Here is a 71,113-nt window from a genome sequence, read left to right as displayed (position 1 = left end):
CCATGCCAGTCTCAGCTGAAGAGGAGAAGGCTGCCCCGACAACCAGGCCATCCGCAAAGTTATGAAGGCTGTCTCCCACGATTACCATCACAGCCAGCAGAGGAACCCCTTGTCCTGGGAACACAAAAGGGAGTCTGTGTCGTTAAAGCTCATCCTCAGACCGTGACAATCGCTCTGTCATGCCAGGCGACTAATTACAAAGTACATCACATTCGGCTGTGTTGTGCGGCTCATGTTGAAGGAGCTTACTCTGATGTGAAGGCCTCCTTGTGTCGACATGCTCAGGAGATGCTTCTGCACACTCCAAGTCATCCACTGGTCCCTGCAGGATACAGAAAGTTATTTACGGCACAGATTTTTAAACCTTTGACTCCAAACTGATTAACTAAAAATTGTAAAGTTAAATGAAGCTGGAGCCAGATGAGACAACTCACCAAAACAAGATATTTTTATATAACAACTAGGATTGTTGGAGAGTAGTTTCCTTTTCCACGTGAGTGACCAGTCTCTGTGTCCAAAATGTTCTAGTTTTGAAGTACGTATTCATCACAAGCATGGAGTGCTTTCTGAATGATTCAATACATCTCATTCTCCAACATCCTACATGTCCTGTTCCTTCTCTCCCTCCCACACCACGCTTCATTGCCTGTTATATAAAGGCAGTGCAGGACAATTGATTTAAGTGAATTCCAGTCTGTTTTTTTTATGTGAACATGGATTCAGTGGATGCATACTGTCCTTGATAAAACAGTATGTGTGTTATTTGAGAGATGAGCCACTGTTAAATCTTTTTATTTCTATTATCTGGTTTTATGCTGTATATGTGTGCAAACAAAAAGAATATTCAAAATTGTGCTGTAATTGACTGTCAACAGTGCCCTCTAGCAGAACTTGTTTCTAACAAGTTCATTAGTGCTTTCTTGTTGCTTGGCTGGAGGAGTAGTGTGGGAGTGAAGCATCAGAAGGGCGAATGAAAATGCATTGATTTTAATAATTCCACAGTGGCACAGCACGCTAAACACAATATTTAAACAATGTGTTAACTGACATAGCTGTTTCTTGTTATTTTGGAGCAAAGGAAGCTTTGTTGTACCAAGTAGGAAATAAACTTTTGTGTTTGACAGTAATGGAGCACAGTGTTGTCCTGATTTGATCAAAAGAAACACACATATTTGTTTTTAAGAGGAAGATAAACAATGAATGTGATGCTGCGTGGGCGGTGAGCGTTGATGCAGCAGATCTCTCACTACTGTCCTTATTTTTGACTTTTGTCGACTTTACCCTTTTGTGAATGAGAAGCACTTTATGTAAGTTTGCTTGGAGCACTGCAACTTTTTATTTCTAGTTTTTATTTCTAGTGTAACTGGTGGAGTACGATGTACCTGGAGACTAGCCACAACAAGCTTTTATATGTCTCTCACAATTTATTTTTTACTTTCCCTATTTATGTGTGTATCTCCTCAAGTGATCAATAGAGGCTCTCATAGTATATTTATTGTCACAATTACTGATAAATTACCAGCTATAAAAAGCCAACTGCACAGGACATGTCCAGGGGCATAAATATAGACAGTGGAGGCAGTGTGGTTGCACTGGGGCCCATGGGGTGGGGGGGACCATAGAGAAAACGGGCTCTCCCATAATTTGTTGGGCAATGAATGGGCCCTTAAGACTAAAATTGCCACCTACGGAGAAATCCAATATTCCCCTTAGCACCTCCCCAGTTTCTGATTAGGTGGACATGATAACCCTTAACACACATAACGTTATTCATCCCTACAACAGTAAATACTTTTTCCCTAACCTGATATGAAGTGTGCGCTGCATATGTGAGCATTTTTGATGATCTGACAGGCAGTGGCAGCTGGTATGTGAAAATTTAAGTTTTGAGCCATGACTCCTTCTATTCCGGCTCCCAATAACACAACAAGACAACATTTTAAGGCTCCTATGTAGCCTACAGCCCTGTGGTGGAGGGTCGTGTTTTGCCTCCAGCTAACAAACTGACATCATCACAACCCTCCTCCTAGCAGCAATGCAGCAGTTCAGCTGGCATCAGCATCAATGCTACCCTAAGTGGTGCATCAGCAACCATGCAGCAGGTAACATTAGGGTAGCAAGCTCAATATAATGTCGGTGCTGTCTTGTAGGATGTTCCAGCGAACCTCATCAGGCAGCTGGCTGATATTGGAGGGTCTCTGCCTTGATTAAGCTCACCTGGGCCTTCCAGACTATAAAAGATGCCTCATGTTTTCACTTGCTCTCTCCCTTCCTACGGCAGACGTTCACCCTGCATCATTGCTTTTTGGTTTTGCAACTTCAACACCTCCGCAGCACACCTGACACACATCCATGCATGGCTTTCATTACTGACAATGCTGACCTACACACACCGTTGTTTATTTAAGTCAGTCTTAATTTAATATATTCTGGTTGTTTTAACTATATCTTCTGTGTGGACTCCCTACTTGAGCCAGTTTGTGACAGTCCTGAATAATTCTAACATTAGCTAGGCTATTGTGTTAGATATAAATTTCATGATAAGTAATACAGGTATTATAGTGGGCTCACTAGGCTACAAATTGGGTTTAATTGTCATCATCATTATCAACAACCATTGTTTATTCAGGAAAAACTGATAGAGCATTAAGCTCTTTTACAGCAATGCCCTGAGTTCACATTCAGTGGGCTGCATGGATACAAATATATAATAGCAATTGCAATAAAGTGATGAAAAAGTCCATAAAACAAATAAGTAGCAGCAATGTCTATCAAGAATTATAAACATTAATAAAAATAACAGTAAAAAGACAATAGAGTCTGCGGTAAAGGTCGGATGCATAATGACAACAACAACATGGTTGCTACCAGGTGGATAGCTGGCCTATAAATGGTTATGGTAAATTAGCTAATAGCTAGCCTAGTAGATATTAGGTAGGCTCTTCCTAGTATTAGATAACCTACTTTTCATTTTCAAATATATGATACACCCAATGGTGTGTGTGTGTGTGTTTGTGCGTGTCATAACTAGTGTGTATTAGGGCCTGCCATAATAGCATGCACTGGGGCCTGTTGTAACTACCTTACACCACAGGACATGCCTCCCGCAGGCTAAGTTGGTTATAATACCTGGGCACAACATATGTGAAATTTTGTCAAAACCATTTGCAGTAGCAAAGAAACAGAGAAGTTGTAACACACTGCGAAATGGTTGAAATATTCAGTTTCTGCCATTTTAAGCAACGGTAAAGAACTGCAAACTTGACCCAACCTACTGAAAAAAAACTGTAATCAGTGGTGTTAAAATTGAAATGAACACTTTTGTGTTAGTGAGGGGGTGCTCGAGCTCATTTGACATGATCAGCAAACAAAAAAACGCTGGAAACCACTGATGTAGAAGCACTCCACCTTATATCTCAATATTTTTGTTTTTCCTCTCTCTTCTGGACACTTGATACTTGTTTAATATTTTGCAATTTAACCTTCAGGAACTGCCTGGTCATGCTCCCTGTGCCTCCTCTACCAAGATAACAGGGATGATGACAGGAATCAGGTTTTCCTGCCAAGAACAACTTAGAAAAACATAATAGTTCAGTCTTGGCAGTAGTGAGACTCACCAGCTGTATGGTGGAGATGGACTTGCCCCTCTGTGACTGGCCGTTGCAGTTGAGCTCTAAGGGAAGGTCACCATGACCCTGCAGACAAAAGAAAGTCATGAGACCACTGTAGCTCAGTAATCAGCTCTGCAAAAGTTCAGACAAAGCACAAACTTGCTTGTTCATGGAAAACTAAAAGTTTCACCTCTGGTTAGATAAAGAAATGCAGCCCCTTGTCTTCACACAGTATGGGATGAGTGTTTTGCTAATCATTAAATTGATAAGGGGTAACTCTTACATGGCCATGAGAGGGAACAAAAAAGGAGAAGATTCTTTCAATAAGGAAAAAGCCGTAGATCCCTGCGATCATGCCCAGAATCCTCCACAGATAGTCCTTCCCCTCTGTATAGTGTTCGTCATCGTGACTGTGAGCGGCATCATGGAGCCCAAGGATCTCCAAAGGAGACAGAGAGGACAACATTAGACAATTACTCCGCAGTCAACAGAGAGTATCTTTATACATATATGGCGCTTGACTCACAGTTACAGAGGGTGGTGCAGTGGCTCTGTGTCCGATACCTGTGGTATGAGGTGCAGGAGTGCATCTCCTGAGAGGGTCCCCACTGCCAGGCCCACAAACAGCTGCAGGATCAGTGTGTAGGTTTCCTGGCAGGAGTTGAAGAAGATCAGGCAGATACCGAGCATGGAGCCCACCGTGATGAGCAGGACAGCAACCGTGCTGTAGCCATACTCTGCAGGGAAGAGAGAGTTTAGACACATTTTTGACACATTTAGTTTTATTGTTGTCTTTTATCCTATTTTTTTATGTTTGAATTGTGCAAGCGATTAAAGGAATACTTGACCCCCAAATGAGAATTTGTATATGAGTTACTCTCCCCGTATTATGTTGAATTCATAATAGAAAAATTGTATTTTTCTCACATGCCTCCAGTGAACAAAGAATCCAAAGACAGACGCAATTTTTGATGAATTGAAGTCATAGGGGTCCACACTGACCACAGCAAAATTATATCAAAATATTCGTTTACAAACTCTTACACAACTCTTACAGTATAATCCAAGTCTCATTTTTCCAGTCTTATTGCTTAGCACTTCCCGACAGGAAACCGAAAGTGAAACTCAACTATACTCTCTTCAAAGCCAGACTCCATTGATAAAATTAGTAGTTTTACCTTCCTGAACATGGGAGCTGCTGGTCAACCACTGCCTCGATCACTTAGTTAGTTTGTGTTATTCTGTGACTTTGGTGTTTTAAAGGGTTAATTCAGATTCACCAAAGTCCCACAATAACACAAACTAACTAACTGGTCAAGGCAGCAGTAGACCAGCAGCTCCCATATTCAGTGAGATAAATTACTGTTTTTGTCAATGGAGTCTGGCTTTGAAGAGAACATAAATACGTTTCATCTTTATATCAGTTTCCTGTTGGAAAGGGCTGTCTGTTTGGGAACATACAACTAGATAAATGAGACTTGGATATACTGCACGAGTTGTGTGAGAGTTTGTGAACTAATGTTTTGTTATAGTTTTGATGTTGTAAACATGGACCCCTTTTACTTTACTTCATCAAGAATTTTGTTCACTGTGGAGGCATGCAAGAAAAACAAAGTTCTCTTCCCAAATTCAAGGTAACACGGTGTGAGTAACTGATACACAAATGATCATTTGGGAGGCGAAGTATTCCTTTAAACCAAATAAACCAAAGAACCTGACTTGTTTTTCATAGACAAAAGTCTATTTAGGCCACTAATTTATACAAATAGTTCATAACCAATTTCTTGCATGTTTTTCCTGAACTAGTGTCTGGCTGTCTTTTCCAGACTTGACCTTTCGCTAAGCCCCGCCCCTTTGTGATGGTCCGTCAAGCTGTCAGAGTAAGCATGGAGCCCACATTGTAACTAACTGCACTCTCTGATGAATTATTATCATATTTTTAGAAAAATGAAACAATGATTCCAGAGAGAAGCAGACAGAGGGGTCTACAGTCTGTGTTTGAAGGATATATCCAGGATGTCAAACTGACTCAGCAGCAACAACAGGTTAAAAAGACAAAGATAGTTAGAAGCTAAAGCCGAACTACAGGCTACAGATCACAGTGTAAAACTGAACCACCACATCACTGCTGATCGCCACAGAAGACAATGAATATAAAGGGAAACTTTGCTGATATTGAACAAGCTGTGTGGCATCACAGTGTGTGCAGACCTCTTCCCTTCACTGGTTCCTGTACAGCAGGGTCACCCTTTTTTTCACTGTTATCATTAAAAATCAAAAGCAGCATGCGTATACATTCAGTGGGCTATATCTTCAGTAGCTAGCTAGCTAACCCTACACTTTTCAGGGTTTGATTTTGGTTTTGGAACAGGGAAGAAACGTATATCTTTTTCCAACCTCTCCAGGTAACGAGTATCATTAATACACGACGTGCCCCAGGCACAACATTTAGCTCCAAATACACAAAACCAGCCTGAAAATGAAGAAAATCTGAAACGATTGCATTAGAGTCAATGGAGCACAGCTGTGGTGTGAGCCAGAGTGATGACAATATGACTGGCCAGTCTGCGTCTGGGGACTGGACTTAGTGAAGGGTCAATTATAGTAAATTAAATCAATTTTCCATTATTTTCTTATTTAGTGATTCAATTGAGAACCTTTAACAGCAACTATTTAATGGTAAAGGCCCTCTGCGATTCAGTAAAAAGTCACAAAGCAATAACTGCTCGATTTAGTTACACATTAATTATCTGATGTATTTATTAGTGACTGTAGGCTGATGAGGTAAAACGCCTTACTCTCGAGAGCAGTGGGCAGAGATCCTCTTCTCTTTTGCTCTGCAGACTCGCAGGCATTGCCTAGCAACTGCTGGATGATGGCTGGGCACATTTGCCTGAAGTGCTCCTTGGAAATCGGCAAATGGGGATTCAGAGCAAAAATATCCACCAGCTGATTGGCCGAAAAACACACCTGATTAGATTCAAAAGTAGAGACAAATTTGTGGGTGAGTAGGGGACACTTCAGATCAAACCTTACAGTACCTTCATGCAGTTTACAGGAATGTTGACATGCTTCTTGTGATTCAGAATATCCTCCTTTAAAGCAATGTAAACATTTGCCTCGGCCTCACCTGTGCCCAGTCTCTGCTTATTCCACCATTTTCATGTTGACAACCATCCAGCAGAGGCCTGGCCCCTTTCTGTGAACTCCGCCTCTTCCTGTGGTGAGAGTGCGTCGCTGTTTCCTGTCCCACTCCCAACTGATGAAGCAACTCTTCTAAATCTAAGCAGAGAAATCACTGTGTCATGATGCTATGCACCAGGTCAGGTTAAAGTGAGTGAATCACTGTGAGTTTGGAGAAAATAAAATGTTATGCAGATGAGATTAAAGAAAACTCTTCACATACAACACTGATCATTAATGGCTGTAACCACTGAGTTATTGGTTTGTACCTGCAGATGGCCAGCATTTCCTGCCAGTATTTAAAAATGAATTTGACTCTTTTTATATAAGAGATGACTGTGTATTATTTTTAGCAGCATGGAAAGTCATTGACACAATATTTAGAACCTCTCTTTTTTAAAACCCGACTGATGGAAGTCTTTCAGGAGGGTTAGTTGCTCTTTCATACATGATGACTCATTCGTCCTATTCAGTGGCAGCGACAGGAAACACCTTCAAATGAAAAACTCAGAGAGGATGTTGAAGAGTTTAAGCTGCTGTAATCAATATTTTTATAATACCAGTAGACCAAATAACTGTGTAATATTAAAGATGTTGTTTAGAGTGATGAACCCACAGATCACCCAACTTTGAATTCATAGCTTCTTTCTGTTTATTATTTTCCAGCTGACACCTTTACTGTTTTGTTTCACTCTCATGGCTCTCGTTGTCTTTTTTGCAGCATGCAGCTATTTTTAGTGGGAAAGCTCTGATTAACCGACTTTATACTACCTGCTGAGCACCAAACAGCAGGCAGGCACACATTGCATTTAGCTGGTAATATAGTGAAGCATTTAGCAACTAAAGAGTCAGATAGTACCATTAGGAGTTGGTGGAGACCCAAAGCAGAGCTGAAAGGAGAGTGAATATTGGACTGATAATGTTGCTTTGTATCTGTCGGATGTTTAACTGCTGGCTAACAGTTTGTCAGTGTAGTGTTTATAGCTTGTTCCTGCTGCTCCAACTACCAAAAAACTTTTGTATGTTTGAACAAGATATAGAAAGAGAATCAGATTGCAGTTCTTTTTAATATAGCTGTGGTCAGGGAGCAATCTCCATATACCAGCAGACAGGGATGGGAATCGAGAACCAGTTCCAGTGTCTCCAAATCATATGCCTCCCAGCTTATCAATTCCTTTTATTGTGCTGGATAGTTGCGCTTTTGCACAACAATGATGTCAAACTTGTGTCAATGCTGCTGAAAACTTACAACAAGAAGTCATGGTGGAGTTAAAGAAGCGTTCCAAAGCCTGGCTTTATTTTATAAGAAAAGATGATAACACTGCTGCTTGTAATGTCTGTATAATGATGTCAAATAAGGGTGGAAACGCTAGCAATATGCTGAAACATCTTTCTATGCAACATTGGCTTAAAATCCATGAGTACCACTGCTTCCCAACCGAGCAGCACATCCCTTACCGAGGGTAAATATCCTACATTATAATAACAGCACCAAGCAGGCAGGTAGAGCAGATTTTCCTTTGACTAAGGAAACCTAAATGAAAACAAATGCTGTACAAATATTCTCTCATTTCATCCACTTTAGATGACAACAGAACACTGTTGCCATTGACACCAAAAACCTGTACGGGCCTACTTTTTTCTCCCACATAGAAGATTGAATCAATAAGGAAACCTATAAGAATGGGACTGATCTGCAGAATTGATAATGGTATTGCTATCGAGAAAGTCTTATTAATTCCCATCCCTACCATCAGAGGATCACACGATCATTATCATGAATACAAAAGCAAATGTCACTCTGTTTAAATGTGCATGACAGGCCAACTAAGCTCTTGAACTTACCCATTATCTGCAGTTCACTTGTGCGATTTAGGGATTGAAAGATGTATTCAGTGAAGAAAGCAGGAGATGGGAGGTTCCTCTGTTTGAAACAGTGGCCCTGCAGGACGTGGCTGATGATAGATGCGGCCAGTTTGGGCACAGAAAACACACCAGCACCTGCTTTTTCTTCTACGTCAACATCTTCAAGGAGGCGAGCGGCGTCAAAACACTGTGGGATCAAAGGTGAAATGATCAAACTTGGATGTGCACCTGTTGAGACAAAATAAATCTCTACAAATTCCTTACTTGCAAATCAGATGAGGCGTCTTTATCGGGGGGGTCGTAGTGCTGGTTGATGACCTGCAGTATACTCTCTGTTTCACTGGGTGACAGGAAGTGGTCATCCTCAGCTGGGTGTAGACTGGTTAGGGCCAAAAGGTAGAACTGATAGTTCCCAAAAGAGGAGGAGGAGGCTGAGGAAAAGGAGGAAGGAGAGGCAGCATTTGACACGCACAGGTCTTGCAGGTTAATTATGTAGTACAGCAGAACAGTAGAGATCCGCTGATAGTCCTCCTCAGTGACGTAAGCCTTCCCATCATGCTTCAGCACAGAGAGAGCCACATCTGGTGTCAGGCACTGCAACAAGAACAGGGAGAAAGAAGAGAAAGATTGTAAGGACAAAGTCACAAAATATCAGATCATGTGAGCACTGACTGAAAAGCGAGTGACCTCGGAAGAAGAGTCGGCTTCATGAAAGGCCTATTTTCTCCCTGCATACACTGTGTGCTCTGCTTCCCAGAAAAATGGTAGCTTTGTGCTGCTGTTTGTGCCCAATTAGACCCACACACAAAATATAGAAGGTTAGGAGTGTAGGCGAAGCACTATTCTTTGTGAAAGAGAAAAGTTTCTCTCTTAATTTTAACATCTAACTTCCAAGGCTTGACACGCACATAATCCTGTTGTCAGCCCGCCTGCACAAACATGTGAAGTACCTCTAACTCCACTCTATGGAATTTATTATGTCAAACTGAGGGATGCCTAAAGCTACTCAGCATGAATGCCCCATAGAGGTCAAGGACTTAAGCCTCCACATTCACTCACATTCCAGCCATAACAAGCACGTTTCTTGCAATAAGCAGGCAGGAATGGGATGAATACATAATAAGTGCTTAGCATATGGATGTAAGAGGGCTCTAGTTATCATGTAGTGTGACAGCATTAAGACAGGTGTACCCCTTACCTTGTTACAGCCGTCCTGAGAGGTTCCAGTCTGCTCTGCACAGTGTACCACCTGGAGGAGCTTGGTGATCAGGACCCCGGTGTGGTTCTTGTGGAGCCGTGGCTCATTGTCGTCTGCACCCAGGGGCAGATCCAAGGCCCTGAGAGCCCCCTGCAGGTACCCCCGCTCCTGCCCTCTCACCTCCAGCAGACAAAGAAGCAGCAGCAAAGTGGGCGCAGTGGTCCTGAAGTGCATGTTCCTACCTAAGGCTGTCCGACTCCCGTCAAGCTCCCAGGACTGGCTCAGAGCTTGAGACAACGAGAAGATGATGCATACAAACAAGCAAAGTGAGAGAGATATTTAAATCAAGGTGAGGAGAGAGCTGGAAGCTTCTAGAAAAGAAGAGGCGTTAATGATAGGCCCGCCAGATCTGGTGGAGGACAGGAGGACTCGGAGGGCACCCTTCAGCTGAACCAGCCCTTACAGTGCCGAATGGTCAGCCAAAGCCTGGGCCCCTCAGCCCACAACAAAAGGATTAGTGCAGGCAAGTGAGAGAGCACAGGGGCAGGGAGTAGGGGGCATGGAGGGGGAGACAGCAGAGAAAATAATTAGTATTGAGGAAAACTAGGCAGTAGGGAAAAGCTATTATTAACGCTAAGCAACAACAGAGATCCGCATCTTAAACGAAGTAGTTGCTGGAAATGCTGCATCTCTTCAGTTTGTAACTCAATAGAAAGTCTGAAGGCTTTCATAATGGTCTAAATATTGAACACGTTTCCTTATTTAGCTGCATCAATTGTTCAAGAACAAGACAGGGGCTGGTGTGAGTGAGTGTATGTAGTATGTTGAGCCCCAGATGCATAGAAACACTGATGACGTTCAAGTCAAAGGGATTTTTATTCTCTATGATCTCTGAGTCATCAAGGATCAAACATGCAAAGCAAAACATGCCAAGCGTTCTCGCAAGAACACTTTCCAACATCCACCCACGCCATACACCCTGCAGGTCAAAGCGACCGAGCAATAACAGGACTAAAGCTACAGTAATACCTGAGATAGAATAGATGAAAAGGCTTACCGGATGAACCGTTCTCCCCTCTGCTCCTCTCAGCTGCTGTATCTAGGTTTGTTTTCTTCCTCTGCTGGGATAAATGGAAGATCCAGAGCTTGTTTGGGGAGAATTCTTGGGCATTGGTGCTGCTGGTAAAACCCTCTTAGGAGAAGTAAGAGTTGAGTAAGCTCCTGAGGATTAGCTGCGACAGCCTCAGAGGGCTGTGGTTTCCATGGAGAACGCTGCCTCATTTTCAATATTAGGTGATGGGGGTGGCCAGCCACTGGAGGGGGGGGGGGGGATTGAATGGCTGATGCCTGACAGACTAATACTTAAAAATTTTGAAACTGAGCATGAATCATCACTTAGAAAAAGCAGATTTACAGACACATCACTTGATAGTTTGGTCTTCTACTCAGTTTGGGTCAGATCTATTTATCCTTATTTTATTTACAGAAAAATCTTTATGAATGTATATTTTCACAACTAAAAACCTTTGGCCTTTGTTTAAATTTTAAATCATATTCTACACATGGCTTTCATTAAGAGGAGGTATCTGCAACATTTAAAATTCATGCTGTTATTCCAACCAAAGTCTGCAGTACATCAGCAGTAAGGAGACACAGAACCACAGCAAAATACAAACAAGGAAACATTATTTATTTATTGTAAGGTTTGTAATCAGAAGTGAATGATGCTGCAGGGTAGTTGTGTACAATATTATATATATAATATTGCTTTTTTTTAAAGATTCATAGCATCGCTAATGTTGATCTGTCACTTGGTCGGTTCGTCACTTCATCACCTCGGTCCAGACTGAAATATCTCAACTATTGGATTCATTTCCATGACATTTTTTTTTACAAAAAATCATGGTCCTCATGAGGTTGTTCCAGTGGCGCTGCTCAGCTGCCAACTTGGGCTGTCCTGCTGCTGTTGCAATTCGAAATTTTGTTTCTGGTGTTGTTTCTGATTTTCGATGTAAACATACAAGTCAGGTTTGTCCAACATCTTGTGCTAAACTACTGGTGAATTAAATCCAGCCTATTCAGAACGGCTAAGAACCATTCTCCTCACCAGGTCACATGAGACGCCATTGAAGACCAATGTTAGCTGCTAAGGTTGAGTAATGTCACAGCGGCCCTCGAACACCTGCTACTCCAGCAGTTGTTCGTAGTTAGGCACCAAGGGTTTAAACCTAGCAGCTGGTTATCCAACCCAGACACTTGCTGCTGACTGCTGCTGAGGCTTGTCTTTGGCCTGGGGTTGCAGTAGTTTGGGTGACAACATTAGTACAAACAACAGAGTGTGCTAAGCTAAGCTAAGCTAGAGTGCTAGCTAGGCTCACTGACTGTAAAGAGCTGCTCCCGGAAGCTAACACCAGCCACCAACAGTAAGGCACCAAGGGCCTAAGCCTTGCAGCTGGTGTCGGTCACCGCATCCCAGAGACTTGCTCCTGTCGGCCACAGCAGGGCTTACCTCAAACCCGGGTCTGAGGCAGGCAGGGGCATAGTGCAACACTGCAAGTTGCTGCACCCCAGAGACTTGCCTCTGTCAGCTGCAGTGGGTCACGGCGGTCTCTGGCGGGGATGTGCTAGCTGGCTAGCTAGAGAAATCTACAGGACCATAATAGTGTCCTGTGTTTAGGCCCTGAAGGCTGAAGCCTAGCAGCAGACTCCGCAACAACTGCACAATGAGACATAAAAAACGCTGAGCCATGGTGGTTCTACTGTCCCTGTTGGTCCTACTTTTGGTGGTTGGTGAACTCTTGTGCAACAGTTTGCCCATACCGTCTTCGTACATGCATCGGCACCTAGTTAATGCCCGAGATGTCCTGCTAATTCAGCATGGAGGGGACGCACTGCTGGATCATCTGCCGAAAAGACATCAGGACAAAGCCTGCGGAGGAACCACAGCGGAGGAAAAGGGGCAGAAGAGGAGGCTTCAGACAATGGCTCTGCAGATGGGGTGACAAGCCACCACCGCCTCCCATCATACTAAATGGACTCCTAAATGGATGAGCTCTGGGTAAACAGGAGATTTTCTCCAAAGTACAGAGAGTCAGGCATCATGGTGTTCACGGAAAACTGGTTTGGGCACGACACACCAGACTATCTGTTGGAGTCGGAGGGCTTCTCCTGTGCTCAGGCAGACAGGAATTACTTCTTGGGGAAGTCAAGAAGTGGGAGCCTTATCATCAATGTGAGTTACTGTGTAAATACTGTTCTTACAATACACCATTAGATGTACCGGTAGTTCATGTGACCATGACCTACAATCAACTGTCTCTTCATGCACCCTTTCTACCTCCCTTAAGAGTTCAGGAACATTATTATCTGTGCTGCATATATACCTCCTAGTGGGAATGCAAGTAGAGCTGCAGATCATGTAGCAGAATGTGTTCACTCCAAACTCCAGCACTTTCTGGGGGCCCCTGTCTCTGCGCTTGGCGACATGAATAATGCCGATTACACTTAGCTCTCCCTAGACTCCACCAGTACTTTAAATGTGGAATGTGGAACTAGAAATCCCAAGCGTAACACAAATACTTCAGTAACATTAAAGGTGCTTATAAAGCTAACGCCCTCCCCTTGCCAATTCAGATCACTCTCCTGTCCGTGTCTTGCCCACATATAAATCAGCACTCCAGTCAAGCAAGCCTCAGCACAAAACAGTGCTTCAGTGGACTGGAGATAATGTAGAAACACTTAGGGGCTGTTTCCTCAGCACTGATTGGAGCATGATGAGGCTACAGAGACTATCACTGTGATACTATCAATGTAGTTCATAAAAAAAAAAAAAAAATCTTTCCCAACATTAAGCCACACAGTACTGAGGTCAAAGCTTGTATTGACAAAAAATGGCTTTCAAAATAAGGACTGGGTAGGTATTGCTACAGCACAAAAGAACTCAACTACCTGCTGAGAAAGGCAAGAGAAAAACACAGTTCTGTTAATCTAACAGAGCTTTAGCTCTATAGACAGTAGAAGATTATGGGACTCTATCAGAAATATAACTAACATGAACTCTTGCAGGAAACAGCTGATAACCACAGATGATCTGAACAGTACTAATGAGCTGAATCATTTTTTTCTTAGATTCGAAACCCAGGATTTCTCCTTGGAGGGTGCAGAGGTTCTGGACTCTATCAGTGCTACTGTTGCTGCTGACTGGCTGTTAATCGAACCTCAGCAGATGTGCAGACCATCTTTAGTAAAGTATGTTGGCCTAAGTCAAACTCTGGGTACTCTACGCAGCCTAATGATTTTATCATCACATTCTCAGATGATACCATTATGTTAAGCCTGTTCCATGTCAGTGACTGCCACTCTGTGTAAAACAGAGAGATTGCCACCTTTAAACCTTTTAAGGAAATGATCTATGACTGCAGGGGAGTGAGAGGCCATGACCATGTGATTATTAATAACAGTGTAATTGAACAGGTGTCCTCCTACAAATACCTAGGAATTATGCTGGACAATAATTGGAGTTGGAGAATTGGAGTGTACATGTTGACTTTTTCTGCACTAGACTAATTTAGAGACTTCACTTCCTCCGAAGACTGTGCCTGAACAGAGATCGTATTAATGGTCTACAATGCAATGCTGCTACCATATTGCTCTGCTTTTTGTCTCTTTATTTTTTGTACACTGCTGCTTTTATTTTGCCTCAGTACGCTGGTACCTACTATGTGATTTGTTTTCTACTATTTTTTTGTGTTTTGTTGTCTAGTGTATGCCATGCACGCACTTACAATGCAGCTATATGCACTATGTGCCCAAGACAAATTTCCCTTTGGGGACAATAAAGTTTATCTTATATCTCAACAACTATTGCACAGATTGCAGTGAAATTTGGTACAGACATTCATAGTCTCCAGAGGATGAATCTGTATCAGTTTTGTGATCCTCTTACTTTTTATTGAGTGCCAGCACCGAGTCATAGTTTTTAGTTGTCCATCTTTTAGATAGATTAGTATTACTCAATTTTTGGTCTGTTAGAAGAAAAAAGTGCAAAAGAGGGGCCAATTTAGTTTTATTAATTTCATTTCTTTTATTTAGCATCTATTTACAATGTCAAAACCAGAAACAGGCTGATGAGTAGCCCATGGAGAATAATAACAGCAACCCAGATGAGAAAAATCTGATAATTGCATTAATAAAACATCTTCACCCTTCTTGATTTTTAAACTGTTGTTTCATCTACATATGTTCTTGATTATCTTGATTGGTAAAAATAAAAACTAAACTGTACACATTTCACAAATCACATAATCATGTAAAATTTGCTTAAGATTGTTCACTTGTATTATCTTGTCCTTAATTCACTTAGTGCAGTGCCGGTGCTTGTATGCATTATTCTATAATAATTAAGAATCATTATCTTCAAATGGAAAAACACTACAGGGTTTGTTTGACATTCAGTTTCCAGTGAAGTGATCCAAAACAAAGAATGAAATCATAATCATATCATTTGTCTTTCTACGCTTGTTCATTCTGCTCTATGTTGGCCACCAGACCTTTGGCATCCACAGGGACTCGTATTGGATTGTTGAAGTATAACTTGTTGTCAAAGGTGCTTTCTCCCAAGACAGGGGTGGGTATCCGTTTACGGAAAAGGAGGAAGGCACCGAGTCCAACTACGGCGATTACAACTAGCACTACAGCCACAGTGATGCCAGCAGACCCATGAGAAGCTTCTTTAATGACGGGGGCTGAGGGGGCAAAGCATACAGAAGTATTAACAGTGACATCACTGGAGTCTGAAACATCATATTCAATGCATACAGTAATATAGATAAAACAACTTACCAACAGCTGGTGGCTTTTCTGTTGGTGTAATAACTGAAAAAAGAGAATAAATACGTATATGTGATGATCAATCGGTCGATTTAAAACTACTGTACATTACAGCTGATTAAACATACCTTTGGCTGTTTTGCAGATGTAAGATTTGTATCTGCTGCAGCTGCTTGTACTCCACATCCCACTGTCTGAACTGATGCCAACACATGATTCAGACTTTGGCATCCCTGTTTTCCAGTTGGTATAGTCCACAGCACTGTTATCGATCCACATCCACTCACCTGAAACAAGGGAAGCTTGTTTATAATCAAACCCGCACTCTCAGACACATTAAGCTGCAGTGTGTGCCCTTGTATTGTCATGACATTGGAGCCACAGAGCTAAGCATCCGATTTTCAGACAATATTTAGTCTGCCGTACAATAGAAAAGATTTTTACCATTTCCCTGGTTGCTATGCAACTGTGTTTCCTAACCCAAAACAAGATGCTAGCCAAAAATGTAATTTGTTTGTCCGATATCAGCCAGTGTTGGGGGGGCTCAGCCACGGGGACTTGGCTGGGGAACTGGAGCAGGGCTGACCCCAAAGATTTGAAGATTTGAAGCTTCAGTTGTTACAGCATGGTAATTGGCATCAAATCAGTAGTCAATGCTTTGCTTTTTTGTTTTGTCTCTTCACCAGTAAACTGGTGGAGGAAACTGAAAACAGGTGGCAAGTGTCAGACATAAATGAGGCCAGTTTCCTCAAAGCAGTCAATGACCCCATCTTCAAGCAATTAAGTTGGCTGTCTGATGAAAAATAGAAGCAAGAGAGATGAATTGCAGATGGTTATCTGCAGCTAGAAACTGTAGTGAAGCGCTTGTTTGTCATCTAGTGATGTGGCCCCACCCACTCTGTTTTCAGTTATTAATAACTTTCAGAAACACTGTGTGCAATAGTCCACCTTCCACCATCTTTTCCTCTCTTATCATTTGCTCACACACTGTGGCGCCAAGTGCTACTAAAGTCAGGTTGGGTTCGGGTGGTTGATTAGTGTATATAAATATGATTGATTACTATTAGCTTCGAATATTTGCTGGTAATTATCAGTGAAGTGTTGAAGCCCCAAAACTGGTATCCAAAACAGCCCTATTCTCTGGTTCAAGTCCTTGCACAGACCAAGTATGGAATGTAGACAGGCACCTGGACAGGTGTCAGCTCCAAGGACACCATATTATAGCTGATGCTGCCCTACCCCTTGATACTGTATTGCATGTGTGGGTGTGAGTTGTGTGTACAAGAGGGTTATGTGAAATAGTCACATTTCAACTGCCAATTGCCTTGTGTGATTTGACAAATAAAGAAATTACATTTTCTAACCAATACCTAGAGACCAACAGTGGAGCAGAGCAAAGTAAAAACAAACTATGATGTCTGACAATATTGGAGATATAAACAGAGTGTATTGAGTTGACAATTCTGTCCAGGCTTGGACCTGCTGGCTGCGGCCCACTTGATTAATGGGACAGCCCATCTGATTAGGGGTTACACAGTCCAAAAATTGCCAATAGTCTTACTATACTGTAAGGCAAGTGCAGTGGTACCGGCTATCTTCTCCTTCCCCCCACCCCGTCAAGTGGATTTGTCCATCATGTGATGTCAAAGGTCAAGCAAGAAATAAACAAAATCAGGGCAGAAAGTCTTGACAAAGAGATAGGAAATTAGATGGATAAAGAACGAAAAGGTGGAGCAGAAATGGTCAGAGACAAAAAAAGGAAGTACTCCAGGGTGATGCTGCACAGGGTCTCTAACGATAGCAACAGTGATAGCAATGACAACAGTCTACTGACAGCAGCAAAGGAAGAGGAGGGAAGAGTTACTAATACCAGCTGACTAATGTTTAAGGCCAGGGGCAAGAAGTAGAAGATGAGCGACATGACAACTTCTTAGCAGGTGATACCACTAGAGCTAGACTAACTCATGTAGTGACAGTTAACAGAGCTAGCCAGTTAGCTGCAGTAATGCCAGTGCCAATGCTGTGCCACTCAAGTGGCTTAATCTTTAATTGAGCCTATCTGCACTGTAAATACTGTTTTAAATCCATTCTACGGCCTGTTATATCTAACCAGTGCTATGAATAACAGATCATTGCTATTAAAGCAATTCTGATCAAAGACACTTAGTGCAATCAGTAACATAATTTTAAGTCAAGCAAAGGGGCCAGTCCAGTGGAAATTTTCCAGGGCTGAATCTTGTTCCCAGTAGGACCCTGACTCTGTCTGTTATCAGTCACCCTTGGTTCTGGCTCACAGCTTGACAATGCTTGACAACGGCTTTTGTCCTGCCAGTGGCACTCATTACTCTTTCAACCGAGAAACCACTGTTTCATGTCACGCCATACGAATCTGTCGACTCAGTCAAACAGGCATATTATAATGTCTGAACCCAGGACAGACATTTGTCCAAGCTTCATTATGCCAAATGTGAATGAAAAATGTATCTATATTGATGTTACCTTTTATCTGTTTAGATATTTTTTATTTTTACTTGTCTAGCATTGAGTACAGTGTAGTATGTAATTGGAACAGTGCTGAACTTTTTTCTACATTGAAAAAAAGGAACTGCAAAACATGCTTACCTTCATGAGTCTTGTAAAGGCCGATCCAGAAGGACTTGGATTCGTCCTGCAGAAGCTCCAGGTTCTGCTGTATGAAGAGACCCTCCTGAGGGTCCTCAATACTCAACAGAGAAGCACCTTATGAACAATAACATACTGTCAATATTGTATACATTTACTAATTATAATTCATTAGTAAAAGCTATTCATAACGTACCCATTCTCAGACATTCAACTGAGGCGTGGGCCCAGTTGTCCACCATTGAGCCAAAGAAGGAGTAACAGTGGCCTCTGAAAGGTATCCAGGTTTTTCTTTTCTTTGGTTCTGGACAGTTGCCGGGGAGTTGTGGAGGATCAGTTGGTGCTATGTCTGATAAAGAGACAGGAGAATGCATAGCGAACAGAGATTAGCATTTAGGAATGTATAGTATATATGCAGGAGAACTAATATAGGGATCCTCTGACCTGGTGACTTCTTGCAAAGGGAATAGTAGGTATTGGTACATGGTCCAGTTTTCCATGTTCTGTCCGCGTCTATATACACGCAACCATAGTTGTTTTTAGGCTCATTTGTGCCCCATTTGGTGTAAGACAGATGCCAGTTATCGACCCACTTATACCGCCCACCAGTCTGTGGAAAAATAAAAAAACATACTTGTTAGTTAGTTGTCGGTGAAACAGAGCTAACAGTTCTCCATTTTGAAATCCTGGTATAGTGCGGCCCTTTACCACATTGCTGTTGAGGCCGATCCACACAGGCTCATTGTGCTTGGAAATCTGTAAGATGATGTATGCCTGGGTGACAGGGTTCAGGATACTGGCCAGATCTGCATCGTCTGCTTGGCACTGCCTCCTCGCCTCATCCCATCTCATCTTCTGGGCCACCAGCTTGTAGGAGTCGTTGCCAAGTTTGGAGAAAGTCTTTGGTAATATAGTTGTGGCTGGGACTGCAATCTGAGAATCTTTGCAAACGAGAAAAATCATTAAACAAATTGATCCCCCCCCCCAAACTCATGATGAATGTGGCTTTGCTAATATTTTACTCACCGACGTTTCTTTTACAGATGAAGCCATGTTTTGAGTGACAGTCTTCCACCTTCCAGAACCCTGTTGTTTTGGCGGTGCTGCCCACCATTATCACACAGTCAAACGTCTATCAGGCAGAAAAAAAGGCGCATTAGTAAGACATGTTAAAGCTTTTGAAGTTAGGATATACACATGTGACAGGCCGTCTTCTAATAGAGATAGAGTTTTAGGTGTCTTTCGTGCTTTTTTAACACTTCTAATCTGCAAGCATATGACCATCACAATGTGATCTCACAGAAATACGTGAAATGACCACGACCTCTGAACACTGCATTAAATGGCGGTGGCACAGTTGGGTTTAGGCACCAAGATTCTTTGTTAGGTTAAAAGAAGACCATGTTTTTAGTCAAAATAAGTAGATTTATTATGTACGGGCACAAGAACATCATAAAGTGATGCAAGTATGTCATGTAAGGTGACGTAACTTTGTAAAAAAACGTAAGTACGTTAAATTTAAAGAACTCAGCGTTGACCTTTAGTTTCACATGAGACTCATGGTGAAAGTCCAGTGTTTCTTTGACACATTCACCACCCTGACCTCATTTGTATGCAGACTCTTAATACTACTCACAGGGTCATAACATTTCCCACTGTCCACTGGGTGACTTTGTTGAACCAGGGGATTTGTATGTTCACAACAGCCACAGATGCTAATGGACTTTCCATCTGCATTGTTTCCATGGTGCAAGCCCTTAATTTCAACACAATATATGCCACCACTATACAACGTGGTGTAAAGAGGTCATGGTTATTTCTTGTATTTCTGTGAGACCGGGTTGCACCATTACATTGTTGAGATAGAGAGCTGGAGACATGCATCTTTGGATGTAGAAGTTGAAATAATCTTGGAACCCTTCAACTAATGACGGTGATTTAGACCCTGGGGGCAAAAATATTTCAGGGGTTCTGGTGTAGCCAGCAGATGCCCAAACTTTTCTTTGCACCAATCTTTGTTTACTAATCTCTATAAACAGATATATGCATATAAATGCAGATCAGTTTTAAAAAACCTAATATAAAGCTCTATTGTTGTCCAATGATAGCTAATGGGTTCAGAGAATACATTTTTGCCAATGTGTTCCTCTTTGCTCTCCACTGGGACTGTTTACCTGCATGCAACAAAAGCCCACTCAAACTTGATTGGTCAATACCACTCAGACTACAAATAGGAACCAGAACACTTCCTGTTATCTATAGATTCTGCATTCACGTGCAGATTTTTACTTATAGATATTAAAATTTGAAATAACCTCTTCCATAAATGCATAACGTCCCTCAGGCACTGATGTTGGATGCCCTTTCGCCCAGTTGGTGTACGTAATGCCTTTGCCGTCCGTCCACACAAAGTGCATCTCCCAGTTGACATCATTCATGCCAATCCACAAATCTTCATTGTATTTCAGCATCTGCATTGTCAGGAAAGCTAGAAAGGAAGACAAAATTGTTCTTCAGCTCCCTAAAATTGTGGTTTATTTACATGACTGCATGATAAAATGTAACCTTTACAGACAGCCACAAAGGAAACACTCACCTTGCTCTCTCTCATTGGTGACAGAAACCAGATTTCCTCCCTGGTTTATACAGTGTGTCCTGGCGTCCTGCCAGCTCTTATCGTCATTCCCCACAACAATTTTGTAGCACTGTGTAAACGAGACGAATTTTGCTGTGTGTTAGAAAAACTAGCAAAGGAACAATAAGCAAACCAGTATGGAAAAAACTGGAAAACATTTTACAGGAACAGATTTAGGTACATCTCAGAGTTTAAATCACATCCTGAAAGTAGGAGGAAATCTTTGTCTAAGTCTCAAAATGACCACAAAGAGATGCAAAAGAACCACAAAGAGACACAAAACAGCAAAAAAAACAAAACAACAAAAAAGCCCAAATATACCTCAAAGAGACATACATTGACTTTAAAGAGACACAAAACAACAAGACATGCAAAGGAAATACAAAGAGACACAAAATGACCAAAAAGACAAAAATATACCTCTAAGAGACAAAATAACTTTAAAGAGATATAAAGCAACTACAAAGAGACACAAAACAGCAAAAACAAAACACAAAACCTCCAAAACAAAACAAATATATCTCAAAAAGACACAAATTGACTTTCAAGGAGACACAAAACAAAAATAAAGCCATGCAAAACAACTACAAAGAGACACACATCGACTACAGACACAAAATGACCTCAAAGAGATACAAATGGAACTACAAAAAGAGACAAAACGACCAAAAAAGACACAAATATAGCTCAAAGAGACACAAAATGATCAAGAGATAAAAGCGACTAGAAAGAGACACAAAACAGCTTAAACGACAACCAAAACAACCAAAAAATATACAAAGATACCCCTAAGGAACACCAAATGACCTCAAAGAGGAACAACACGATTACAAAGAAACATATAAGATCTTTTAATCTGAGTGTCTTGCTCCTCTGTAAGAGAGTTGGTGGGGCGTCTCACATGTCTATGCCCAGGGGCCCATTGTCCCATAATACACCTATATATTGGAGTATTCTCTATTGTATGTAGTTATATATCATTACCTTTCCTTGGAAAGGTAGCCACTCTGGTGCACATCCTCCCTTAGGTATGGTGGTTGGGGCTATCGTTGTATTGACAAAATTACTGCTTCTTTTGCAAATAGATGGTAGCTCCAAACCACAGTTAATATCGTTCCAGTACCCTGTATATGCAGAGTTTACACACAACAATGATTAAATAAGGAAAAATAAGTTCATTATTGGGTCGGACTAGCTTATATTTGAAACCAACACAGTATGCAGTGTTAGACTTACCCATGCTCTTATATAAAGTCACACAGTTTTCATCATTATTAGCAAAGTTGGGCTCATTGTGTTCCCATGCGGTGTATGTTATAGGGCTGCCATCCACCCAGCTGAAAATGGAGAAAGGATAATGAACAACACGTCACTAATGAAAAAACTAGAATTACCGCCTTGCGGTCATATGCATTTGCGAACCAGTCAAGCTGCAGGTACAGTTTACATACATGTTTCTCCAGACTCATGGATAGCCATGACAGTTGACAGTAAATCAAATATGGACGTTGCTGCAAAGAAGCTACAATTTCTAAAATGTAGATGCTTCACACACATCTTCAACTCGACTTCAACTATACAATTAGCACAGTTTCAAGATGGACACCCAAGATTAGTGTCACCAATCCAGTATCTGACCAAATGTCTCCCCTTCTGCCAGCAAAGTGTTCATGATGTCACACTGTATTTGCATTTGTATCAGACTAGATTTTGACAGATGACATATGGAAAGAAGCCATATTTTGCCTAAACAATATAGTCTGATTTACCTAAATGATTGATCCAGATTTACTGTCATGCCAATGTAGTACTGTCCTTCTGTGCCTTTCGCTATCTGTAGGAGAGACATTACATTTAGGTTTCATTAAAAAAGAAATATGCATACGTGGTTTTCAGAATTTTTTTTGGAGAAGATACAACATGTGGTCATTTCAAACTTCAACATTAAACATTTTTCAAAAAAATATAAAAAAATTCTTACCTGTTTCCAAAGGAACTTCCTCTCAGTCTCCCCGGTGATGACTACAAGATCCCCAAAGCCCTTTTTGCAGGCGGCTCTAGCAGCTTCCATATTTAGCTTGTCCTTGTTTATCAAATACTGTGTGTCATTGTATATAAGCCAGCCATCTTCTGTGGTGTTGTAAACTGTAAGAGCAACAAAACTGTTATCACATGTTTCACAGGTGCAGTATTGGAGAATGATAGAAAAAAAGACTAAAAGTCTACAGCCATGCTAGTTGCAGGCCCCCAGGAAAGCTGTTCAGCCTTGCATCAATGTTTTCCCAGTGGTCACAAGCATTTTCCCCATAGACCACCATTGTAAAAGAGACGTCTGTATAACTGTTGACAGGACACCTCAAACTGTAAACTAGGTCCATTCTGAATCTTTCTATCGTGAATTTTTGAGATAAGGTGATTTTTGTAAAACTTTACTCAAGTCAGTGAAAGTAATTGAAAGTCTATGAGCCGAGCGAGAACTGCCACAAACTGAGGTAGTAAACCCAGAAGCTAGAAAACCTTTTGGTGTATGTGCCAGGCGAGCAACTCCATTGGAATGAATAGGCACCATCTTGGTGACCAGTATAGTTATGACTGAAATCTATAGGCAGCAGTGCTTCAAGCCAAATGCTAACAATGCTTAGCAAGCATTTAGTCGTAAAGCAATGTATAGGCCAATTTTCAGACATTCCACCAAAAGTCAAAAATGTCAGGGGAACACCAGGAAAGGCAGGCCAGGTAAATGAATGGGCCCCTCAAAAAAAAAAAAGGGTAAAAGGGCGCCCCCATGGCCACTTATATTAGCACATTTTCAATGACAACTATAAACCTCCGTAAACCCAGTGCATCACCACTGCCCCACAAATAACCCTAAGTGAGACCCCTTCTAGATACTGTATGACTGCGGGATACCATTAGTTAGGATAGCCAGCTATCTGTAACTGTGGGGCCTCAATGGACTTTTTTTCCTGGCGCCCCCAAAGTCTAGGCTCACCACTGCAGGGGATCGCCAAAGTAATTAGGCTTTATCCTCCAGGAACCATAAATGTTAGTACAAAATATCAGGGTAATCCATCTCATAGGTGAGATCTGATCAGTGATCTGAGAGACGTCCCTCCAACACGTATTGCGTGACGTATTGCGGTAAGCGAGTTGTGTCATTTCCGGTGTTTCTGTGACAGTGTCTCTGTACTGCTCTGGTGAATTCTGCTAGCCTGCTTTCTCACCTCAGTTGCTTTAACGCTGCTTTAACGTCTACTTCAAGTCATAACCCACACTGGTTCTGTTTAAGCACTTATAGCTCTCCTTCTTTCTACGACTTTCTCGCTAATCTCTTAGCTGTTGTTTGCACGCTCTTAGCCTTGTTAGCTACTTTAGCTTAGCCATGGCTTCTCCTTCTCCTGCTCTTTCTTGCCCGGTGTGCCAAATGTTCAGTTATGCCTCTGCCTCCTTTAGCGACAGTGGTAATTGTAATAAGTGTAGCTTATTTGCTGCGTTGGAGGCGAGGCTTAGTGAATTAGAAGCGCGGCTCCGCACCATGGAAAACCATTCAGTAGCTGCGGTAGTTAGCCAGCTCCCTGTAGCCGGTGCGGAGCCACATAGCATAGCCTTAGCCTCAGCTAACTGTTCTCCGGTAACTCCCGTTCAGCCGGGAGATTGGGTTACGGTTCGCCAGAAGCACAGCTCCAAGCAGAAGCCCACGGCTCACCACCAGCCTGTTCACGTTTCCAACCGCTTTTCCCCACTCAGCGACACACCCGCTGAGGATAAAACTCTGGTTATTGGCAGCTCTATTCTGAGGAACGTGAAGTTAGCAACACCAGCGGCCATAGTCAAATGTATCCCTGGGGCCAGAGCGGGCGACATTGAATCAAATTTAAAACTGCTGGCTAAAGCTAAACGTAGATTCAGTAAGATTGTTATTCACGTCGGCGGCAATGACACCCGGTTACGCCAATCGGAGGTCACTAAAATTAATATTGCCTCGGTGTGTGAATATGCAAAAACGATGTCGGACTCCGTAGTTTTCTCTGGACCCCTCCCAAATCTGACCAGTGATGACATGTTTAGCCGCATGTCATCATTTAACCGCTGGCTGTCCAGGTGGTGTCCAGCAAACGATGTGGGTTTTGTTAATAATTGGCAAACTTTCTGGGGAAAACCTGGTCTTATTAGGAGAGACGGCATTCACCCCACTTTGGATGGAGCTGCTCTCATTTCTAGGAACCTGGCAAATTTTATTAGTAATTTAAATCCCTGACAACCCAGAGTTGAGACCAGGACAGAGAGTTGCAGTCCTAAACGCCTCTCTGAGCTTCTAGTTCAGTTACCCAGCCATAGTTTTCATAGTTTTATACAAACGGTGTCTGTCCCCCGACCACCTAAATTATTTAAATCTAAAATTAAACAAAGAGGAGTTGTGCATAACAACCTCATAAAAATTAAAACCTCTTCTGTGACAGAAAGACAAAACAGGAGAATTAAATGCGGACTGTTAAATATCAGGTCTCTATCGTCTAAAGCAGTGTTAGTAAACGAATTAATATCAGATAATCATATTGATTTACTCAGTCTCACTGAAACCTGGCTGTGTCAAGATGAATATGTTAGTCTAAATGAGTCCACTCCTCCCAGTCATAATAATACCCACATTCCTCGAGGCAGCGGCCGAGGAGGGGGAGTTGCAGCTATTTTTAACTCTAGTCTGTTAATCAGCCCTAAACCTAAACTAGATTATAATTCATTTGAAAGCCTCGTTCTTAGTGTTTTACATCCGACCTGGAAAACCTCGCAGCCACTTTTATTTGTTATAGTGTACCGTGCTCCTGGCCCGTATTCTGAATTTGTATCTGAATTCTCAGAGTTTTTATCCAGTTTAGTTCTTAAATCAGATAAAGTTATTATTGTAGGCGATTTTAACATTCATGTCGACGTTGATAATGACTCCCTGGCTACCGCGTTTATCTCATTAATAGACTCCATTGGCTTCAGTCAGGGTGTACATGAACCCACTCACTGTTTTAACCATACCCTCGATCTAGTTCTGACGTATGGAATTGAAATTGATAACCTAAAAGTCTTTCCACAGAATCCCTTGCTATCAGATCATTATCTGATTACTTTTGATTTCTTTTTACTCGATTACACGCCACTCAGCAACAGTTACTATACTAGATGTTTATCAGATAGTGCTGTCACAAAATTTAAGGAAAAGATTACTTCGTCGTTAAATTCAATACCAATACCTTCAGTAACAGAGGTTTCCCGTGCCGACTTTAACCTCTCCCAAATTGATCATTTTGTTGATAGCGCCGTAGGCTCGCTGCGAACAACGCTCGACTCTGTAGCTCCTCTTAAAAAGAAGTTAACAAAGCAAAGAAAGTTTGCTCCTTGGTATAACTCTCAAACCCGTAGGTTAAAACAAATATCGCGAAAATTTGAAAGGAATTGGCGATTAACCAAACTGGAAGAATCTCGTTTAATCTGGACAGACAGTCTCAAAACTTATAAGAGGGGCCTCCGCAATGCCAGAGCAAACTATTACTCAGCATTAATAGAAGAAAACAAGAACAACCCCAGGTTTCTTTTCAGCACTGTAGCCAGGCTGACTGAGAGTCAAAGCTCTATTGAGCCTTGTATTCCTTTAGCCCTTAGCAGTAATGATTTTATGAGCTTTTTTAATGACAAAATTCTAACTATTAGAGGCAAAATTCATGACCTCCTGCCCTCAGATGGTAGGCCTACCTATCTAACCTCAAACACAGCTGTAGAATCTAATATATATTTAGATTGCTTCTCCCCAATTTCTCTTCAAGAATTGACCGCAGTGATTTCTTCATCTAAATCATCAACGTGTCTCTTAGACCCCATCCCAACTAGGCTACTTAAGGAGGTCTTTCCTTTAGTTAACACTCATATATTAGATATGATCAATATATCCCTATTAACAGGCTATGTACCACAGTCTTTTAAGGTAGCTGTAATTAAACCTCTCCTAAAAAAGCCCACCCTGGATCCAGAGGTGTTAGCCAACTATAGACCAATATCTAATCTTCCCTTTATGTCAAAGATCCTTGAGAAAGTAGTCGCAGACCAGCTGTGTGATTTTCTCCAGGATAATAATTTATTTGAGGAATTTCAGTCAGGATTTAGAGTGCATCATAGCACTGAGACAGCTCTAGTTAAAATTACAAATGACCTTCTGATTGCTTCAGACAAAGGACTCGTCTCTGTTCTTGTTTTATTAGATCTTAGTGCGGCGTTTGACACAATTGACCATCAAATTCTACTGCAGAGACTGGATCACTTAATTGGCCTAAAAGGTTCAGCACTAAGCTGGTTTAAATCTTATTTATCTGATCGTTTTCAATTTGTTGACGTTCGTAATGAATCATCCTTACGTACCAAAGTTTGTTTTGGAGTTCCGCAAGGTTCTGTGCTCGGACCAATCCTATTTACTCTATATATGCTTCCTTTAGGTAACATCATTAGAAATCACTCTATAAATTTCCATTGTTATGCGGATGATACACAGTTGTATTTATCGATGAAGCCAGAAGAAAGTAATCAATTAACTAAACTCCATAACTGCCTTAAAGACATAAAAAATTGGATGAGCACCAATTTCCTGATGTTAAATTCAGACAAAACTGAAGTTATTGTTCTTGGCCCCAAACAACTCAGAGACTCTTTATCTGATGACATAGTTTCTCCAGATGGCATTGCTCTGGCCTCTAGCACTACCGTAAGAAACCTCGGAGTAATATTTGATCAAGATTTGTCTTTTAATTCTCATTTAAAGCAAACCTCACGGACTGCATTTTTTCATCTGCGTAATATTGCGAAAATTAGGCCTATCCTGACCCGAAAAGATGCAGAAAAATTGGTCCACGCTTTTGTTACCTCAAGGCTGGATTACTGTAACTCTCTATTATCAGGTAGCTCTAGTAAGTCCTTAAAAACTCTCCAGCTAATTCAGAATGCAGCAGCACGTGTACTAACAGGAACTAAGAAACGAGATCATATTTCTCCTGTTTTAGCTTCTCTGCACTGGCTCCCTGTAAAATCCAGAATTGAATTTAAAATCCTACTGTTAACTTATAAAGCTCTAAATGGTCAAGCTCCGTCATATCTTAGAGAGCTCATAGTGCCATATTATCCCACCAGAACACTGCGCTCTGAGAACGCAGGGTTACTCGTGGTCCCTAAAGTCTCCAAAAGCAGATCAGGAGCCAGAGCCTTCAGCTATCAGGCTCCTCTCCTGTGGAATCATCTTCCTGTTACGGTCCGGGAGGCAGACACCGTCTCCACATTTAAGACTAGACTTAAGACTTTCCTCTTTGATAAAGCTTATAGTTAGGGCTGGCTCAGGCTTGCCCTGTACCAGCCCCTAGTTAGGCTGACTTAGGCCTAGTCTGCCGGAGGACCCCCTATAATACACCGGGCTCCCTCTCTCTCTCTCTCTCTCTCTCTCTCTCTCTCTCTCTCTCTCTCTCTCTCTCTCACTCTCATCCTATTACTGCATCTTGCTAACTCGGCCATTCTGGATGTCACTAACTCGGCTTCTTCTCCGGAGCCTTTGTGCTCCACTGTCTCTCAGAATAACTCATACCGCAGCGGTGCCTGGACAGTGTGACGTGTGTGGTTGTGCTGCTGCCGTGGTCCTGCCAGATGCCTCCTGCTGCTGCTGCCATCATTAGTCATTAGTCATACTTCTACTGTTATTATACACATATGACTATTGTCACACAAGTATACTGTCAGATATTAATACATACTTTCAACATATTGTACCACAGTAGCCAGAACTATAACTATAATATTATTACTTTCATTAATGTTGTTGTAAGCTACTGTCATTACCTGCATCTCTCTCTCTCTCTCTCTCTCTCTCTCTCTCTCTCTGTCTCATTGTGTCATACGGATTACTGTTAATTTATTATGCTGATCTGTTCTGTACGACATCTATTGCACGTCTGTCCGTCCTGGAAGAGGGATCCCTCCTCAGTTGCTCTTCCTGAGGTTTCTACCGTTTTTTTTTCCCCGTTAAAGGGGTTTTTTTTTGGGGAGTTTTTCCTTATCCGCTGTGAGGGTCTTAAGGACAGAGGGATGTCGTATGCTGTAAAGCCCTGTGAGGCAAATTGTGATTTGTGATATTGGGCTTTATAAATAAAATTGAATTGAATTGAATTGAATGTTTTAGTCTGGGCAAAAGTGTTGGACCAACAGACCGACACTGCCATCCCTAGAGCCGCTAGCATGACTAAAAACAGATGAAACAGACAGATTTTAGCTCAGTAAATTAAGGAAATGAAGCTGGGGTTGCTGTAAAACTTACCTGTTTCAATTACGACAGGCTCAGGTTTGGGAGTCACACCTGAAAGTACAAGAACCATGAAGGAGTCTCAACAGCAGGGCAAAGCTCTACTTTGACATCACACAGGCCGTGGTTACACTTGTCCTTTAATGCAGCTTTTGTGATCAGATGTGCCAGACCGTAACTCAGCTGTGTCCGCATATGTGTGTCTACACTCGATGCTTCAGTATGACCTGCCTGATCGTATAATGATTGGATATACTTTCGTACAGATGTATTACCTGCTATTCATCTGATAACAGCTAACAGAAAGTGTTTTTTTGTTTGTTTGTTTAAAAACTATAAACGTAGGAAGATAGCAAGTGCTCACCAATCTTTTAAGTGGTTCAATCTCCAGTAGGCGATGATCTTGAGCACACAGCTAATATGTAGCCTAAGTGGTTTGTTAGGCTGTTCTCATGCACTGTTAGTACATTTTTCTATGAAAAGTAATGCACCAAAATTTGTACATATCCAACGTAATCATTAGGCAGTAATGCGTGCATGTATTTTGGAAGGCTGCGATCACATGCCCAATGTGCTGATGGGAGTACAGAAGGAAGCGGTCTCACAAGTATGGAGGTTGGGATGGTAAATGGATCACAAAACACAGGACTTTCCCCCAGGACTTTCACCAGGAGACCAGTGTTCGGAAGTGTATGATGTTTGAGTAAACTTTTCTTAAACCAAACCACAGTAACCTGACTTGCCTAAACCTAACCTAATCATTCATTCATTTTCCGTAACCACTTATCCTTTGGGGGTTACGGGGGACCTGGAGCCTATCCCAGCTGACACTGGGCAAGAGGTCGTGTACACCCTGGACAGGTCACCAGACTATCACAGGGTGACACATAGAGACAGACAACCATTCATGCTCACACCTATGCCCAGGTTAGTGTTACCAGTTAACCTAACCTGCATGTCTTTGGACTGTGGGAGAAAGCAGCTGCAAACCCACGCTGACACGGGAAGAACATGCAAACTCCACGCAGAAGGGCTCCCTCACCAAAGATTCAAGCCAGGAACCCTGTTGCTGTGAGGCGACAATGCTAACCACTGCATCACCATGCCGCTCTGATGCAAGACTGTACCCATATGCTATCCTCACCTCACTGAGATCCAAACTCAATCCGAGCCAGGCCACTTGGCCATATGGTTTGGCTGAATGCACCCCTATGCTGGCAAGATCCGATCTCGAAGCGTACAAACTTGGTAGCACCCTGGCATGGTCAGATGACAAAAGTCGCATTGAAAAGACAAGTGTAACCACAGCCATAACCAATCTGGACAAATGGCTCTGTGTAAATTGCAGCACCATGAGGAGACCAGTTGGTATTACCTTTGCGTATCTGGCAGATCCAGTCATTGTAGGACTCACAGTGCCGATCATTCCAGTGCCGTCCGTAGTAAAAGTGGACCTCTGCACAGTGTTCATTGTCATTGTGGTTGTTGGGTTCTCCATAGCCCCAGTTCTCATACTCAAACTAGGTCACATTTTTTGGAAATACACATAATTAAGCCAGGGTTGAGAATCATATGAGTAAACCTTTTTGTGACATCAAGTAAGTGCTACATACAGGCGAGCCATCACTCCATCCGAAACCTGAGTTGGTACCAAGGCTGAGGCCAATCCAGGCTGGGTTAGAAGAATAAAACCTTTGTGACAGCAGAAAAAAACAACACTGAATACTTGAATAGTTGAACAGCGTTAATATAAAGTCTGATATATACAAAGCTACTGTAACATACGGAGCGTTGTCCAGGTCCAGTGAACTGTGTATGCTCATCAGGTCCCCACCAATGGCTCTGCAGAAGTCTCTCGCTTCTGACCAATTCTTCTTAAAGTTTGATGATTTTTTGTAAAGCTTTTTAAAGAGTGAGAAAGAAAAAAGTGTTGAGGGTTATGTAGTTAAAATCACATGATTTCACAGATGAGTTCAGTTTGTTCTTGTACTTTATAGCAGAAGCTCCTCTTGGCAGCAGGGGTCCACCCGGACTCACAGCTCAGGGCCGGGGTGGTGGGTGGGACTGTCGTCACCAGTACACCCTCTGCTGGTTTCTTGCAGATATACTTCTCCTTGTTGCTGCAGCTGACAACATCCCATAATCCAGCAAAAACCCCAGTTGTCATGGCAATGCATCCTTGGTGTCTGTCTTTTATCAAACATAAAAGAAATGGGAGGAATATCAATAAACTAAGCTTAAAGATGTAAAGGTTACAAACAGTTATTTCGATAGGGAGGTTTTATGGAGGAACTGATGAATGTGGATCAAGCCTTTCTACAAAAACAGCACATACAACCTGCTGCATTAGACAATATGAAAATAATTAGGAAGCACCAGACCAAGATGCCCAGAAGAAAATGTTGGCATTGTAGGTTTTTGCAAATCACGGATACGTTTTTTGGTGACGTGTCATTATCTTTCCACCAGGGATAGTGCTATGAACAGCACTTGTTTTTTCACCAAGACATCACTGTTTCCAGCTTTTGTGCCACCAAAACTGGGTATTTTAAGCCAAAATATAATCTTTTCCTAACCACAGCCACCAGGTTTTTGTGTCTTAACCTAACCACGCCTTACCCACACACTCATTGAAACGTAAAGACGTGTAAAGTTTCATTGTATCTGCCACATAATAACATACAAATGTAACATGGATTGCGGATACATACATGGGCGGATTATCAGACAGTGGTCCCCCGACCATCTCGCTTTAGTAGTTGCTATACATTACTTTGTAGCTGTCAGTTTGTTTTGTGATTTTGTGTCTCTGTGTGGTCATTTTTAGTGTGTCCTCTTGTCATGTGTTGTTTCTTTGAGGCCAGTTAGTGTCTCTTTGAGATATATTTGTGTCATTTTTTGTTGCTTTGTGTCTCTTTGTAGTTGCCTTGTAGCTGCTTTGCATGTCTCTGTTCTCATTTTGTCTCTTAAACAGGTCAATTTGTGTCTCTTTGATGAATATTTGTGTTTTTTTGGTCATCTTTTGTCTCTTTGTACTTGATTTGTGTCTTTTTGTAGTTCCTTTGCGTGTTCTTGTTGTTGTTTTGTGTCTCTTTGAAGGTCAGTTTGTGCCTCTGAGATATATTTGTGTCATTTTGGTTGTTTTGTGCCTCCATTAAGTGTCTTTTCATGTCTTTGTAGTCAATTTGAGTCCCTTTAAAGATGAATCTTTGTCTTTTTTGGCTGTTTTGTGTGTCTTTGTAGTCATTTTGTGTCTCGCTGTATTTCCTTTATGTTTCTTTGTTGTCCTTTTGTCTCTTTTTAAAGGTGAATTTGTGTCTCCTTGAGGTATATTTGTGTCATTTTTCAGCCGGTTTGTGTCTCTTTGTAGTTCCTTTGCATGTCTTTGCAGTCATTTTGAGTCACATCCTGGTCGATGTGTGTTAATTTGAGTAACATTTTGAAGGACACTTACAATGCCAACATTTACTCTTGCGACTGGGTTGGTAGCACAAACGCACAGCTAAAGAGAGTTGTACCATACCTGGCATGCCCACATTGAAGTGAGTGAACGTGACTTTTCTTCTGGTGGTCCACTTGAAAGTGCTTATGTCGCCTGTGTTTGATAGACCCGTCCAAAAATACTTCTCTGGTCTCAAACCCACCAAACTGACCAAGAAGGCATTCTCATATCTGCATGAAAACATTTGAAAGCGTAAAGGTGAGCAATAAAATAAAGCATGAGATTCATTAATTTTGTGGTTAATGGTATACATGGTGTAAACATGATATAAATAAGAAGATTTACCTATCAGTGACATCCACCAAGTGACCACCAGCATTCAAGCATGTCTGCTTTGCCTCATCAAAGGTTTTTGTCTCAGACCCAATGTTGTAACAATAAGATCCATACCTGATCGAGCCCTTTAGATGAGATGACAGAACACATCTGATAAAGGCTTTGCTGTACAATAACACTCACTATTTAAAGGAAATTACATCACTCACAAGCTTGCAGCCTGGGTTGGCGTCCTCATGAGCGCCTTCACCTGGTTTAATGGAGGCCTTCTTCTTACAGACGTATCCGTACATCTTCTCACACATGTGGTCAGCCCACCTCCCGTCCTGTATGGACCACACACAGCAGATGAGAACAACACCACTCTGTACTGTATCTCTCCATTCATCACCTTTTATGTTGGGAGAGTAAAGGGTGTTACCTTTCCTCTGATGAGGACACAGTCTTCCTGGAGGTTGGTGGCATGCGTTGGCTCATCAGTCTGCCACTGGGTGAAGGTAACGTGGGAGTGATCAGACCATTCAAACAGCATCTGGTTTCTCTGATCATTCAAGCCGATCCAGAGAACATCTGTTGGCACTGAGGATTTTTGAATGTACATGTAGATGTTAATGTGGTACAGTTTCTCACATGTAATCTCTTCTGTATTCAGTGTTGTTGCTCTTTGAAGCCTGTGGCTATTGCCATGAATACTTTCACACAGAAGCACATATTACACGGTCAAAGAGCAACATAATATTTCTTAGCCACTGCACCACAAATAAAGGCATCAACGATCATGTTGCTTCAATACTTATGAAGATTATAAAACAACAACATGGAGGCTCTGTAGTCCGAATAAATGACTGTAACTCTCACTCCAATCCTCAACCCTCTGGTTCGAACCAAGGCGGCAAACTTATTGGAGTAGTGTCACAGTGAGTCCTGAATCTTGAAAATGAGTTAGCATATTACCACTCCCGGTTCCCTCGTCTCAAAGTGAAATAAGGTCTGTGGTCGACACAAGCTTAAGAGACTTTCACATTTTTCTCTATGACATTAAATATGTTGGTGAATACCCCACTCATGAATTTTGAAGCCTCTCTGTGTCTTTAAAAAAGTCAGCTGCTAATAAGTAGCTAAATGAGACTACAGTAAGTCATCACACAGAACACGGCTTTACAGCCTTATCATGTGGTGGCGTTTAAGTCATGCGACAGTGGTGTAGTTCATTTTAATGTTAGCTTTTTACTTCTGGAGATTGCATTTAGGCTTCAAAATGTTGGTTTGTGAAGATTACTTTGCTGAACAAAACTTGCAAGTGTCATAAACTTTTGTTTGCCACAGAGCTTATTATCTGCAATAATCCAAAATCTAATGGAAAGATCCTGTTGGCTTCTTGTCAAGGGAACTAGGACGACCCTAACTTCCTCATTGGCCCACAAATAAACGTTATCCCTGTATTACTTTATTACCCCTTTCAACCTCAACAAAGGCAGCACGTACCAGATTCACTCCTTCTGTTCTTACCCTTTACAATATCCGCCTTAGGTTACCAAATTCATTATTGTTGTAGAAACAAATCACTAGAGGAAAATAAATTATTGCACACTTACAGTATCCAGATTGAGATATGATGAAGCTCTGCTCTTCTATATTGTGTATGCTGGCCAGATCTCCTCCCTCTTTGTGACACGCAGCCAAAGCGTCCTTCCACATCTTTTTACTCCTCTCCAGGTAGTAACAGTTGCCTGCATAAGGAACCCAGTGACTGGGGCAGAAGCTGGGCTGGTCTTTGCCTGTGGATAGAGACAGAAAAGAGGTGACAACATATTCAGTTTGTACTATGAAGATTTACTCTACGTTAGATTCTGATATAATGGAAGTGTGATATTATTTTACTTGGTGGTGGAGGCAGACTGGTCGAGTTTCCTTTGCGACAGATGTAACCAAGCTTCTTAGTGCAGATGCTGCTCTCCCATTTTGAGGCTTTTCCAGCATTTAGGGTTGCACAGGTGAGCCCAGGCTCTGATGAGGGATGACCTATTGCAAACATTAATGCATGTGTTATTTGTTTTTAAAATTCAAAGATAATTTATGAGGGTATTTGTGACATGAGTCGCTCTAACTGTAAATATGTAGATCATGTAAGAAGTTTTCTGTTGTTACCATGCAGCTGCTCAAGTTGCACCACAACATACAATAACACTCTGCTCCTGTCTCAGTATATTATGTAATTGCTTAAACCATTCAAAAAAACACAAAACAACACACCCTTTTCTCACCACAACCACTGGAAATGACCCAGTTGCTGCAAACAGCAAACTGAAAATGTCCTCAACTCTGCTAAAAAACACTTGTAATTACAAACAACAAGGCTGGAGATGTCCCAAAGTGTCGTTAAAAAACATACTTTTGTCACTACAAACACAGTTGAATTACCCAATTTTGTCGCTGCAAACACGGCTTAAAGTGCCTTATTAAAGAATACTTGCATTAAACATGGCTAGACATGTCCCAAACTGTTTTTAAAAAACATACTTTTGTCACTATTAACACAACTGAAAAAGTCCCAAACTCATTACCCAATTTTGTCTCTGCAAATAGAGTTGAAAGTGTCCTGAACTCTCATTAAAAATTACCCAATTTTGATTCTACACACACTGCTGAAAATGGTACCAACTCTTATTAAAAATGATCCACTTTCTGTCCAAATACAGCTGGTAATGTCCTGAACTCTTGTTAAATAATACCTGCTTTAAACATGGCTGGACATGTCCCAAACTGTAGTTAAAAGCACTTGCTTTTGTTGCTGCAAAAATGTCTGGAAATGTCCCGAACACTTGTTAAAAAACACCCGCTTATGTCACCACAAACATGGCTGGAAATGACCCGAATTCTCAGTAAAAAATCCCTGCTTTTGTTCGTCTCAAATGGTGGTCTGCTGCTGCTGGGCAGCTGTCCTGCCTCGGCATCATGCAATGCACCATCCCTTCCTCCTTCTTTTAAGAAATCAGTTTATATACATGTAATGAAAACTATGTCATCCACATAGAACAAATGTAACATATTTGTGGTCTGCAGAAACAAACAATGCCAACAATAATCTAGTGGCTGCTTCACTAACCTGGAGCCCAGTTTAAATATCTGAATGGGTTTCCGTTGCTCCACTGCCACCCACTCTCAAAATCCAAGCTGTTCAGTCCAATCCAAAGAGATGTTCCCAGATTATTTGTTAACCCTGCATCAAACCACACATTAAAAGCAACTGAAGTTAAATGATATAACATTGTGTTGTATGGGTAACTGATACAAGGCCGACTTTGTACCTGAAATGTATGACTGCTCATGCAGCTCCACAATGCTGAGGAGGTCGGCTCCCTGCTGCTGGCAGCTCTTCCTGGCCTGATGCCAGGTCAACACAGCCTGTGCGTTCCGCTGATACTGAACCCCTGTGACGGGGTCAGTATCCCAACCTGAGGTGGCTGCATTATGGTAGAAACACACAAGGGAAATCATGAAGTAAAAGTACCTGAATTTAATGACAATACATATCTTAAAACTGAAAAAAAAATGGACTGCAAAACTTTAGGTCACATGCGTAACCCTAGTTCTCAGAGTAGCATGCTATGATTGAGAAACACGTTGCACACCCCTGTCAGGACTGTGTTGTGTTTGATAAAAAAACAATGATAAAAGTGAGCTGGCTTTCTTTTTCTGTCCTTTTCCTGCCCCAGTTTTAGAGCAGTGTCAGGGGAAAGATGGGTCTGTGAGAAGAGGAAAACAAGGACAGTGCTGTGCTGACAACTCATGAGAGGAAGTGTAAGTGTTGTTCTGCTGGAGGAGGTCAGAAACCAGACCTGTCAGCGCTGACCTCCTCAACGATAGCATTAGAGAAATAACAGACAAGGTAATTCTGCAAGTTTGAGAAACAAATTTTACAACACAGTCTTTCCAGGGATGCTAGTTATTGTGGAGGGTTCCTACCTTCAGTGGGACAAAAGCCCCATTTCTTTACTTTATTGTAATCTCTCTCTGTTGCACACCACAGGCTTCCATCTGAGCGGCCATCCTTTGTGCATTCAGCGTACCAGTTGTCCCCAAACTTAAATGGGAACTGACAGGGGACTCCAAAGGCATTGCCCCCTATTGTGAAAATCTCTGCAGAGACACAGATCACAAATTTAAAGATAATCAAAAATGAGCAAAATAAAAGATGCAAAGCCTGCAAATCAAAAACCTACTAGATATTCTACACATCCAAAAGCATATTAAATAGTAGTATATGATTGTTAATCATATACTGCTATAACAGCCACTCTTTAGAAAGGCTTTACACAAGATTTTGGAACCTGTCTGCAGGTATTTCCTTCTATTCAGCTACAGGAGCCTTCATTGTCCACTGATGCTGGGTGGGAAGGCCAGTTTATCCCAGAGGTGTTAGATGGGTTTGAGATCAAGGCTCTGTGCAGGACAAATTCTTCCACGCTTAACTTAGAAAACTATTTCTTTATGGACCTGGCTTTATTTCTTTATTGTTTTATTTTGTTTTATTTTATATGTGGCACCTTTTTCCCAATGCTGTATTACTTTTATACTGTTTTTAATTTTTCTTAATCATCGTCTAACAGTTTTTATTTTTGTGAAGTGCTGTGTCACTTTGTTTTGAAAAGCACTTTATATATAAACTATTATTATCATTATTATTATAGTGTACAGTGTAGATTAGGTGTAGCATGTACCGACAGGGTAGTCCATCTATTTCTGGTTTCATGCTAATATGCTAATGGGTAGCGTACCGCTTACGATACATTTCTAATCAGTAACATCAATTATTCATTCATTTTCCATAACCGCTTATCCTGTTATGAGTCAAAGGGGGGCTGGAGCCTATCCCAGCTGACATTGGGCAAGAGGCAGGGTACACTCTGGACAGGTCGCCAGACTATCACAGGGTCTCCAATTAACTTAACCTGCATGTCTTTGGACTGTGGGAGGAAGCTGGAGTACCCGGAGAAAACCCACACAGACACGGGGAGAACATGCAAACTCCGCACAGAAGGGCTCTCCCACCCCAGAGTTTAAACCAGACCCTCTTGCTGTTACAGTAGGTGACAATGCTAACCACTTTACCACTGTGCCGCCCTGTAATACTTACAGATGCCACGGCACGGTAACCTAAAGTAGTTTTACTAATTGTTAGTGGTGGATATATTACACTAATTACAATACCAGAACCGTTAAAGTGACACCGACATTGATAGAGTACTTCATGTGATACCCATCGTGTGAATGGAAACTTTCAGTTGTGTAAAATGCCACCAGACGCCATGTAATATAGTCATACTGTCTACCATTTTGTCGGCATCTTAGTATGCTGAACTGCCACCTCTGCCAAAGACACCACACTCAGCTTCGCCACACAATTCTCCACGTGTCAAACATGCCTGATATTTGCAACACATTGCTGATTGTGACTTACAGGACAATACAATTTCAGCACTTAGGATATTAGAATGTGCTTGAATCCTTTCTTGAGTGGTTATTCAACCTTGAGCATTCACGCCGTAGTTTAAATACCACCATGTTTTGTGGTCTGAAGATGTTCTCCTGAAACGCTGGACTTCTTAGGATGACTTTACTTTCTTCTAACATACTGTATCTTATTGTAAATAACTGTGTCCAGACTTGATCAACTGGTTTGTTTGTTTTGGAGAAGAAGAGACTCAGGTAAAAACCTGAACAATGACCACTGAAGGAATTCTAACCAGGAGAAATTTCAGCTGGTTGCAATCTGCAATCATCACTGCCATGTGCCACTGAATTTCCCTAAATCCTACACACTGTTCCTTTAACTTTGATTTGATTTCAAACCCATGTTCCAAAAAAGCTGTCAGAGTTGTTAGCAAGTCTATTATTTTAACAGATCTAGCTTGGATTTTAAATGACATTTGATCTACATAATCTATACATTTGGACAACACCACAGAAACCACAATTTGCTAAATATAGTATTACTTGTCAGAAATATATTTTGTTTTGAGAAATTAAATGTATGAAAACAGCCTCCAGCATGGGAGATTCTGCACAACACACACTGTTGCAGGACTTTCTGAAACACCCTTCAACCTCTCTTAAGACGAGATTCTACAGTGTACACTATTGAGGCTTTGCCTTAATTAAAATCCACTGTGTCCCCACACTTCCTACCTTGAAACCCCTTTGAACAAAGGTCACCCCGTGTGCCATATATCCTCCAGCGACTCCAGAGCCCAGAGCCTTTGTAGATCATTATGTTCCTTTCATTGCGGTTGCCCCAGTTTAAGTGCAGGTCCTGGTCTTTGAGGCCAAAGAGGGTCTCATTCTTGCACTGCCAGTGTTGGAGGTCACTGCTCTCATCACATTCAAAGAGGACCACCTTTACCCAGTCTGTAATCTCTGTGGCCGCCAGGCAGAGCTTGAGGGACAGACTGAGGACGCGAGATTCAGAGGCCCAGCGAAACTGCTGGTTTTTGGCATGAGGATCGCAGGGGGCCACCGTTATGGAGGTGGCACTCTCCACCTTTATGCACTTGTTGTGGTTCTCGTTGAAGATCAGGAAGGAGCCACTGTCTGGAGCAGAGCAGAGCAGCTTCAACAAATGCATTTACAATCTAATTACTCTCCTAAATTTAAAAGATGAACAGACAGAAAATGTATCGTTGGTACGTACCTATGTCTGCAGTAATGCAGAGGACCTGCAGAAGACAGAGGACCACAGCAACATTTAAACAGGGTAACATTATCCTTGGTGCGTATTTTGCACTCAGTGGTGGATGAGGTTGTTGGAGAGTTTTCCAGTCATGAGAGAAGAGGTCTGATGTATGCTAAGGTGTGCGACATGGAGCAACAATGACACAGAGACGTGGTGCTTTCCCCCCTTAATCGCACTGATGGGTATCCTGTCACATGGCTAACTAAGGTTGTACAAACGACAGCAATTTCCATGAGCTTTCACAGAATTTCTTTGGCAGAGGAAGGCAGGAAGTGGGAAGCAAGCAATCTCATCTCGCTATTTAACAACAAACAGAAAGTCACCGTAATAGCTTCAAGAAAACTCAAGTGTAAGGGAAGGACAGTAATTCTATTTTTATTAAATCAAAGGCAAACAAGGAACTGGGTGATGGAATTTAGGAATTAATTTACTCAAGCAGGCTTTTCTAAGGTTCAACATATCGCCTTTATCTGAGATTTTTTTTTCCAGTCTTTTATAAATAGCTCTTCAGTCTGAGCTAAATCTGTGCCGAAGAGCAGATGTCATTCATCAAGACTGGCTTTGAAGACGTTTCAGGTGTCTGAAGATTCACATCTGATCAGGAATGTGCCAGTTTCAGAAAATGAGGATTTAATGAGGTTTGCAGCTCTTTGCTGATGTGAGGGCTTTTGTGGGATAGCAGCCCCTGGGAGGTCTGCGGGGGCTTCGGGTAAGGAGTGCAGTGATGATACAAGTCAGTAGAAAGAGAGGACAGGAGGAAATCCTGTTTCCTACTGGGGGAAGTGAGTGGAGATCCGACCACTTTAGCTCTTACTGCAGGGATGCCCAGCAATGATGCACAGACAAATAGGGAACAGAGAAGTTGGCCTTATATCTGTAAAATACCTGTGCTTTGTTTAGAGTAAACACAAAGATGTAGGAGAATCTACAAGTTGTACAGTGTATTCTAATAACGATATTGACTGCAACCTAATAATGACATGATGTAAATGTTTTCCCAAAATTAACATCGGAACATACTAATTATGCAGCCTTAGCAAAGTGTCTGTGCTCTCTGAGTGCTTTCTAACTCACTTGTAAAATGTATGAAATGAATCATATTTTCAAAGGGAAAACTGGAGTTGATTCTAAGTAATTCTTGATTGTAAATGCATCTTTTATGCCTTTTAGTTTTTGTCAGACTGCATTGTACTTTTATCAAATCAAAACAAGCTAAGGTATAAACTCAAATGCAAACTTGCAAAATTGTCTACTTGGAGGAAGACAATGAAAACACAGTACTGACATATTATGACCTTGTAAAGTAGTTGAATTGGCTTCATCACACCGTGATCTCCAGCATGCACTGGGGTGGTTTGCAGCCCATTGTGGAGTGGTTGGGATTAGAGTCAGCACCTGGGTCTCTGCTTGGTGGATTGCCCCTTCCAGCTTGGGGGAGTTACTGCCCCAACCAAGGGAATTCAAGTATCTCGGGGTCTTGTTCACGAGTGAGGGTAGGATGGAGTGTGGCAGGGGCGGAAATCCCGGGGGGGACAGGGGGGACATGACCCCCCCTCCAGTAAAGCTGTCCCCCCTAGAATAATTTGAGACACAATTAATAATTTTTGAACAATGCAATAGTATTTATTGAAAGCACAATGTAAGCGGTGCTCATTATAATTGCGCAATAATGTGCTATTTAAATCTTAAAAGATTGAGTCCCCCCCTCCCATTCCTAGTAGTGGTATATCCCACACTCTTTCCAACGGGTGGGGTTAGACTGGACCCGCTGCTCACATCGCGCATCGCGGGGTAAGATGTACAGTCACACAGACACAGTTTAACTTACACAAACCCCCCAACAATAAGCCCCAGGCCCAGGCTGATAATATAAACTGTCTGCAACATTTCTCCTGCATTGTTCAAAAGCCTACTCAATTACAAGTGCTGCTAAGCTAAAAGCTAATGATTAAGCTCAGAGTTTAGTGATAGTCAGAGAGGACAAGAGAGACATAAGAGGGAGAGGACAGGACAAGAGCAGTCAGTGGCGGAGCGGCTCGTAGATAATGGATACCTGTCTGTAGGCTCTCCACCTGTCAGTGAGACAAACATGAAAGACGTGCAGTTTAACCGACGAGGAGCGGTCATTACGCGCGACTATTACACACGGTTGTGAGGTGCGCAGTGGCAGATCTCACAGCACACTGTTTATAAACCAGTTTAACAGTTTAATTGCAGGAAATGTTTAGTTGTTAAGCCATTTCTCATAAGTATAGACACTCACTCATTCACAAGATTAAAGCATCAAATTGCGGTAAAAGATGCTGTATAAAAGACAGGCTACAACTTTTTTGCCTTGTCCCCCCCCCCCTGGAATTATTCCCTAAAATTTTACTGTTTATTGTCCCCCCCCCCCCCACAACTATGAAATGGGATTTTTGCCCCTGGTGAGATGGATCGGTATTTTGGTGCGTCTTCTGCAGTGATGCAGGCGCTGCGCAGGACCATCGTAATGAAGAAGGTGAAGCTTTCGATTTACTGGTTCATCTACGTCCCAACCCTCACCTATGGTCATGAGCAAAGAATGAGGTCGCGAGGTCACTCCACTCTGTGGAGTGGCTGGGCTCAGCCTTAGAGATAGGGTAAGGAGCTCGGACATCCAGAGGGAGCTCGGAGTAGAGCCGTTGCTCCTTCGCATTGAAAAGGGTCAGTTGAGGTGGTACAGGCATCTGGATGCATCCTGGGCGCCTTCTGTTAGAGGTGTTCCAGGTATGTCCCACCGGTAAGGGGCCCTGGGGCAGACCAAGAGCACGCTGGAGGGATTACATATCTCATCTGGCCTGGGAACGCCTTGGGGTCCCCCAGGAGGAGCTGGAAAGTGTTGCTGGGGAGAGGGACATCTGGGGTGCTTTGCTTGGCCTGCTGCCTCCGAGACCCAGCCCCGGATAAGCGTATAAAAACGTTGTAGTCAAGAAAGATCACCTAAAATGAGTCATGACTAAGACCTGAGTGTATTGAGACTGAGACAAGACCAAGGCAGGGCAAGTCCCACACTGCATGAGACACTTATAATCAAATGAGGAACATGCAAACCAGACACTCCTCAAACTGATCTGAAAGATCCACATCCTCATAAAAACACCCACAGAAAACAAAGAAAGATTCCTTTTACTGTACTGCACATACTGTACATATATTTATCTATGTTTAAGCATAGCGTGAGAAGTGTCTTGGTAAATTAATTGAAAGGCTTTATGGTGGATCTTATGTGGGGGAATTTTCCTTTGTCTTCTATGAGCAAACAAATACAAACACTAAGTGGCTGAAATAACCATCTTTATTCAACACTCCTTTTTCTGCACAGGCAATTTAGTGATATCCCCCCAGCTGTGGTCTTGAAATATACTAATACTAATCACACAAGATCAAATATAGGTGAGTTCTGGTGGGTAAAGAACGCACTGATTTTTGCAGGTAGGCTACTTTTAAATTGGCAAAGAGATCTTACAAAAGGCAGCAAGGTTCAGTACAAGAAAAACTATCATATACTGGAAAGTGGATGTACATAATATCATGAATATGTTTATAATTTAATAAAAACAGCCCAGAAATCAAATTATGTTTATACCTCATAATAACAGTTGATTTCACTCTTTTGTTTTTGCCATTTTGTCCCACCCTAAAAATGATAATCTCCACGCAAGTTCTGTTTGTTTGCAGGGCCATTGTGTTGAATTGCATCAGATTGTACATGTGTAATGACTCAGTGTCATTCAGCAGTCAGTGCTCCTGTGCCCTGGACCATGTCGGATTGCGGGAAGGCATGTGATGAAAATGTTTCACAGAATAATGACAGGAAACCCATTCTCGTGGGGAGCGACTGGGAAGAAATTCCAGTGAAACAGGTTTGAATGGAGGTCAAAAACTTTCCGCATACATGATAAATCACTACTGAAACTTAAAACATCTATTTGAATGATTTTCTTTATTAATCTTACCAAAATATATGTATCAATGATACAAACTCACACTTTGTTTTTCTTTTGTGAATATAACTTAGCAGAGAAAAACCTAATATAAACAACATGGATGTATGCTTTTACACATTCACTGCACTTAATGATGGTAGAAAAAAATCTGCTTAAAACTCTCAAATGACAGAACAGGTACATTCCCAAAGTGCCATGCTTGGTGAGGGTGAGGGGTTCAGGGGGGTAAAAAAAGTTGAACATAAAAGGTATAATAATACATAACACAACAGTCATTGGACGCATAATGTCCTTTATGGGAAAACATTGCCTAAGAGCTCCCTTTTGGCCTGTGAAGAGTACCATCATGCATTTTAACAAAATACCTCTTCTGCTTTGCACACACAAATTTATCATTTGGTTTGGTTGCACCAGCTTTTCTTAAAGGGATAGTTCAGATTCTTTGAAGTGGGGTTGTATGGGGTACTTAGAGAGTGTTTTACACACAGTAGATGTCAGTTGGCACTGCCCCAGTTTGGAGAAGCAGGCTGGAGTCTGACATGGAAGCTAAGTAATGTACTGCTGTGGATGGAGTCAGCAACAAAACATATTTTAGCCACCTAAAAATAGTCCTTGTCACCTGTCAGTGGTTTTAATGTTTTGGCTGATTGGTGTATCTCAGTGTAAAGGCTTGATTGTGGGGTGCAACCTGTTTTACTTTAGTGATCTCCCCTTAGTAAACACTTGCTTTATAAGAAGGCCAAGTCTGAACTTATGAAGAGCTGGTGCAACCATCTCCTGAATCCTAGTGTCTTTGTACCAACCTATTGCTCCTACTACATTTTTAATGTTGTCTTTGCTTAAGGTGCTAGTCTCAAAAGAACATCCTCTCTGTGTTGAAGACCCTCAGCCTGGTCATGAAGTTGAAATAGACAAAGGCCAGGCAGACCAGCAGGTTCTTCATCAGATAGAGGAGGGGTGTGACAAAGCCAAAGAAGGCAATGAGGCCAACGCGCACAAAAAAGAAGGGAAAGTCCTGCACGGCCACACCTAGTGAGGACAGCAGGGGGCTGTGGGGCATGACCACCACACGCAGGCAAGACAGGTAGCTGAAGATGTAGATGGGGAACACCCAGCCTGAGTAGTAGACAAGGGGATGTCCTGCCACCCTCACCATCTCCACTGTATCCATCCAGAACATAAAGCTGTCCACAAAAACATCCGCCCGGGCGTCGCTGGCACACAGGAACCTCAGTGGACCCGTGTAGGCGTACGGAGATATGCGATAGGCTGTGGTGCTCGCTGAACGTGAGCTCAACCCAGAGATACTAAAGGGTCTCCCAGTATTACCTGGTATCCCCGGGACTGTCCCGTTGGTTTCTGGCCGAGCCCCTGCTCCGTTCTGGTTCCTGTCATTGAGCTGGTTTGCTCCCGGCTGCATGGGAGTAGGCCCAGCTTGCCCGGGCACAGCTGGCCCCTGCACAGCTGGAGCAATAGGTGTTACTGGTGTTACCTGTTCCACGTGTGTGAGGACAGTGGAAGGGATGTCAGCGTCTCTCTCCATGTCATTAGCTGGGGAGAGAAAAGTAAAGGTTATGTAGAATATGTAATTATGTAATGTTGATGTTCATGTGTGGTTGTGTTTTGAAAATTAACCAAACATGACCATAATAAAAATAGTCAGCATGATTTTATTTTGAATATTGTTTGGCTAAAGTTGTGGAAAAAAAATATGGTGAGAAATCAGTATAAGAGTCATTTAAACTCCGGCTGCATACGTAAATAGGAATGTTCATCGCAAACGTTTTGACCGTCACTGCCCACGTACTTCCATGTGTCATTTATGTTGATATAGATACATACACTAGAGGGCAGAGTCAAAAGTTTCTGATAGCAAAAAAAATAAAATAAAAAAGTGTGAGTGACTGTGAGGCCATTAAATACATTGCAGAATGTGGGCAGAGAATTATTTTCATTACACACTGTTTTATTGCTATTCAATTGCCAAGCTTTGAACCCTGTTTATACAGCGATGACATTTTTCTGTAGGGCCAACGTGAAAGTTAGCATTGCCCTGGTTCCCTCGTTAAAAAGCCTTTGGGATTTTTCTATTGAATTTTGGATTATTGCTGAAAAACAGTCTTAATTTTGTAGACAAAAACTAGGACGAAAATTTTTCTATGTTCCATTTTTGTTGACAAGACAAGACATGACAAAAATGGGACATTAAAAACCGAGAAGACCAGTGCTTGCAATTATCTTCAAATGCTACATGAGTTACAGGCTGGCAAACTCCAGTAAAAAGTCTGCACCAGAACTCACACCAGAGCAGCGTCAGCTGTTGGTGCGAGGTATGAGCTGTAATCCAGCAGTAAATAATTAGCCCTGTGTGTCTGACTGTGGATGGTGGACGTGTTAAATGGATTTGTGGAGTTCCTTAGTAGCAACACAGGGGTCCACTCAGATTTGGAGTGTCTTGGGAGGGTTTAAGATTTGATTTCTGTTTGACAGGCAAGTAAGAGGCTTAGTTATCTGTAAGTGTAGCTGTGTTGTAAGAAAACAGTCTGAATTTGCAGTACATTTTTCTCTACAAGAAATTAAAGTTAACTTTAATCACCAACTCTGTGAGAGGACACATGTTTGAACCTTCAGACTAACATGTTGCAGATTAAGAAAGAATTCAGGCTTTAATTAAGTTATTTTTCTGCTTCTTAACAGGGAGATCAATAAAGTCAGAGTTTACAGTGAACCTGGGTACAATCCTAGTTGTCTCAGAGTAGTTATTTGTGGTGTCAGAGTTTTGAAAGCATAAATATGGAAATGTTGAGCTTTTCAAGTGATGATCAGTAAATGTGTGCTCATAAATCACACCTTAAACCTGTCAAAACTGCTGGGGAAATGACAGTTTGTAAGTGTGCAGAAATTATTTGCAGTTGTACAAAAAAGTTAGTTTAAATATATTAAAAAAAAACAAAAAAAAACATAATGACTAATAGTTGACTGAAATTACATGAATTTCATTAACTTAAACATTTTGAATTATTGTTGACTTACACTAATAAGTATTTTCATCTCAAGACTAAGACTAAATCTAAAATAGCTGTCAAAATTAACACTGCTGAAAATACGCTGTGTGGCAAACAAACGTTTATAATACTTACATGTTTTGTTCAGCAAGATAATTTTCATAAATGAACACCACTTTAATAAGTGTTGTTGCCTAAAAGCAAACAGAATCAGTAGAAGTAAAAATCTAACTTTATGCTATAAACAAACTACACCATGGTGGCATGAATTTAACGCCGCCAAAACAAGGCTGTAAAGCCGTGTTTGGCATGATGACGTTGTATAGTCTCATTTAGTGAGTGGTATTCACTGACGTATTTTATGTCATAGAACAAAACGTGAAAGTCTCTTAAGCTTGTGTTAACCACAGACCTTATTTAGGGCACCCAACCAAAAACCCATTCAATGAACCCACTGACTTCAAGACGAGGGAATTGGGATTGGCAAAATGCTAAGTAGTTTTCAGGGTTTGAGGACTCATTCCTGGGGCGCTCTATGTTTCTGTCAGCTACTGCATTAACAAACATTCCAAAGGGAATTACACTTTGAACCCATTTTAAACATAGATGTACGAATAACTAGATACTGGACCCCAAGATGGGACCTATTGAATCCAAAAGAGTTGCTCAACTGGTGCATATGCCAAAAAACGTTTCTAGCTTCCAGGTCTACTTCCATGGTATGCAGCCCACTTAATATGTGCAACAGTGTGACACACGTTGGCCCCGCCATGACTTTGCTTTGGGATGACATCACAGATTTTTAAATTGTTTTTCTTGGCTCAAAGAAAGTTGTACAAATACAAAATCTTCATGGATCAAAAATTCATAGTAGAAAGAGTCATAGTTGACCATGTCTCTTTTATAGTGGTTGTCAATTTGTAAAATGCTTTTTGGGCCTCAGAGGATTTTTTTTTTTGCTGCAATACTGCAGGTGGCCACTGGGAAAAATTAGAGGGAGGGCTGAGCTGCTTTTCCTGGATGAGTGCAGAGCTTTGAAGCCAATTTTCATAGTGGCCAAACAGTGGTACTGCAATTTCTGGGGTCTGTCATGTGATGCCATTGGGCCCTAAAAGACTTTTACCCAATGTATGGGAAAGAGATGTCTATAAATCCGTGGAGATGTTTTTAAGCATCACAACCCCTCGTGAAATGACTCGCTCCACTACCAAGATCCATTTGGTCCGATTGGTCCACCATTCAAGTCAGCTGAGCACCAAACAGCAGCTGTTAGTCTCTAGTGCACCTGCCCTATGAGTCCGATGATGTGGAAGCAGCGCCAATCATCTGGGTAATTTCATACCACAGAAACAGAGCTTTTTTTGGCTTTATGTTCCACTGAGCAACCTTCATAGAAATAAACAGGGCCTGGCCGCCAATGCTGTATCCAGGTCTCTTAATACATCCATGGCCTATGGTTGTATCTCTTTTGAACTGGGCTCCTCTGCCCTCAGATCAAAAGTGGTATTGTTCTGTTTTGTCAATATCTGTAAACTTTCAAAAAACGTACATCAATACAAACGGAATGAATGCAGAGTATGGAAATAAGGCTCCCTCCATGGGTGCAGATCTGATGACAAGTTTGGGGGGGACACAATCAGTTGTCATTTTTTTTTTAATTGCACACGTGCAAATCATGCCCACAGAGCGCTTGAGATTGCCAGCATATTTCACGATTTCATAGAGGCTCATCACCATCACCAAGTCATTCAAAAAGCACTACAAAGAGAATCATATGCTTACCTTTACTGTTTATTTCTCTTTAACAGCCAGTAGTACATGGAACCAGCCATCACCCTCCTTTTCACTGCTTTGCTGTTAGTTAATGCTACTTCTAGTTTCAGGGTCTCAGGCATGTTATGTCCACTCACGTTCTCATCTCTCACCTCTCACGGATTCCCATTTCTCCTCATCATCTTCCCTTTCTCCCAGTATATAGGACTACTGTATACATTTGTTCAATTTCAATCATTTAAGCTATTTAGAATTGGGGGGGACAATTTGTGTTTTTCAGAATTTGGGGGGGGGGACATGTCCCCCCCATCCCCCCCGGGATCTGCACCCATGGCTCCCTCTGTGTCTGTATAGGTATCTAACAATGAGCATAAATGAGCCATTATCGAGAAACAACATGCTACCACCAGATCTTGTGATCATAGTGATGCAACCATGAATCTGCGGTGTAGCTGGAGCCAAAACTTCACTCAGTGTCTCCCTTTAGAAAAACATTGCTGGAGTTTTGTCAGTTCAGCACTGTGTTACAAGAAGTTGCTATCAAATGTTCTGCTCATTTCCTCAGCTGCACCTATATCTTTCAACTGCAGGCACAGGGCCAGAGAAAAGAAGTCCAAATTGTTCTGGATAAATTATATAAAGACCTGTTTGCTGTATTTGTTGCCTCCAAGCTCCTGTAATGTAAAGCCGGGCTGGTATCACTATAGAAGTTGGCTGGGGAAAGTTCAGGATCTAAAGCACTCGGTGAGTGATTTGTGTGATGTGTTCAGAGAGCAGCGCTCACCCTGGCCGGTCAGTCTGCAGTGGCGTATCCTCTCCACAACGTCAATACAGATGAGAGAGAAGAGGACTAGTGATACAGGGAGCTCCGTGAACGTGTCGTGTTTCATGTTGTTGTTTATCTGAACCTGGGCAAAGAACCACAAAATTAGCTGAACATACTTAAACATTTCATGTCATTAATCAGTTCCAATCAATATAGAACCCATCAATTCACCTCAACAATAAGGGACCTTTGCATCAAGCATTTACATCATCATGTCTGACCTCCTACAGCTCTGGGTTTGTGGGCTAAATCACTTGCTCTGGGTTTGTGGGCTAAATCACTTGCTCTGGGTTTGTGGGCTAAATCACTTGCAGTGCTGGTATTTTCCTGAGTCAGGACTTCATACCAACAGGACACAGAACAAAGCAGATAAGCTGGTCATCTTAGCACAATTTACGGCCCTCATGTAAAAGACACCAGATAAGCAGGGGCCAAAAGGTCAGCTTGGGCTCTAGAAAGGGCCACATAAAACAGCAAATAGGACCTGGACTGCAGCCAGTGAGGAAGTGAAAATGTGCCTCATGGACAGATGATTTGACAAGGGCAGCCTGGACAGGAAGAGGAACCAAGCTGCTTATCAGTAGCTCCTTATCCATATTCATCCCCTGAGAACCAAAAGGGTCCTCACAAATCATCACCTTAATTCCACTCATAGATGCTTCACACTGTGACACCACTCACCCACAACATTTTATTTACATTTGGTCTCAAATGTAAAGTTGTAGTGAGTATTTTTTAAAGGAGCAGTGTGTAGGTTTCATAGGATGAAGTGGCATCTAGCTGGGAGGATTGCAGATTGCAACCAGCTGAAACTTCTCCCATGTATCAAGTGTGAAGTCCCGCTTAGGATTTCGTCAGTGTTCATTGTTCAGGAGGTTTTTACCAGGAGCCAAATTATTCACATGGGGTCTCTTCCTCTCCAAATAAACAAACCAGATGATTAAAACTAGGGAGGTACCTAATGACTAATTTCCCTGGCGTTTAAATGGATTTTTAAACTTAGACTAGTCAGTTAATCTAAAAGTGAGAAACATTGCGTATATTATAAGTCATTTAAAATAATAAATCACATTTTCAATAACCAAATTTTAAACGCCACTGAAATGTGCAGTTCCTTGCACATTATCCTACAAATCATGACAACAACTCACTATATAAAAGTTAACAAACATCAATTGAAAATTAGATACTTTAGTAAAATAAATCCTATGAAAAACTGTCTGATTATCAAAACGGCATTTTCATCATGTGAACGCAATTGAGTAAACAAAATAGAATTTTATTCAGTGTTTCTCTGGTGCCGGTCAGGTCACACAGATAGGCCACTAGCTGAGCACTTAGTAATGTGTGCTCACCATTTTCTGATTACTTAAGTTCCAGAAGTCTGGGAGGTTAACAAGGAGCCAAATTACCTGGAGAGGTCTCATCCTCTCTGGAACAAACAGGCTGGGGGATTTAAACCGGTAAAAACACTGAACAAAGCAGTTTCACATTAAAAAATAAGTGTTTTTCCAACACTGGCCATTGCGTAGGGACTGCTAACAACAGTGGCCTATGCAATTACCCTAAGACTCTATCTACAGCCAGTGTTTGGTTTGTTCGTTCTGGGCTACTATAGAAACATGCAGGGTTCCTACACATTTGGAATTTCAAAATTCCATACTTTTCCATACCCTAATTTCCAGACTTCTGTGGGGTTTTTTTTTTTCCAGAGAATATGCGACATCTGAGTAAATATATCAGTGTATCATATTTCACATCATATTTAATTATTCTTAATAGGCGATTGTAGCCAAGTACCATAATGGCATGCAAATAAAAACTCAGGTAAGTTCAACGTCTGGGCTGAGGCAAAAAGTTTGGGACTCTGGGTGCAAGCGATGCAGTAACGAGACGTCAGTGTTTTTTCCTTTCATGTGGCTTAGAATCGCCTTCTCCCCCGTGTTGGCGATGTCAAGCGATTTCACACAAAGCTTGCATCTAGCTCTGTGTGTGAATTGGGAATCCTTGGCCAACCAGTATTTATATACGGTATTGTCAAGCCATCCATCCAAAAACTTGCATCTACACATTGTGAACCATGTGAAACTTGTCTTCTTGTCGAAGGTGCAGTGTTGGAGTGAAACTTGATACCTGGGGGGCTGGAGGAGGGTCATGGGGCAGCGGACTGGACATACCACTTGTCAATCAGGTAAAAGGGGTGGTATGTTTTGTGAGACGTTTGCTCTCACACAAACTGTGCTTGGCCCGGCATAAAACACGATCCGGATTGATTAAATTATTTTTGGAAATACCTAATTTTCTATTTTAGAAAACAGTATTTTAGAACAGTGGTAATAGTCTTATAATAGTTTATTTTTCATTTTCCATACTTTTTAATACCTGGAAACTGATCAAATTTATTCCCATACTTTTCCATACTTTCCATACTTGCGTAGGAACCCTGAACATGGCAGTGCAACCAACCCAGTCTCACTGCAAAGTTGTCGAAATCCAGTGCTTGGGCAGTGAGTTGTGGCATCAGACACTAACGAAAAAAGCCGTCCTTTAACGTCGGCATGATAAATAGCTGGTCGCTGTTATAGTTAAACGACGCTCTGCAGCGTCGGGGAAAGGCGACGGGACAAGAACGAAAGTTAAGGTGGTGAAAGTCCGAGTAGGGCGGATGGATCCAAAAAACCCAGACTTTCACCCAGGGGGGTGGTGTTCTGTAAGATTATAACCTGGTCTTTTTTCTAAACCCAACCACGTGCTTTTGTTGCCTCGTGTGTTAGTTGTTGGAGGAAAAAAATGTCAATTTGCGTTGTTGTACTGCCGTAGTGCTTTTATTTTGAAAGAGACTGTATGTGAACAGTAAATTTCGTGTGAAAACTTTAGTGTATTTTGAAAGAAGACAATGCATGTAACAGCCAGAACTTGACATGGCGTTCCAGAACGTCAACAACGAACGCACTCAGGGTACCTTTAACATCGTATCTGGACGTGGAAAGTCCATGACCAAACACTGGAACGTGATGAGCTCGGAGTGAGAATGTGTTGGTGCAACATGGACAAGGACCTGCTACCTATGTAGATATAAATGGCTCATTCTAAGGTGACGAAAACACAACAATTCTTATTTTCAGGTGATTATACACTAAAGACAACGTACTTATTATATTCTATTTCTGCTAATATATCCCTCTAAATCCTAGGGGGGGCTGACTCTTGTTACAAATATTGCAGCATTAGGATCAAAGTTTACGAACAGGGTACAGATGTAATAAAAGAAATGAAACAAACACTCCACAACATGTTGTACCTCAGAGCTGGCGATGAGAAAGGCAAAGCAGGGTAACGTGGACAGGATCACATATACGAGGGCCACAGGCCTCCTGATACAAAGACAGAGGAAGGGAAAGAATTAAGGAAGGAAGACAAAGGCAGTTGCAGGACTTGCTAACTCATGGTATTCACCAGCCGAATGCAGTCCAAACCAGTCACAGACAAACCAGCTGATCAGGTGTCAGTCAGTGCTGCACTGCTGTCCACACACAGAGCTGAGAACCTCTGAGGCCCCTGACATCAGGACAATAGCAAGAGAAACTCACCACTTCTTCCTCCCAATGAGAAACTTCTTCTTCATAAACACCATGTACTTCATGGGTACCCAGACCAGCAGGGCGGTGGAGGTGACATAGGCAATGGAGGAGGCCACGATCAACCAGTAGGCCGTGCTGCTGTCTCCGGGAGGCTGCGTCGACGTTTTGACCTTCGCTACGATGACGGCGAACCTCTGCATGACGATGAAGAGTGGCACGCACAGGCCTGCAAACTGCAGCACCTCGCACAGGGCGAACTTCAGCGTCCTCCCCGAGCCCATGCTGTGGAGCTCGATAAAAGAAAAAGACGGGAGGGAGACGGGGGCTGTTGTCGCAGTGAGGCGACCCCTGTCCCTCTGAGGGCTGGTCAGGCCTCGGACCAGTGCATTGTCTGCCTCCACTAGCATTTTCCACACACCACAGCCCTGGCTCTCTGCTCACCCAACTGCTTACACTGCACTAGGCATTGTGTACCTTGGTGTGACGGTGATGTGACTGGCCCTTTGCTCTCTTTATATACACAGGATACAAACAAAGGTTGTCTAACCTTGCACCCTGAAGGATGTGTGTGTATAACAGGCATCTTACTGGGATGATCAAGTCTTGAAAATGATACTTCAGTCAATGCTTTTGAAGCTAAAACTCTGTCTTATTAATCAGCTTCACACAGATGACCTACATTGATCTGAGCATCTAAAACGTGTAGCTTAGGATTAGTTATATCCTATATCCAAACACAAGTGGACTTGATAACACCCACAGTCTAACCAACATCCAAGGACTAGTGGCTGAAAAGAGGAGGCACATGATGCCACAGCAAACTAGAGGCACTTTTCATATTTATACACTGCCATCTAGTGGTAAAATATGATAACTGGACAATATCAGACACTGCACAATGAAATATTGGAAGTACATCAAAGATTTAAAACAAGCTTCAACAAATTTTCAAGACTTGTTTCTTGTGTCTTGATAATGCAAATTCAAGCTAATAATGAAGTGAACATGTGCTGTTCACTTGTGGCAGGTTGAAAAGCAGTATGAAAGAATCATCCAATAAATTTTGCAAGGAAAGTAGTCACTTATCCATTTATTGAGAATATTAGACATGATCTGAAGTATATACAAAATAAATTACAGAGGGGGGTAAATATTTTGAGTTTGAATCACTGGCTTACATTACATGGAAGCTATTGAAAAAAACAAGACATAATAGATAATGCACTAAAATCCAGTATAAAGATGTGTGTTCTGTGTGCCTACTGTATTAATATTTAGTATTGAATTTGAGTCACTGGGTCACATCAAATAGAAGCATTTGAAAAAAAAACAACAACATAAATTCCATTTAAAAAAAATTATATAAGATAGAAGCACTAAATTCCAATAAGAAGTGGTGTGTGCTGTGCATCCATTGAGGTAGTACTTACTGGTACTCTGTTTGGGTCATTGGCTCACATTACATGTAAGCTACTGAAATTAAATAAATAAATACATTTTCCATACAATATAACAATATTCCACAGCTGGTGGGTACCAGAATGTTTAAGATTATCTATGGGCCAATTACAACAGTACTTGGCAAACAGCCAATCAGATTGCAGCAGGGTAACAGGTAATCAGTTGCACACAGTGTGAGTGTGGAGATAGTGTCCTTTAAGTCAAACACAATTAAAACATAATTTTAAAACAATTCAGTTACACTTTATAATAAAAAGTACAGATCACACATGAATTAATGCTTAACTAGTGCATGAGTTAAGGAAATATCATGACTTTAGCATTAACAATTGATATAGTCACTATGCCCTAATGTGTTTAGTTCAAACATTATAGACCATTAATCAAGGAATGTTGGTTCAAAGTTACGCCATACATAATTGACATGTGATTAAATTAGGTAACACTTCATAATAATGGTACAAATAATATACTTCCATTAATGTATGAGTAATAATAGGCCTAATCTAATTATATAACAGTCACAGGGGCATTTTTCTGCACTGAGTACATTTTTGAGAAGTTATATTTCCTCTATTAGCCTACATAGTGTTGGGTAAAATATGATTTTCAATGCAGGACACTTACTTGTAAAAGAGTATTTCTACAATGTGGCATTGCTAAGAGACTGTTTGTTACTTGTGGGAGAGGAAGGGGCAGCGCAAAAAAGGGAGGTATGTCAAATATTTTTTTTAGCACTGGGTGGAGAGACTTATACTTTTTATTTGGCTTAGGGAGGGGCATACAACTTTAAATGGCTGTATTTTGTATTTATTTCACGGACATTTTTTTTTCTTCTTAAAAAACATGCCTTCTAAACTGCAGACATTTTTTAATAAACATGGCCAAAATTATACCATTCATCATAGCCAGAAACTGTAAAAACAGAAATTATTGTTGGATTTGAGTTCCAAATCACATACTTCTTCTTTTTACTTGTAGTAGGTACTACAGCTGCTCTAAAAAGAATGTACTGTTGCATGCAGTATGCACACATTTGGGACATACCACTGTCTCATGACATTACACTTTGAACTATGACCCTCTTGCTTTTATATCAGTCACTAACCCAGAGAGCTTTGCTGTTGTTACTTTGCAATGTGTGTAGTTTAGCTTTAAAGTTATAACTGCATAGATTGTAGATTCTAACATATATTTGTGACAGTGAAATTACATCTGCAGTTTTCTGTCAGCTGTTTTTATACTTATGTCCTTTTGTTGTTTATAATATCTATGATTATTTTGTTTACCTTAATAAATATTCCTATTATTACTGTACTACTGGTCATCAGTAACTTGAATGCGCTGTCATCCATCATTGTGACTTCTGACAGCTGTCAAACAGCTGTCACTGAGTTGTAAAGCCGTCATGTGTTTGCAGCTCAGTAATGTGACGTATTGTCCACTGTGCAAAGGATTGTGGGTCAGAATAGCCAAAAAAGCATGCTGACTTACATACTGCAAAATCAGACCGGATGTAGTACATCCTGGTATTTTTGGTATACTGTATTTGAAATACTATGTATTGGGACATGCTAAAATATTTTTCTGCCATACTATATAGTTTGGTAGTATGGGTATCGGAACGCACAGCAAGAGTGAAAAACTGAGGCTTTTTTTTCTCCCAACTACGGGATTTTGTATTCAACTTTTAACTTTCAAACATCAAAGGGTAAGTTTTAAAAATGTAATAAGTAATTTATGGTGGAAGGAAGGTCATTCATGCCATTCATTCAGGGAGGCTCAAGGAAAAATGGCAAAAAAAGCACCTTTGGGAAGGGTTAACCCCCCTCCTCTGAAAAATAAACAGTCCCTAAATTAATGATCTGTGTAGCTTCCTTCCCCAACCTCTAATAATGAAACATACTTTATTTCTTTATGTGTTTATTTATTTGTTTATTTATTTTAGTAAGAACTACCCTATAATGAGAGTCCCTGGCCCACCGGCAGGCCACGCACTTGTTGCAGCACTAGTCCCGCGAGAGAGGGGCGCATGGATGGATGACCCTGCTGCTCCCCTCCCTCACAGCCCCAGCTGTCAGCTCCCTTCCTGACTTCCCCACCCTGCCCCCGGTACCATGGCGTCCAGCGAGGAGGACGGCACGGTTGAGGAGAAGGAAAACAACAACAAGAAGAGAACGAAAAGCGCCCTCGCTACCGCATGGCTCACCTTCTACAACATCGCCATGACCGCCGGGTACGTGCGTGATATTCCGCCCCCGCCGCCTATTAATAAGAAAAGCCTTTAAGTTAGCCGCTCCCTAAAAACTGGAAGCGTGTGTTGCTGTTTATAGGACTGTGTGTCTCTGTGGCGAGCCCAAAGTGCCTGTTCAGCGGGCTCAATTTAGCGGCGCACAGGAGCTGGGAACAACCTGAGTGAACTATTTGATATTTAAAATATACATATAAACACAAGGGGTATTTGTGTGAGTGTTATGAAATGAATGAATGGCGTTTGGTGAAAGTGACAGTCTGGCGCTGCAGCCGTGTCCAAATAGGGCTGACTCCACGGTGTCAGCGTCAAGGCCCACAGCGCGTCCGACAGTTGCAGTGATAAGTATAGCCGGAGTGCGCTGACACTGGAGCTCAGGTCTGACTGGGACACTGAAATGCTCAATGGGCAGATTTTTTAATAACAACATAACATTTGTATTTTGTGTCGTGTTTATGTGATAAAGTGGCAGGACGCACAGATAGGAGTCAATACTTGTCTGCTGATGTCACCTCAGCTGTGGATATAAAACAGAGCTGTCAGATCAGTGACACTCATCAGATCAATACTGACTACATGTGCCTCCAGCGTCAAACAAGTACTTTACTTTAGTAAAATAGCAATACCACAGTGTAGGAATACTCTGGGTCAGTTTTAGTTATATAAAAGTATGTATGATCAGAGAAATGTACCAGAAAAGTATCGTACAGTATTAAAAGTTTAAGGTCTTATGTAGAAAATTGTCCCATGTGACTGTTACACTATGGTATGTATTATATTAGGCTATTTAGTTATTATTACTCATGCATTAATGTAAAAGCAGGACTGTCCTATTGCAGCTGGTTGTCATTTTTAACTATTTTGTAAAGAACTACCACTGATGATTGTTATGACTACCATTATAATAATAAGCTGTGCCTGTATAAACTGCTGGGTAGTTTAATGTATAACAGCACACCGTGTTTTATTGGCTCTTTCTGTGTTTGATGCGCAGAAAAATCTTGGTCCAATGTGAAGGCTTTAGGGCAGAAAAAGCTTGATTTCCATGGTATGAAATTACCCAGACCATCCACATTGTGGGGCCCACAGACTACAGACTTTCGAGCGGCTAACTTCTGGTTTAGTCCTCTGCTAACTTAACTGGATATAAAAATGATTTATTTGGTTTATTTATTGACATTAACGTTTTCATTCAGTAGTCAGTGTGGCTAGAGGTTTTCCAGAGTTTCTGGCAGTACAGGAGGAGGTGCACATTAATAATCCTCCAGGACTGGAACATGCTCGTGTTTAACCTAAAAAATGTATAATGTGACTGCAGTTGGTTCAGATTGAAGTTGGAACACGTTCTCACCACAAACAAATCACACCAGAGTTCATTTGTAACTGGACAGAGACCACCTCTTCAAGAAGGTTCTGGTTATTTTGGTGCACACCTGAGTGTGATTGCTGTGTTCACATCTGCCCAAATGAACCGCACTTAGGGGGCAAACGAACCTGAGTTTGTTTGAACTGAACCAAACAGGGCAGGTGTGGATGCGCCCTTAATCAATGTAAATGACTGTCAACACTGAGGATGTCAGTTTCGGTGAACTGAGTTTTAAATAGCCTGACAACCATAAAAGACAAAAAAGCAAAATTAAATGAAATAAGAGGCCTTTCCTTTTAGTTCAGTGAGCTTTAGCAATGCATTTCAAGATACTATCTATTTAGAGGTGGTGACATATTAATGTTTCGTGATGTAAATGTCTTGGCTTTTATTTTATTTTCTCTTGGCTTTGCTGACAGACAGTTGGCTAGCCGTGTTAACACATGGAAACAGAGTGCCCACTGCAACTGGTTAGGTAGCGTTAGGGTTAGCTCTGCACTGCACACCACCCAGGTAAGGTGGGAGCTAGCTGGGGACGCCATTCTTTCCACGAGTACCACTGGTAATGCCGTTCCAGTGGTGGAGCACACTGTTGTGTAAACATTGTGCCTGGTAGCCTCGAGTAAGCGACTTCATTTCTGGGTAGTAAAACCTATTTAGCATTGTTAGCTCTGTTAGCACCCCTAGCCGTACTGGCTCTGCTAGCTGTGCTAACAGAGCTAACAATGCCGAGGGCGGTTGTTAATATTGCGGTTGTTAATATTGAGCTACTTCACTGGGGGGGGGGGGGGGGGTACGGGGGGGGGGGGGGGGGGGGACCAGGGGGTGGACACAGTGTTACCATGGCAACACTGTTGGGTTGGGATGGTGTTGACCGCTGAATGAGCAGTGCCCCTAACTAGCTAGCTCCCACCAAACCCAAGGGGCTGGCAGTGGTGTAAGCTGAAGAGAAGCAAAATTAATCTGTAGACCAACGTGTGTAACTGGTCAGAAATATTCTCGATGGTTTACTGATGAAAAATGAGGACATTTTATAACACTTGTGTATTAAACTGTATGAACACCGAACAAAGATTTTTCCAAAAGCCAACAGGTCACAATAGGCTATGAAACTGCAAAGTATCTTTACGGATATGAAACTGAAATACCAAATATTAAACTGAATAATACAATACTAATTAAAAAAAAAGGTTTATTGGGAAGAGTGTTACAATTAGTTCCACTTGGCTATATGTCAATGTAAATGCCAATTGCTTCAGTTTTTGTTTCATCCCATTCTCCTGTGTCTAGAAATAAGAAGTGAACGTTCAGCTCTGGTTGATGCTGTTTAATGTGTGTTAGCATGTTGGATGTGTTTCCATTTACATACCAAACAACTGCGGAGAAATGGCGACACACCGTCCCTGTTTTAGAAACTACTTTCTCTCTGTTGCTGTTGTAGCTGACCGGGAACCCGCAGGTGGGTCTTCCAGCTCCACTGTTTCATCTGCGCTCGCGAGGCCGGCTGACTCACACGCCCTATGCACACGCCTGTCATCCGTTTGTTATGCTAACCCAAAGACGGTGGATAAAGATAAAGTAATCCAGTATCTTTGGCTAACCTTAGCACCTGTTGCTAACGGCATCAGCTAAAAGTGTCCGGACAGAACTCGGGCTCGTGAACTTCGGTTCCGCATTAGGTGCACCTGTGTACATGCCACTGACAGTTCTACCTGCATGTGGTTGATGAATGCCAGTATCAAGTCTCGGTCATCTTCCATGCTTAAACTAATAATATGATATAGAATACAATAATAGGCCTGCAGTATAATCGGACAACTTGTTGCCTCAGACCAGCCAAAATTTACACTTTAACTATTTATCGATTTGTCACTGTTTAAAGCAAAAATGCCAAATTTTAGTTTCAGCTTCTTAAGAAGAATTTATGCTTTTCTTTTCTAGCCATATGGATGTTGACAATCTCTTGGTTTTGGACTATTGGTCTGGTTAAAAATGGAACTTAAAATTGTCACTCTAAGAAAATATAATGGGTAGGCCTATTTACAAAAATACTGTTTTGTGATATTTTAAGTGAAATCATCAGCATATTACTCAATGAGTTGCAGCCCTGTATCCAATCCAGCTGTAACCCTATTAGTTGTTAATGCTATTAAGGGACTGTTCTTTACATATCAGACAAGGGAGATGGCAATGTAATCTTGGAGTTGAAACAAGCCTTGGTTTTTCACTCTTGTCATGCACACTGGAGGCGTAAAATAAAGTGACTTTGATGAAATATCACTATTTCAAGCACAGATTTGGTTATGTTTTTTTTTTTTTTTTTTTTTCCTTACGGAAGCATTCATCGCGCATGATGTGTCCAAGGACTGTCGGAAATTTGAAAATCAAATGCTAATTTCTGTTTTTAGAAATTCTGGTTATGATAAATAGTGTAATTTTGGCGCCTTCCAAAACAGGTTTGGAAGGCGTGTTTTCTTTTAAAATCTGTGGTAAAATAAATATAAAATACAACCATTTCTGCACCCCCGCCTCCCCCCTCATAAATGACTAACAGTTCCTAACAGTTGTTTGAGATAATAATAATAATAATTTAGATTTTTGAATGTTGTACCTTTGATTGCAGTTTGGTAGCATTTTAATTTAGATATGTACTGTATGTTCACATGAGCTCAGGAGTCGTCCCGACAATTTAGCTGCGTTTACTCGAATTTACAAGAATTTTTCAAGTCTAAAGGAACATTCTCACACTGGCTTATATCAGGTATGTCACAGGCTGACTTTAAGTGGCCCATGGCTTGTCTTTCAAAATACACTATATGTGCCCCCCCCCCCCCCCCCCCCCTTTAAAAAGAACAGTTTATAAAGTGCAGAAATTGTGCAAAATGGATGCAAGTCGGTTTTGGAAAGGTGTTAATGTGCTAATATGTTTTACAAAAGCTGCGAATGTTATAAGGACTAATGGGGAGTCAGGTTAACTTTTGCTGTATAATACCGTGCTAATACCAATATTAAAGCCATTTTCCAGAGTCTCTTGTATCAGTACTGGGATGCAGGACAAACTCCCACACCATCCATCTCACATTAGGTGGTGCCATTGTGTAATGTTGACCGTTTGTTTCTGCAGGTGGCTGGTTTTGGCCATGGCAATGATTCGCTTCTACATCCAGAGAGGCACACACAAGGGTCTGTACAGGAGTATAGCAAGGACACTCAAGTTTTTCCAGACCTTTGCATTAGTTGAGGTAAGAATTTCATTTGAAAAGCTGCACAGTTGTTCTATGACCTGATGAAGTTCTGTCTTACAGTGAGACATGACAGTGATTTTAAACAGGCAGATGAGGATAATTAACCTATGTGTATGTTTCTTGTCTTACAGGTGGGACATTGTGCCATAGGTATGTGATGTTTTTTATTCATGGCTAATGATTTATCTTAAAACATAACATTTTCTGCAGCTATAAACTCTTTTTTTTCTGTCTCCTGCTCTGCTGCAGGGATTGTGAGGACTTCTGTGATTGTAACCGGGGTTCAAGTGTGTTCACGGATTTTCATGGTTTGGTTCATCACCAACAGCATCAGACAGGTGACTATCACGGCACAACACACACTCTACTGCTACTGTGGGTTTTTATTTAGTTGTACAAGCAAAGAATAAAAAATAGCATAATTTTTACTGTTATTTTCTTGACTGTGTGAGAAAACAAGAATTATTTTTTCAATCACAAGTTTTACTTCAATATTATAACCTCCACAGATACAGTGTACACATCATGGGCAGATTATGAGACAATAGGCCCCTGGGTACAGATATGCAAAAAGGCTGCACCACCTCAAGACATAAAAGCCCTTTTTACACAGAAAGGGCCGCCACAAAATCCCTTCTTCATGCCTGCTCTGCATTTTTGCACAGAACCAAACAACGGCGGCATCATTTCGCTCCAGTGTGTGATTATACACAGCATCCTGTCATTGCAGATCAAAAGAGGCGTGACAGATGTGTCATGTAACACAACAGTGTTGGCCTCTAGTGTGACATATGACATACACGTCTTTATAAACAATAACAATGACATAACATAGTAATAATAATAATTACTGTCCCTGTTACATGGCGGCTGATCTCGTCCACTGCTCAGAGGGTAAGGAGCTCCTGGACATCATTGTTTTCCAAATTTATGGACGTTATTGGCTGCTTTTCTTCTTCTTTGAGTTAGCACCTGACTGCTAACAGCTACCTTTTGAATCTCCTGCAGTGAGTCGTAGGCATAATACGTTGTCAAAACCCCATGATCCCGTCCTGCTGGCACCCTTGTTTATACAGACATTGTTTCAGTGTGGTTACTACCTCTGTTCCTGGTTCAGAAGTGAGACAACTCTGTCCCACTTTTTCGCAATTGTATCTTTTATACAGAACAGCGACGTGGCATAATGGTGTCAAATTCCTGCCATGAAGACTCAGTGTAAAAGGGGCCCCAGAATTTTTGGTTGTTTCACGTACCTTTATGGTCATGTCGTGTCTCTGTAGGGTCATTATGTGTCTTTTTTGATAGTGTTGTGTCTTTGTCCAGTTCCTTTTTTTTGTCTCTGTGTTGCCATTTTGAGTCTGGTCCTGGTTGGTATGTGTTGATTTAAGTGACATTTTGCAGATGAAGGCCAGGGGGGGCCCTGACACTTTGGTTTCCCTGGGCCTGTGCCTGGTAGGCCTGTTCAGTAATCCATTCATAGCACACATTAATAACAGTCTATAATCAAAGATAGAGTCTCAAATCTTGTTTGTGTCTATTTTAAGTATCTGTTGCATGAAAACTGCAAGAACTCAGACGCTTTATTGTAGTTTTGTTAGTTCTGTATTTCACATCCCATACATTGGCACACACCTGTTGCCTGTAAGAGCAGCACTTGTCAGGTTTGACTCATGTAAACATGTTACTTTTTCCTTCCTCTGTGTATTTTCCTGTATTTTTTCCCCTGACTCAAACAAAGGTCCAGAATGAAGAAAGCGTAATCCTATTCCTGGTCGCGTGGACACTGACAGAGATTACCAGATATTCCTACTACACATTCAACCTGCTCCACCACCTGCCGTACTTCATCAAATGGGCCAGGTGGAGATGCCGTCACCCTGCGGCCGGGATGAGTTTGAATTGTCATTACTGTGGCGGACATTGTTGTCTGAGCATGGCGGCACTGATCTGACGATTTCACCTCTGGCATGCTTCCCTTCCCGGGCCTAGACTGGCTTTACATCAGGAAGTAGTGCAGCCGTGTGTGTGTATTAAGTATCGCCTGTCTCACACAGAGGAGAAGCATGTGTGTGTGTTTATTGATTAGCACCTCGTTAGCCATTCTCTTGTCAGTGGTGGGTGAACTAACAATACTGGTGATGCAGAGCAGAAGTTACAGAAGACAGGCTGACATTTAGGGCTAATTCAGATGCTTTGTCAGCTATTAAATATGTAGGTGTAATTTTTTTCTGTCACTTTCTCCCACAAACTGTAAAAAAACATAATTTCTGACAAGGACAGCAATAGAAAAAGAGTTGTTATAAATCCAAAGCTTTAATTATCAGCACAGAGAGCAAAAAACTGAAACAACTGTCGTGATTTTAGGTGAAATGTGATATCGATCAACGTATTTATCATCTCTAGAGTGACATAATGCCTCCCTACTACTGTATAAAGAGCGCTTGTGATGTGGCAGCCTCTCCGCTACAGTAGCTCAGCTGAAATTAGAGCTGTTGAGAGGAACGTCGGCTGTACACATTGATAGCTGTCCAACACACAGGCTTGGCAGCTTACAGCCAAGAGAGGGGTTATCTTGCTTTAGAATAGTGACGTTTACATATCACATTAACTCAATTACTTGGTAAACGTAGTTGCTCTGTCTCTGCAGACAGAGGTTCTCCAGTAACACAGTTCCCACGCCTTGTGGAAAAGTATATAATTTGATATGAATAAATTCCAGATCTGGATAGGTATGGAAAAAAGAAAAGAGAATATTGAAAAAGATTTACATTTCCAGACTACTGACCCTACTCTGTTTTCTAAAATATAACATGAAGAAAAAATTGATCATACAAGCATTTATTTTCATGGCGTTTGGAGCAGTCAGTCATAACTGTGAACACGTGAAAACAACTACAGATGATGTATTAAATGACAGACAGTTACATAAACATTGAGCAGACAAACAAATAAACAGGAATACATACATACAGAGAAAAAAAGTATGTTGAATTAGAGGATTTTTTTTGGGGGGGGGGGGGGGGCTAGAGAATTGTGAATAAAACATTAACATTTAAATAACAAAATTAATTAGATATCAAAGAGCGCTAAGGTTAAAAAAGTAAACAGAATTAGAGGTTTTAAGGAAGTGACCAACGCAGTCTCACTCTAAAGTCATTGGAAATTTGGTGCTTGGGCAATGACTTGACAAAAAAGCCGTCCTTTAATGTCGGCATAATGGAGCTCGGCAGCATCAGGGGGAATGTAGTGCGCTTACTTTGAAGGACACTGTATGTAAAAACATTAAATTCCTGTGAAAACGGAGTTGTATTTTGAAAGAAGACAATGCATTTCCCAGAGCATCAAAAACCAACGCACCCAGGGTATCTTTATTGTCGTATCTGGACCTTTAATGTTGTATCTGGATATTACATATCAACCAAACGTTGACATGTAACGAGGTCAGAGTGAGACTGTTTTGAAGTGACAGTCAGCTCTCACTCCAAAGTCTTTGTTGGGGATTTCAGCATCAGAGACCGATGTCAGTTTTGAAGATAGTGGGTATCAACCCAAGTCATCAAATACCACCACTTTGTCAGTGGACATTGGCGTCACTCACGGACGCGGAGCGATACCCTTCGTGGCGGTTGGTGACACTTTCTTCAGGCTGTTAACCTGGGAGCCCACTCTTTGGTTCCTATGTGGATTTTAAGACACAAGGCATGTAACGACATGCTGTCTGTGAACGTCCAAAACCGACGCAGAGTAGGACATATTAATGTTTGTAAACCAAGCAAAAAGACAATTAGCAGTATATATGTTATGTACAATTTTGAGATGTACTTATTTAGCCAAAAAGCAATGCGAGAAGTATGACCGCTACTGAACATACACTCCTGCACAGAGCTGCCTCTACACTTGTACATCACAGCCTTTACAACAGCTCTGCCCCAAGTGCCTAGTCTGATTTTAAAAACATTTATTTACATAATAAATATCTAGCTATTTGCATACAGAAAAGTATGTTATTTTGAAATGGAAAATGTGTAGGAACCCTGCAGCATAATGTAGAGTTTGCTGCAACTACAGGGTTTCATGTGAACGTCAGCTTTGTGCCAGTTACTCTTTTGTTTTGGATCTTGATTATCGTGCATTGAATGCCCCTCTCCTCCCTGCCCCCCACCTCTCACGGCTTTCTTTAAGCACGGAGGAGACGCCAGGCCTCAGGAGAGGGTCTCATGTTCAGCTGCTCATGTTTTTAAGACCATCTGTTTTGGTCATGGAATGTTCGCCCAACATTTCTCTCACATCCGCCGAGACGTTCCCCCGAGCCTTTGCTGTGGTCTCTGAACTAAATACAGGATCTCTATAGCCCTGAGTCATGGTATAGATGGAACCACACAGACATACAGGGAGCCAGGATATGTCACACTTATGTGAGGTGGCAGAGAACAAAAAAAGATGACAGACTTCAGATGATTTTCAGACAAATCTGAGACCATATGTACTCAAGTTATAAAGTAAAGCTTCCTCCAGCTGTCGGTGTAGACATTAAAGTGTCAGCATGCCAAGCACTGGAACATGTATCCATTATCACTGTAGTAATCAACCATTTAATGCACTGACACTTATCAGAGGCCCAAACTGCCCCCACAACCTGATCCTGCAGCTTTACCCACTACAACTGCCAAATCACATCCTTTCTCACAGGGGATATCCAGCTCCCTGTCCAAGTGTTAGTCACCACCCATCCTCAGTTATAGAGATCCTTTTCTAAGTGGTATTATTGTTGGTCTAGTGTGTAGGATTTATGTTGTTTATGCTCATTGTGTGTTAGTGACCTATACATTTACCCTAATCATAAAAAGGAGCATGTGTTGATTGTTAAACTCACAGTTTGAGTGTAGAATGTGTGTGAAGTCATTAAAGCATGTGAGTGTTTTCACATCCCTAACTTTACCTGCTGGAGTGTTTTTGTTGCAGGTGTGTGACCGTGTTCGTCTTTCCCTTCCCAGATACAATCTCTTCATCGTCTTGTACCCTCTGGGAGTCGTCGGGGAACTGCTGACCATTTATGCTGCTCTGCCGTTCGTACGCAGATCTGGAATGTACTCCATGAGGCTCCCTAACAAGTATAACGTGTCCTTCGACTACTACTACTGCCTCATCATCGTCATGTTGTCCTACATCCCACGTAAGGAGCGTTTTTACTCCCAAACTGCACATTATGATAAAACATGTAGATGAGGATGACTCCAGGTAGATGACCCCTCTGGTGAGCATCTTCCACTACATGAGACATGAGAGACAGCTTCTCATATCTCTTGTAGTGTAACAGAGCTAAGGGTGTAGTATTGCACGTCTAGATGTCAAAACCCCAATTTTGTTTTGTTGCAGTGAAAGACCTGTGTTGTTTTTCTTGCTGAGAAATATGAAGCTGGAGCCAAGAGATGGTTTGTTTAGTTCAGCATAAAGACAGGGAACAGAAAAACAGCTAGCCTGGTTCTGGCAAAAGGAACAAAATCCACCTACTAGCACCTCTACGGGGCTGTCCACACCAAGAATAACCATAATGATGTGAGTATCTATACCGATGAGCATTAACATTCCGTAAACAGTGGTGACAAGCTCATGCTGCACAGTCCAGCTGTGTGGGTCTGTAAATTTGGACTGATAGTAACTTAACTTAAAAACAATATACTGTATTTATAGTCATTGTTAAAGTTAGTGTATCATTCTTGGTGTGGACGGCTCTTAAACTTACTAATTAACATGTTAAATCTTGTTTCTTTGATCTAAACAAAACTAAAGTGCAAAAACAAGTTGTTTTACTGGAAGTTACAGGCTGAACTTTTTTAAGGCAGCAGCTTTGACTCTCTGGAGTCTCAGTTGGTTGCTTTTTAACCTCAGGGTGACAACAAGACTTCAGGAAGTGGGGTGTCGGTGGCTTAGTGGTAGAGCAGGCGCCCCATGTACAAGGCTGTTGCCACAGCGACCCGGGTTTGACTCCAGCCTGTGGCCCTTTGCTGCATGTCACTCCCTCTCTCTCTCCCCCTTTCACACTTGTCTGTCCTATTCATTAAAGGCTAAAAATGCCCAAAAAAATATCTTTAAAAAAAAAAAGACTTCAGGAAGTAATTGCCAACAGGGAGCAAACATGCGAACCCTAGGATGGTGAAGGAATGACCTGCCCTGCTCTCCCTATGATTGACCAGAGCCATACTTGTTGCCCTCTTGGCTGGTTTGGTTAGGTTAAGATAAGAGGAGCAGGATTGTTTAAGGATAGGGTAAGAACGTCAGGCTAAGACAGTAAGACGCAGAGTGTAACAGGCTATTCCTTCACCATCCTAGGATTCCCAAAATTGCTAACATGGAGGACCCACCGAATGCAGACTATGGCTATAAGGCTGCCATTGGGCCACTGATTTTCAGTCTCCCTTACTTCCATTATCCGTGTGTTAGTGTTTTAAAACTCCCCTTCACTACAGAAACAACATGCTCAACCTCCGAGCTCACAACCTGAAAATGTCAAGTTTTGAGGAAGATTTGGATCATGCAATACGGCATGCCTGCTTTCTTCTTTTGGTGAATTGTTGTAAAAATCTGCAACGAATAAAACAACTTGTGAATGCACCTTGGAAAAGTCCAGACTCCATCTCGCAGGACTCTCATGCTCCCAATTTTGATCCGTTTTCTGACATGGCCAGTCAGATTTGATTTGCCACATCTTTTAACTCTGGCAGCTGCATGTGCCAGCAACAGTGACTTCACAAATGTACGGATTCATTCCACTTTACACCGGCTTCTGTGATATTGTCGTAATACGAGCCACATACAGCCAGTGAATTGTCCGTGGTTTTAATGGGTCCAGTGAGCTCCTCCAGAGCTTAAGTATAGTCAGACTTCACTTACCTATCACATTATGTTTGTCTTTTTTATTAGTAAAACTGAATCGCACAGTGACATAGTGAACTCATGTGAATGTTTTTGTGGCATTTTCTGCTGTTGGGCCATTGTAATGACAGTGCTCCCCTCGCCATGTGCAAAGGTTCCAACAAAACAGAAAGATAACTGGTGTTTCCAGACCTTTCTCTAGTGCTGACAGAGCACTGTGGAGATAGGTGTGGGTACTGCTAGGCTAACCATCTTCTGGCTCTAGCTTTACATTCAGTCTGCAGACATGAGAGTGGTACTGTTTGTCTTATTCAACTCTTGGCAAGAAAACAAATCAGCGTACTTCCCCAGACCTTAAAGTATTCCTTAAAATGCTGGAGACCTGCTGCGGCCAGCTTTGTTTTTCATGCTACAACCCAGTGGAAACAATTCCAGATCTGAAAATGTATTCAGAAATAATTAACTGATGATAAGATGCTACATATGGCATCTTTGCACCAGGTGAAACACATCAATGAAGTTAATGTTACTTTAAAGAAGAACGTATGAGCTAATGTTGTTGAGAAAGCTGCTGTAGTGTGAGATGTACTGAATTGCAAACATATTCATGCATCACATACATATTATTTAGTTTTACTTGTCTTAAAAATGCTTATTGGTGTCCTGCTTTTCACTGAGAATTCAGTCTGAGTTGATTATTTTCAGTTTCTTTTTTTGTTTTGTTTTTATTTATTTGGCATTTTGCCCTTATCTTACTATTTCAACTTCAAAATATGAAGTCGATCATTGATTCTAATGGAGTCGTGACTTTTCTTGCTTGTAACATACAGAACAGTGATAAAAATAATAGATTCAGTTATCTACGCTGCCTCTTTTTATTTCCCCCCAGTGTTTCCTCAGCTCTACTTCCATATGCTGCGGCAGAGGAGGAGGGTGCTTCTCGGGGAGGTCATAGTAGAGAAGGACGACTAGACAAGCCACCACCTCATGCCTTCGTTTGAGCCAGCCCGCCTCCACCATCACCATCACCCTCACTTCCCCCTACTCCATCTCCATCTCCATCTTTAGCACCAATTGACCGTTGCATTCTTCATAGCACGGGACCGGAAGAGCCACACAGATGACGACCCGTCTGACGAGAGCGATCATCAGGAAGAAAGGAGTTCATCAGCACTGAGCAATAATCACTGATCCTACATCTTCACAGGATTGATTCCTATCTGAATGGTAATATTGGAAACATGTTTACAGTCCCAGTGTTGCTGGAGCTTGAGACAGAAGCCTCGATGTTGTGTCTCAGCACAGAGTCCTTTATTCGCCCACCAGCCTTACTGCACCTTGTTGCACTGACAAACATGAGCCACAACACCTGTGTGATGGAGAGAAAGGTTCCAGGGAAATGTGAAATGAAACATGAGTGGAAGATTGTAAGTTGTGTCTCCTGAAGTGTCCCCACAACCATCCCAATTGGCGGTTTGATTATCTTCTAAGTGTATTCCACCGCGGTGATTTTATAGTGGTTGTACAAAACAAGGCTTTAAAAAAGAGAAAATATTTATAGTTTTATCATACCTCAACAATAAATCCACATTTAGACAATATGCTGCTTCATTTGTGTATGTTTGTAAATGATGCAATGTGAAACGAGCAGTTGATAGTATTTCTTAAAGATAATTTATTCACATACTGTATCACTTAGAGCAAGCACAGCTCAAACTTAACCTTGTGTCTGCTTGGCTCCTGCATTCTTCTATGTTGCTTTGATGTTTACTATGTCAAATTAATTTACAAGAGTGCATCTTAAACTAATTTGAGTCTTCAAAAGAGTAGCAGCTTTTTCTATAGGCCGCTGTAGGTGAGACTACAATTCAGATTTTTGTGAGCACTCGCAGTCTTCAGTCGCTGTTGTGTTTGTTTTTTAACATAAAGAGTCTCATGTCCGTGTTAATACACAGGTAGTTAGATTCCCTGCTACTAAAGGTGCTATTGTAAGATCATTTCAATCTTCTGTGCAGCTGAAGGAGTGACTGTGATTGACCTACAGTAGGAGAACAGGATGTGAAATGATTGAGAGGAAATGTTGCATAGCCCATGGTTATCTAAGAAAATTAAGATTTTTGCTTATAATCTGGGTCAGAGAGGAGAGAGACTATAAAAGTCAATGTCACAAAAATCACTGGACAAGTTATTTGTCAAGAACAAAACAATAGAAATGTGAAAATACCTTTTTTGTGCAAAATCAATAAACTAAATTCTACAATGCTGTGGAGAGTTTTGTGATGACCTTCACACTTATGCTGACAGATAAGCAGCGGTGGGACCAAGTCATTGTTTCGTAAGTCACAAATAAGTCTCAAGTCTCTGTACTCAAAGTCCTGAATCAAGACTGGCAAGTCCTAAGTCAAGTCTCAGGTCCTACCGTGTGAGTTTCAAGTCCTAAACAGAATGCCAGTTCAACAGCAGATTATTTAATTTACAAAAAACATGAATGCTTTTTGAAAAGTTTGTTATAAAGTTACTTAGCTGTTAAGCTAACGTTAGCTCCTTAACTATGGTAATATTATCCCCGACCTACTGTTCTTCGTGAAACTTCAAATGTCAAATAATGTTGGAAATTGCCGCATCTCCGTCTGTAATTTCCCACCCACACGTTTAGCATTTCGCAATTTGTTTTTTTTTTTTCACCAGTGCATATTTTTCGCACATGAGCGAAAATGTAGTATGCTCAGTAGTGCAATGTCAGTTCTTCCTGGTTCTCTCCTGCAACCTGATTGGATGCTTTTGGATTGGTTCAAACAAAGTGGGTTTGTTTGTCAAAGTGTCAACTTTCTGGGAATGAATAGTATTTACGCTAGCTGGCACTAGATGTCAATATGAAGTCAGAAAGACGCTGGACTGTTACATCGCAGAGATGTTAAATTTGGTTTGAATGAAAATCGTTTGACGTTATTATAAATGTCTAATGACATGAGAATTTCAGGTTGTGTGG

At 41.5% G+C, this 71,113-nt stretch overlaps 4 protein-coding genes across 5 annotated transcripts in view; 1 reads left to right on the top strand and 3 right to left on the bottom strand.

The window, feature by feature from the left end:
- LOC117264440 (zinc transporter ZIP12-like) overlaps nt 1-11,172 on the bottom strand; it is a 14,047-nt gene extending 2,875 nt beyond the window's left edge. Inside the window, exons 1-11 of one of the 2 annotated variants that reach the window (XM_033638382.2) lie at nt 10,916-11,172; nt 9,859-10,145; nt 8,925-9,254; nt 8,640-8,847; nt 6,742-6,893; nt 6,410-6,581; nt 4,176-4,348; nt 3,895-4,050; nt 3,618-3,695; nt 250-322; nt 1-114 (exon numbers count right to left, since the gene is read on the bottom strand). The exon at nt 1-114 is cut by the window's left edge and continues 45 nt beyond it. In XM_033638382.2, the coding sequence (XP_033494273.2) occupies nt 1-114; nt 250-322; nt 3,618-3,695; nt 3,895-4,050; nt 4,176-4,348; nt 6,410-6,581; nt 6,742-6,893; nt 8,640-8,847; nt 8,925-9,254; nt 9,859-10,092 (1,690 nt within the window). In that variant the 5' untranslated portion in view covers nt 10,093-10,145; nt 10,916-11,172. Of the gene's footprint in view, nt 115-249; nt 323-3,617; nt 3,696-3,894; nt 4,051-4,137; nt 4,349-6,409; nt 6,582-6,741; nt 6,894-8,639; nt 8,848-8,924; nt 9,255-9,858; nt 10,146-10,915 lie in introns of those variants that run through there. The other variant, XM_078162958.1, reaches the window with a different exon arrangement.
- A 3,744-nt stretch (nt 11,173-14,916) lies between these two features.
- On the bottom strand, nt 14,917-39,927 carry mrc1a (mannose receptor, C type 1a). The gene is made up of 30 exons (XM_033638206.2): nt 39,734-39,927; nt 39,232-39,633; nt 37,009-37,182; nt 36,351-36,506; nt 36,149-36,262; nt 34,924-35,064; nt 34,638-34,820; nt 33,464-33,621; nt 33,252-33,368; nt 33,052-33,167; nt 32,788-32,936; nt 31,255-31,454; nt 31,050-31,165; nt 30,878-30,956; nt 30,640-30,784; nt 29,280-29,318; nt 22,926-23,089; nt 22,714-22,778; nt 22,181-22,281; nt 21,929-22,068; nt 20,906-21,014; nt 20,625-20,797; nt 19,336-19,441; nt 19,018-19,250; nt 18,754-18,919; nt 18,506-18,658; nt 18,310-18,426; nt 15,816-15,974; nt 15,700-15,732; nt 14,917-15,602 (listed from the first exon to the last, which is right to left on the bottom strand). Exons 1-30 carry the CDS (start codon nt 39,801-39,803, stop codon nt 15,370-15,372), a joined length of 4,311 nt encoding a protein of 1,436 aa, XP_033494097.2. The 5' UTR covers nt 39,804-39,927; the 3' UTR covers nt 14,917-15,369.
- Nucleotides 39,928-43,630: 3,703 nt separating this feature from the next.
- LOC117264891 (transmembrane protein 236) lies at nt 43,631-55,277 on the bottom strand. The gene is made up of 4 exons (XM_033639197.2): nt 52,938-55,277; nt 52,649-52,721; nt 49,306-49,429; nt 43,631-45,294 (listed from the first exon to the last, which is right to left on the bottom strand). Exons 1-4 carry the CDS (start codon nt 53,333-53,335, stop codon nt 44,597-44,599), a joined length of 1,293 nt encoding a protein of 430 aa, XP_033495088.2. The 5' UTR covers nt 53,336-55,277; the 3' UTR covers nt 43,631-44,596.
- Nucleotides 55,278-56,441: 1,164 nt separating this feature from the next.
- Nucleotides 56,442-70,384, top strand: hacd1 (3-hydroxyacyl-CoA dehydratase 1). The gene is made up of 7 exons (XM_033639198.2): nt 56,442-56,625; nt 61,131-61,248; nt 61,383-61,401; nt 61,501-61,589; nt 62,990-63,111; nt 66,246-66,424; nt 69,014-70,384. Exons 1-7 carry the CDS (start codon nt 56,507-56,509, stop codon nt 69,094-69,096), a joined length of 729 nt encoding a protein of 242 aa, XP_033495089.1. The 5' UTR covers nt 56,442-56,506; the 3' UTR covers nt 69,097-70,384.
- Nucleotides 70,385-71,113: the final 729 nt, after the last annotated feature.

The sequence above is a fragment of the Epinephelus lanceolatus genome, chromosome 20 (genome assembly GCF_041903045.1).
Source record: "Epinephelus lanceolatus isolate andai-2023 chromosome 20, ASM4190304v1, whole genome shotgun sequence".
NCBI lineage: Eukaryota > Metazoa > Chordata > Actinopteri > Perciformes > Serranidae > Epinephelus > Epinephelus lanceolatus.
This window is presented reverse-complemented; position numbering and strand designations above follow the sequence as displayed.

What these genes read in the sequence shown, in the direction of transcription:
- hacd1 (XM_033639198.2), top strand. Translation starts at nt 56,507, where the DNA reads ATGGCGTCCAGCGAGGAGGACGGCACGGTTGAGGAGAAGGAAAACAAC. An exon ending in AACATCGCCATGACCGCCGG is followed by an intron (nt 56,626 to 61,130) that starts GTACGTGCGTGA and finishes TTGTTTCTGCAG; the next exon opens with GTGGCTGGTTTTGGCCATGG. An exon ending in TACTTCATCAAATGGGCCAG is followed by an intron (nt 63,112 to 66,245) that starts GTGGAGATGCCG and finishes TTCCCTTCCCAG; the next exon opens with ATACAATCTCTTCATCGTCT.
- mrc1a (XM_033638206.2), bottom strand. Translation starts at nt 39,803, where the DNA reads ATGTTACCCTGTTTAAATGTTGCTGTGGTCCTCTGTCTTCTGCAGGTC. An exon ending in CCTTTGCAAGAAGTCACCAG is followed by an intron (nt 18,659 to 18,753) that starts GTCAGAGGATCC and finishes TCTCTTTATCAG; the next exon opens with ACATAGCACCAACTGATCCT. An exon ending in CCTTTACAAGACTCATGAAG is followed by an intron (nt 15,975 to 18,309) that starts GTAAGCATGTTT and finishes CCCTTGTTTCAG; the next exon opens with GTGAGTGGATGTGGATCGAT.
- LOC117264891 (XM_033639197.2), bottom strand. Translation starts at nt 53,335, where the DNA reads ATGCTAGTGGAGGCAGACAATGCACTGGTCCGAGGCCTGACCAGCCCT. An exon ending in CTCATTGGGAGGAAGAAGTG is followed by an intron (nt 52,722 to 52,937) that starts GTGAGTTTCTCT and finishes TCTTTGTATCAG; the next exon opens with GAGGCCTGTGGCCCTCGTAT. An exon ending in CTGCAGACTGACCGGCCAGG is followed by an intron (nt 45,295 to 49,305) that starts GTGAGCGCTGCT and finishes TTCTCTCCCCAG; the next exon opens with CTAATGACATGGAGAGAGAC.